The sequence below is a fragment of the Drosophila subpulchrella genome, chromosome 2L (genome assembly GCF_014743375.2).
Source record: "Drosophila subpulchrella strain 33 F10 #4 breed RU33 chromosome 2L, RU_Dsub_v1.1 Primary Assembly, whole genome shotgun sequence".
Lineage (NCBI taxonomy): Eukaryota > Metazoa > Arthropoda > Insecta > Diptera > Drosophilidae > Drosophila > Drosophila subpulchrella.
The window spans coordinates 23,108,578-23,180,666 of NC_050610.1; the positions used below are offsets into that span (position 1 = coordinate 23,108,578).

General features: G+C 40.9%; 3 protein-coding genes across 3 annotated transcripts; 2 read left to right on the forward strand and 1 right to left on the reverse strand.

The window, feature by feature from the left end:
* Nucleotides 1-13,542: 13,542 nt before the first annotated feature.
* Nucleotides 13,543-15,408, reverse strand: LOC119547325 (damage-control phosphatase ARMT1). Its single transcript, XM_037854126.1, has one exon. The coding sequence runs from the start codon at nt 15,301-15,303 to the stop codon at nt 13,846-13,848; it is 1,458 nt and encodes a 485-aa protein (XP_037710054.1). The 5' UTR covers nt 15,304-15,408; the 3' UTR covers nt 13,543-13,845.
* Nucleotides 15,409-24,823: 9,415 nt separating this feature from the next.
* LOC119547552 (oocyte zinc finger protein XlCOF8.4) lies at nt 24,824-26,545 on the forward strand. The gene is made up of 2 exons (XM_037854451.1): nt 24,824-24,911; nt 24,975-26,545. The coding sequence occupies exons 1-2, from the start codon at nt 24,824-24,826 to the stop codon at nt 26,543-26,545; spliced, it is 1,659 nt and encodes a 552-aa protein (XP_037710379.1).
* Nucleotides 26,546-33,912: 7,367 nt separating this feature from the next.
* LOC119547553 lies at nt 33,913-34,144 on the forward strand. The gene is given in 2 exon segments (XM_037854452.1): nt 33,913-33,945; nt 33,947-34,144. Coding segments are annotated over 2 exon segments (231 nt in total).
* Nucleotides 34,145-72,089: the final 37,945 nt, after the last annotated feature.

Here is a 72,089-nt window from a genome sequence, read left to right on the forward strand (position 1 = left end):
CATAGCCAAATGCTTATGATTAGAGGGAAAAAGGCGACTCCTCCCGCCTCGGTCACATTACACTTCACGGCGAGTTAAGCGCCCGTGGAAGCGAGTTTTCCGGCAGCTGGATATGGGGATATATGCCGGTACCAAAAATAGCCCATCACCATGATCTCAGGCGATCTTGTACCTTGGCATTGTGTTCCGTTCTCTGACTCCGGTTTTTTAATTAGAAACATTTGAAAGCTATTGTCATCGGGAGTTGGGATAGGGAGATAGGCAACCAACACTTGTTGGGAGCTATCACTGCCTGGGTCGGGCTAATGAGGCCCGGATTTTGGAAACTACGGCGTAAACTTGGGGAGACAAGGCTCACCAGCAACAAATGAGCCTGTCAGTGGAAAGCCAGCAGATGTACATTTTTGAGGAAAATGCAGGGAAAAGCAGCGACATCGGTGGAGGACAAAATATGAAAGAAAATTTCGGGGTATCAAAGGGGAAAGATTCGAACAGATTCTAGAAGATTTAGAAACTTGGAGAGAATAAGGGCTAACTATAAAAAACATTTAGAAAACATAACAGAAAACACGGATAAATAGATAAGTAAAATAAATTGATTAATTTCTTAGCTGATGGTTTAAATAATAATATCATTTTTCTGAGTGAGTATAGGTTATAGGGGTTTCTATGATTTATTTTATAAATTATATTTTTCACCTTTAAAAACACTAGTAAACAGTAAATATAAAGAAGCTTAAACATAATAGTCTAATTAAAATAAAATCCTCTTAAATACAAAGCAAATCGAATGGCTGGATGTTTTATATTCCATTGTCAAGGGCTTTCTTCCCAATCCCATTTTTAAAGCAGAGATCAGCGCGCATAAAGCTCCCATCAGATCGTATTTACAATATAATTTCCCAGAATGGGCCTCCATTCTCGGAGGACATAAACGTCATGTTTTCATCGGGGCTTAGCCGGGCCAAGTGATATCTCCCTGAATCGGGCGATGTGTTATGTTTTGTTAGCTGCAAACACACCGATGATGGCCCATAATCGCTGAAATTGGCTTAGTTGCAACACACATAAAACGGGCCCTCGTATGCGGAGGGATTTTGTAGTCGGTGCAGGGATACTAAAAGAATAAAAACAACTTTTACGACGGCCGCAGATTCACTCTCAAAGTGCAGTAAAACTTGCACGGGACAATCCGTCAATGGCAGGGAGTTCGAGTTCGAGTTCCCCCAGATTTACCGAATTTCGTTGGGAGCTGATAGACGAAAGGTGACAAAGCCGCCGGCGATGGCAGAGATGTGAAATCAAAGTCAAACGCGGCGATTTGATGGCTCTTGCTGGGGACTCCATTTAATCGCATTTAATGCCAGGCCAGACATCGAAATAGACGACGCAAAGCCCTCTGACGATATAAAAATTTCAATAATTTTTCCGAGACGCAGCGCCAAAAATACCTACCGAAGAGAAAAGGGGGAAAGTTAAGTGCGACATCGCCGGGGAATTGATTTAACATCATTGTAGCACCCCAACCGATTTTCCGATACGCTTGAGAGATGAGATGGGAGATGGGACACCTTGCCTGGGCAAACACCCACTAATTAGTTGTACCCCGAAGATATTTATGCCCAATAAAACTCTTCCAGCAGCAGTGTGCGATAAAAACGCACCCAAAATTAGGCAAAGTGCAGTCGGCTGAGAAACGATTAACGGCCTGCATTAGCGGCCTCTGATTTCTGATTGATGCCAAAAATTAGAAGGGACCCTCGATGCGTTGTATGCTCTGCTAATATGAAAATGGGTATCTGTCCTGGCCGGGAAACTGGCTCTGCTCTCAGAAAACCCCACTGTCCCAGCCCCAAAACCATTTCCCATTCCATCCAGCAGCTTCAAACGACTGACTGGCTCGCCTGATCGCCCCAATGTATCACGATGGATTTATAGTTTAGTATGCACGATCAATCAAAAATCGTGAAGTGCGCAGAGAGAAAGAGAGAACTCCAATTCAAACTCAAACTCTTCTGCGTCTAACAGTAAAAGACGGGCCGAGGAGATGGACTCGTGACCATCGTGCTGCAGGTTCTGGGGTAATTAAGATCCATTTGAGTAGCCATAAACAATATTAGCCAGCTTTATGAGTCCTTAAAACGCAAATCGTCACCTTAAGTTAAATTAGTGGTTTTGATGGGAGCATATGAGCATAATTAACCTACAATTCGAATTATGGGTATTTGATTAAAACGGGGTTAAGAATTTTTATACGTAAGCTAAGAAATAATGGTCTAGAAAAATTCCAAAAAGTGATTGTAGGTAAATTTATCAACATTTCGCCACAACATGAATATTAGAATTCTGTGATAATTATTAACATTTGAAGGTATTTGTAATATCTATCCAAAACACCAGTTAAACATTTTTTTCGTAAAACTCAAGTGGTTCTTATAAAAATAAAGTTAATATGGATATAAGGGTTATTTAGTTTATATAATGTTGGATTAAAATATCATAAATGGCACCTTAAAAATTATTTCTGAAAGTAGGGATGATAGGGTTATTTAGTTAATATAATATTGGATTGAAATATTATAAAATTACCTTTTCAGAGTAACCAGTAAAATAACATCTTAAGAACCATTTCTTACCATCCATCCAAATCACGAAACCATCTCGAGCCAGCTGGCACTACAGTCTTCAGTCGTCGGGGCATATTAAAAGAAAGTCTTCCCGACGAAGCGTTGCCAATAAGAATTATTACACCTGATTGGAATCTGCTGCCGCAGCATCGGCAGTCTGAACTTGACCACTCTCTACTTGTGGGTGGGTGGGTCGTCTCGAAATCAGAATCCGCCTTACAGTTACCTGACTTCAGACTCAGCTGCATTTATTAACATTTTGACTTTGTGACCAATATTGGCTATATGGCAAACGTAACGTTTGGCTTCCCAAATCCCCAATCCCGAATCCGAAATCCCGAGCTGCGGCTTGGTAGGCGTACTTAATCGATCGCTTGTTGATAGGCAAATTGGCAACAACAAAGCTGAAAACTGGCCATAACCTGTTTCAGTTTTACTTCTCTTGGCCCGGTGGAAAATTCGTGATGAGCACGGAACCAAAACCAAAAAAAAAAAAAACGAAGCAAAACGAGGGAGAAAAGAGGCTGCTTTAGTTCTTTTTGGCCAGGTCCACTGTGTGATCTTTATCTTGGCCGCTAGAAATTTTTGCTAGGGCTCCATCGTCCGTCTCGAAGTCATTTACATTTGGCGGAATGGGATTTGGAACGTCTGAGCCAGCCTGAGTCCGCCTGACAGTTTGGAGCATTGCAAAGTGATCGTTAAATCACGAATATTTAATTGTCTTCATCACCTGAGGGTGCTTGAAATTAGTTTGGACTTGCTTTTAACATTTCTTCGTCGTTCGAACTCCTTTTTGTAATGGCCTGTAATGGTCTCGGCTTTCAGATGGGCCATTTAAACTGACGGACTGGCTGGATGGCTGGTTGGATGGTTTGTTGGCCATGGCCCTGGCCCTCCCATGTTTGGGGCTTAGGGTTTAAGACATTAGTCGCAAATTGCATGCATAGATTCGGCCTTTAATGAGCCCAAGCGGCGAGCGATATTTAGTGCTAATTTTATGGATTCAGGCTGGCCAACAGAAAACAAAGGTTTTGGGGCCATGAAATGGTCAAGCATGTCCAGAGAAGCACTTTGATTGATCAATTTTTGATGGATAGTCGTGGAGTTTGCCTAAATCGACTTCTCTGATATCAGAAAATTTAAGCTTTGAACTTCATTATTTAAAGATATTTGCTATTTGATAATTGTTAACGATTTTTGTATATTTCTTTCCTTTTTATTTAAGATTTATTATTACTCAATGCCTAAAAATATAAGATTAATCTTTAATATCTTTATAAGCATCCCAAATCTAGTTGGAATACAAGATTTTATCGAACTGGAACTCTAATAAGTTCTCACAAGTCCCCGATCCAATTAGATTGTCTATGAAGGTTCTCATAGTAATAGAGAAATCATTCGAATCACTCAGTGTAACCTATTAACTTCCTTTCTAATATTTTTTTTGTAATTTCCCATGTAGGCAGTCACACTTTGCCGGTTATGATCACACCTTAAATCAATGAGTAAGTCATAAAAGGTTCCTTTAGAGCAAGTCCATCGATTTACGATTCCCACGCTTGGACCTCGATGAATTTCCCACTCGCAATGCACTTCAATCTATGACCTATCCTGGGTAAATATGTGCTCTCAGTTGACCCAAAACAATTAACGGTTAACGTCGGGCGACCTTTTTTCGCCCTTTTGGGGTGGGTGATCGCCGATCAGAAATCAAACAGTGACTAAACAGATATCAATTATTGCAACCCATCGATGATGTGTGTTCTTCTAATGGTGTTCCCACATAAAACGGCCATGCATCATTGCACATGTTTCAATACAAAGTCGGTGAAATACTCATAGAACATTGAATACTATGCAATCTGGGGTGGAATGAAATGACAGTTGCCATATTGTCGCAACAAAGATTCCCACAATTGTCAAATCACAATCGCTGTGAATTTGGCAAAGTTGCTGCTGCTGCTGCAGTTCCTGGTAGCTACCAGCAAAAATTAAATTAAGCCAAATTAAATGGCAAGTTGCAAGGAACTCAGGGGTGGTTTTACACCCCACGTACTCCCCTGCTCTGTTCGATCCATTAATGAGCGACAAACGCTGATGGTATTATTTACTTGACGTCATTCCACTGAGAGAAAATATAAAATACAAAAATGATAATAAGTTGTAATATAGAGTTGAAATTCAGGCAGTACATTTCAGTAAATGGTTAAAAATACTGATATTTCCCATAGGAGTAGGCTATACAAAATTTTCTCTATATATTACTCTCCTAAGGCTGAAATTCGAATCGTATTTCGTATGCACAGAGAACAAACAAAAAATGAACTATACTTTTAAATAATTAATAATATCCAATAATTGTTAAAAATATATGGGTAAAATTAATGATAACTGCCTCGAAGTAGGCAATAAAATATTTTCTCCGCATAATGCTTACCTAAAAACTTAAATCATAAGCCCTGTTACAATGTGCAATTAATATTTCTCAGTGTATTTCCACTGTTTCACGTAATTGCTCGCTGGCCACACAGTTGAAAGTCAACGAGTGGGAGGGTGAGTTCGGCCCTAAGGGTGAGGGCTAGGGTTGCAAGTGGGCGTCACGGCTGCCTGAACACCCTCGCCTTGTTGGCTTAACCCCTCGACCCATCTCCTTCGTCGGCTTAACCCCTCGCTGCCGATGGCCGGGACATTTGACATACGTTTTGAGCAGCGTTCAGTGCTTAATATGCGACACGTGACCCACACTTTGCACGTTTCGTTTTGTTCCGTTGCGACCTTCTGCAGTTCCACCTTCCTTTCGGGCAGTATGCAGGTCCTGGTCTGGTACTTTTACTGCTCGTACTCCTTCTCCGGGGATCGTCTGCTTTCCGGTTTGACTTGTTGTTGTGTGACACGCGTTGCGCTATCGCAAACTCCATCGTTCCGTCTAAATTTCCAACTCCATTGTGGGCTGACCGGCGACACGCGTCTTCATTGGACGTGGATATGGATTGGTATAGGGATTGGGATGTGGGTGTGTCATCTGGCGGCCAGAAGACAGGGTTGACATGTGGCCAGCTGGGGGTGGATCGCAGAGCTTTCGTCCAGAGACATCAAATAGGCTGCGCCCTTAGTTGCACCATTGTGTTTTCTCGAAAGCTCATTATGATTCGTTTTTGCTGCCTGTGGTTTCCATTGAGCAGCTCATTAGATGACCTGACATCACCACAAGTGCTCTGTCATAGGTCAAGCTGTGCTTAAGAAATAGTAATCAAGATATCTATATTAAACGGCAGGTTTCTCCCTTTGGTATTTAATGTATTTAAATATGATAGTTCAGTTGTTTGTTAAAATACCTTTTGCGCCTCTCTCTGCGCTTCTCAAGAATGCAGCTAAGCATCGCTGCGACCAAGACGACTCCGCAACTTTGTTTCACTTCTAATTCCCACTTCGTTGACCTCATTGACCCTGTCCCGAGAGGTCACGGCGAGTCCCCTGCTTCGGGGCAGCTTAACTGTCGAACGACAAACGATCACAGCTTAGAAACTAAAGAAAGAAACACCACTAGGATAATCCACCATAATGTTTGTACATTATTTGATCGAATTTGCACCATCGTGAGCTCTGGCCACAATTTTCCCCAGCACGTTTTCTTTCTCCTAGCGGTCGAATGGCGAAAATTGCCATACAAATTAAGTGATTTGCTATTGACATTTCCGCCAGGGACCGACTTAGAGCCACAGAGTCTTATGGCCAGGGTCCAGATTCCAGCCAGCCGCGAGCCTTGAACGAAGCACGCGCGTGAATAATGAAGTGCCAAGATCGCTTACACTCAGAGACTCGCGGGCAGCGGTCATTTTCACACAATTCGCATTGACCCCGCGCACACTAACCTGACCCTGGATTCGGAATCGAGTCCCAGTCGCAGTCTATGGCCAAGACCCAAGCTCAGGTTCACTGGAGAGCCTGGTTGGCCGACAATCGATTTTAATTTGTTTAACTTGTGCATCAATTTCTGCGCTTGTTTGTGCAGCATCTTCTTCGTATTGCCGGGGCCATTGTGCATAAATTACTGACACTTGTCTCCATTAAAAATGAAGGTGATTCAACTGTCAGCCCTGACTCTGAATTCGAATCCGAGTCCGAGTCTCCCTGGCAGTCACGGCATGTTTTTCCCTCGGACATGCCATGGATGTGGTCTTGGCTATTGGATATCGGTATGACGTTCCATGGACATCAATCGCTGGCAATTTTCTAGTAATTGTTTGATGTTGTTGTGCCTTTACAATTGACAAGCGATCTGTTCGGCTGATGGGTTTTCCTGAGAAGGGGTGAGGTATACGACCGTATATGATTTGTAAATTTTCAATTAAATTCCCAAAAAATATTACATACATAAAATATTGCCCTGGTAAAATGACCCTTTTCATTAATGTAGAGTAGTATAAAAAACCCATTAGTAACCCATATCTCTAGTCAGACCACTGATCCTATAAACTCCATACTCCCACAGAGTCCCACGTTTGGTGGTCTAATCCGCCAATTCAATTCGTCGCTGTTAAATAAAAATTATCTATAAATTAGGTTTGACGCATTTTGAAATATTTTAGCACTTTTACGTTATCGCTGCGACAAAATCTATTACTTAATTTTTTATTTGCGCCACTCTCGCGCTTGTTTTGCAAATACCCAGCGAGATGAAATATGAAATGCAACTGGCCCGAGAGGTCTGGCCAGCATTTAACTGGCCATTTATGTGCGTGATTATTACGTGATATGGCGAGCACTCGGCCCATAAATAATATTAAGCCAGTTTCCAGGCGAATGTGCAGAGTCGAGTCAGAGTTCCATTCCCGGGTCCCATGCTATGGGTAGTACACCCTCCAGAGAGCTCGATGCGAATTGATTTCTGTTTGGGCTGCGAGCACTGGCAGACTGTTAAATCATTTAATATACCAATTATAACAAGTCGAGTAGTTAACATAAATCCTGCTATCCGCATTCAATGCAAAAGTTAAGTGATTTTTCGCGCTGGACCTTTTTGCTTTTTATATTTGGCCAGCGGCGACGTCGCCAAGAAATCAAAACTCATGCATTATGAATGCCAAAATTCTCTGACGTGGTCAATTTCAATTTTTATTTATTTTATTGCCTCTAATGCATCGGCGCACTGCCTGGCAAATAAATAAATATTGGAAATAGCAACAAAAGCATGACATTTGCAAAAAGGAACCCACTCTGCATATGGAGAGAAAGAGGCATGGTGGAGGCAGCGTGACACGGGGTCTTGAGGGAATTCTCATATAGAATTGGGATAGTTGTATCACCTAGTATTTATTTTTTTTAACTATTAGGAAATGTAAGTACTAATTTATAAATTTAAAATAATAGGGTATACTTTTTAGAAGCTCAATTGGTATTTGATGTTATGTCAAAGTATGTCATATATATCATATCATATTGATAGGATATCATATCCTATCATATCATTATAAGATCTATTAATTCCAATGCAGACGATCCTCACCACAACTTTTTTTAGATACCCCTTTTAAGCTTGTTTATTTACTTATAATATTTATTGAAATCGAACGATTTAATCGCTTTTTCATTGAACACCTCACATCTCTAATCGCGGACCTATATCTTCGGCTGACAGGTTGGTTTCCCCACTCGTTCGCTAGGTGGCGTCTAGTGCTCGGACGTCTGTCCGGTGGGCCATATATATTCGAGTGTCTCGGCGGACTTCTTTCCTTTGGCTGCTTTTGTACTGAATCATTGCCTGCCCCACGTTTCGCAGCGCCAAAAAAGCAAAACCGTTGACTGTCTGCCCCACTGTCTCATATTTTATCACAGCAGCCGCCGTCTCGAGTGGCCAAGTGTCTTGGCTAGAGGTTTTTGGCCAGGGTTTTAGCCACACTTTTTTCGGCTTTTGCGGCTGTGGCACATGCTCTAAGACCGCTCGTTTCTTTTTTTCTTTGGGTTTTTCCGCACAGATTTACGACTTTTTATGCTGTTTTGATTTGTTTTTGCATAAGGGTGTTCACGTGGCCAAAAGACTGGGGGACTGGGCGACTGGAGTCGCAACTGTTTGGCCGTTTGTCTTGTCAGTGGCGTTGTAATTGGGTTTCAGAATATGACGGAAAGAGTGTTGCTAATCAGCAAATCAGACTCTGGCGTTGAGTAGACGAATTACAGCGCACTTGGGGTATTTGTATTTTTATTCGGCTGTGGGTCTCTGTGAATGCGATCGGCAACCTGTTTTCGATTCCCATTCAAAATGGAAAGGCGTTTCTCTCTGGCTGTACCAACTGACTAGACCATCAATCTTCAGTCAAAGTGTCGCCCAGGACTCGGTGTTAATTTCCCAATTCTTAGCCAAAGTCCAAGAGGAGTGGTTTGCTTAACTTGCCATATAAACCCAAATTTGGTGCATTTTATTTCTCGCATTGCACCCTCTTAACTTTATTCCCCATAAACCCATATTTTCATATCTACATGTCTCTGCACCAATAACCATTAATACTTAAAACACTTTTTAGTGGTATTTTTCTGAGGTAAGCAAGTGTAATACTTGCTTAGTCAACGGCAGCCATAAGAAAATTAGCAAATAGGAGAGTCCAAAATGAATACATTAATTCTTGAATATTTGCATTTAAATGGATAACGACCGGTGTGAACATCAGTAAGAAATCAATTGATTTTTTTTTTTGCTGCAGGCCTTTCCTTTATTGCTTATTTATTTTGCAGGTGATAGCAGTCAAAAGTTTACCATGGGTAAGACAAGGAGAAACTATGGTAGTTGTGGTTGGTTTTGTTAATTCATATATATGATTAAATACGCTTGTATTATTAAGAACAAAAATAAAATATTGAAAGGGATTAGATACTATATATAAACATAAGCCTAAAGCTTTGCCTCTTTAGGTTTATGTTTATATATAGTATCTAAATGGTTGAATATGTAACACATCAACAAAAAACGGAAAAAGTAAAGATCTATTAAAAAAGGCTTCTTATATTTTTCGTTTTAAAATGTTATTACTAATGTAAACATTACATATTTCCTAAAAAAAACCTTAATGCCATAAAACATTTCCTCTGGCTTATGCCACTTACAATAATGTTCATTTTTAGACTTTGCTAAAAATACTTCACCTGGCAGTAAAGTTTAAAGGTACCTTTATGGGTATACTATTTTTCGAAGTCGTTCTGGCTTCTTTCAACACCCAACTTGTTGTAAAGCGTTTAAAGCCCAATAAATAGGATCTTTCTTGGCTAACAGCCCTGGGCAGGATCGATCTAAAGAGGTGGAAATGCCGAGGATGGGATGGTATAGGTTAGGGTGGGTAGGACAGGGAAAGGGAACCATCGACTGGCAGCTGGGCAGTTGGACTCGGCCGAAAGTCGTAAGTTGGGCAGTTGGCCAGGTGCGGGTGCCCCACACACACACATTCGCACACCTTGCCTGTAAACTGGTTGCTGGACATGAGGCGAGGCAAAAGGCTAGTAACTGGCCAACAAGCGTGTCTGTCTAGCCTACTTAGCTATCTTTTTGTAAGCAATTATGGCTAGTTTTAAAGGATTCATATTTAAAAGATTTAAATTTAGATAGAATGTTTTTAAATTTGGCGCACTACTTAAAATTTAATACACGAATATCTGTCAATTACTTAAAAACAAAATTATGTATTTATAATTTTAATAGTATCATACTTTTTTTATACTACAACACATTTTTTAAAATTTATATTTTACTTATCTACGTTTACGTCTCTTAAATGTAGTTCTATTCTTTTGCCTGTCAGCCTGAACTCCAAAATATATTTTATAAATTATAAAGAAATTATGAACTGCTGTAAGTATTTAAAAAAAATAATCTTATTCCCAATTTAGCTACATTTTGAAGTCCAAAGCTGTCATCACTGCCTGGAGTGGCCAAGAAAGACGTGGAACTCTGCGTGGCTTGGAACACACCCGCATCGCGACTGCAGACAGGACCGAGACCCAAACTCAGTTTAAAACCAGATTAGCGCCCAAGTCTGCGGCTAATTTTTGTCGGTGGGCCTAAGCAAATTTGAATTTGAATGTTAGCGGGTGATAGTCGCTGTTTTATGCTATTTTTCCTATTTTTTCCCCTCTTTTTGGGCAACGAAAGACCACTTGGTCAGTTGGCGAACCGAATGGTGTGCCACAATCTTGTGCCGCTGGCGGGTTGACAGTCTGGTCCCCCATCCCCTGCGATCCCCCCGCGGTTCCTGTGAAATATAGGATGACATGGGGCATGGTTATGGTTACGTGCATACAAAAGCCACTAAGCTGATTACGAAATGTTGACCTTTTTGCCGTACAACCCAACCACTTGTCAGCGCCTTTGGCGGAGGAGCTGCCGGCGAAAGGTTTATGTCAACTGCTTTTTCGGGGTCCCCCTTAAAGTTCCCGAATCCGGAACCCCAGTCCCCGAGATAATTGCCCGCGAATTGAGTTCGATTTAATTTGTCCATAATTCAGGTGGCTCCAGCTAATGGCTGAACGGGTGGTATTGTCGTCGTGAGTACTTCCTGCTTATCACTTTGGCTATAAACTAGACTGAGTGACCCGTAAATCGAGCACCTCCACTTTGGCAAACAATTTGCTCGAAAGTTTGTATTACTTAATAGCTGCACAGTATGCACATGCGTGACTCACTCGATCGGTCGGCAAACATTAGAGCACTATACCCAGAAATAAAGGTCTGAATTTTTCTAGTTTGCAATGGTTGATAGGTCAGAAAGTTATTTCATTATATTTATACACAAAGTAGAGGATTGTATCGAATATGACTCATTGAAATATTTTTTTTTCATATATTATAAAGCTCACTATTTGAAAAGAAAATTAAAATAGAAATAATAATTTTAGAGGAAGAAATGTATTAACTCAGTATTTCGGACGAAACTATACGAATAATGGTCCAAAAGTTTAATACCATACCCTGTTGAACTCTCAATAATAAATTGACAATTAAATCTTAAGATTGATATATTTTACCATTTTTGCTAAGAATTTGGATTGGGTTGAATTGGATTTTCACCAAAAACAAAGATCCTGAGATTTTACCCAAAACAAGTCAGTACTTTGGCCAGCAAAATTAAAATAATAGTCCCAGAACGGAATGTCATACCTTGTTCAGCTCATAATAAAATTCCCAATCAACTTCCATTCAAATCAGAAAAATTAAATTTTTTGCCAATTTTTGCAAAAAATGATGATGTAACCCCTTAATAAAATGTGAAAATTGGAGAAATTTTTGTTTATTCAGAATTAGTCACAATCTGAAGATGATCAATTTCCTAGCTTTTTAGCTGTATCTTTAACATTTCGGAACAGTTTGACCAAGTTACAGCAAAAAACACTTACAAAAACATACATATGTTGGCAAAAACTAATATCTTTATTTTTTGAAAAAAGTCAGTATCTTCGCCGAAAAAAAAAGTCCAATATCATGAACTCATAAAATCAATCCCATTCAATTGGCATTTCTAAAATGAGTATTTTTTTCAATTTTTAAATAAATATCAAAGCTAAAATAAACTTCATTTGTATTTTCTGTTAGTTCTTACAGGATCCTAGACCAACATTTTATGTAGACTATATTTTCAACGATTCATAACTAGGAACCTATTCTTCAAAATATGCATTTTTTTTAGTTTTTTCTGTACGCTCTCGTATTTGACTTATTTCCATGAAATTGAAATTCATAATAGATCGTAGCTGAAGCTTTTTAGGATTCATCTGCATGCCGGCAGCTGGTCCTCCGATGCATACCTGCGCACTATCCTCATCAACGCACCCCGATTTTCGAGTGGGGTGGAAATCAGGACCGTCGAAATGGTGGGAAAAGTTTTGCAACCCCCGAAAGCCAAGTGGGACAAAAGCACCGGCTCTGAAGAGGCGTCGCTCGAGAGCAACCTGGTGTCGGGTACCATTCACCATTCACCATTTACCGAGCACCGAACACCCAAAACAACCTAAACACCGGGTGCCTTCAAGGACAAACCCTACGTATAACCCACCCCATGCCACCCAGCAGCAGGCTGTTGCTATCGAAGCTACAATGCTATATGGTATTTGCTGTATGTTGTCCTGCAGCTGCGCAGTAAAACTAAATCCCGTTTGACGGCAGGGTGGCTTTCGGTTTTTGGTGGGAAAATAAATCAGTCGAGTTCTCAAACATTGCTATACTGATGATTAATCGCCAGCGATTTTTCGGAAACTGTACCTGATCTACGGCGGAAAATGTGCACCGGAATTCGGCGGTCTCATGTTGCTCTTTTCAAAATTTACCTTCTTAATGGCTGTGAGAATGTTCATTTGATTTTACAATATTTCTGGATCGCTGCTTTTGCAGATTTGATCACTTGAAAGGGGCAATCAAGTAAAATAATTTAATTTGATCGAGCAGGACTAAAAAGGAGCATTCTTGCAATTAGTCGTAACTTTTGGTAAGTTCTCAAAATTTCTGGGAAAGCTCTGCATGATACCAGATCAAATGCAACAATCTTGGACTCCCATTGATAAGGCACTTATTGAGGTGCAATGGCCTGAAAAAGTTATGGAAAATAAGCCTGGGAAAGTTCTTTAATCTTATCCGATAAGAGCAATAATATTTTCCTTACAAAAGATATTGCAAACAATTGAAATGATTGCCTAACTAAGGAGAAAGTGAAGTCAAGAGAAAATGGAAACAATTTTCAACCAATTTTATATTGCCGATTAAATGTGTAGTTATTCCATTGAGTTCCAATTAGTCATGCTTGAAATGTTTTCAAATTATTTAGTAAATACAAATGAAATGTGATTTTTTTTATATCATATTGTTTGACAAGCTTTTTACAAAATATTTTAAGTCATTCAAAAAACCTTTATCCGTAAAAAAGACCCACTTTTACTGCCAGTAGTTCTGTGACAAATTTTATCTTGAAATACAATCAATTTAATCAGCACATCTTTAATTTTCATATTTTTTTTTCTGCCTTGCCTTTGGCAACTTGTAGCCACACTGTGGCAACTTTCCATTTCCAAATTGGTAGTCGTCGGGACAAATGGGTGCGCATGTGCGCCCCATCTATAAAACCAACAGCATTAGTCAAGCGGCAATTGGCCATCCTTGGGCGTTTTTGGCAGCACTGGCAGCGATTCCAACTCCGAGTGGGTGTAACGAGGCCATTCGATTTCCGACTGACAAATTCGCATCCATTTATCCGCTGGGAGTTATCAGCAGCGTCGACCTCTGCGATTGGGCCGCCACCAGTGCCGTTCCCTGATCATCTCGACGGGGATCCTCCTGACCCGGTAAGGCACAGCAACACTTCAGGGAGTCGGTGTACTGGATAACGCCATAGTTCCCGGAGATCATCCAGTTGTGATCGGCCCTCAGGAGGGCATCGGCCAGACCCTCGGGCAGTCCACAAACCACCTCGCATTTTACGGAGCGCAGGGCACATATATTTGTGGGTCTGAAGCCCCTCAGGCAGGTGATGAACTCCTCCGCCGAATCCCAGATATAATCGCCCATTAGCTTTCTATAGTTCAGATCGCCCTTGAAGATTGCCAATCTTGAGGTGGTTAGCATGCGATAGAGCTCCAGATCCGATTCCACCATCACGAAATAGGGCTGCGGTCCTGTCCAGAAATAAGAGGTTGGTGCAATGACGATCTTTTCGGAACTCATGAGCTTTGCCCACTTTTTCCCCACCGTCGAAAGCAGCTCATCCCTGTGCTCGATCAGATACTTCATGGTCCAGTCGACATCCTGCCGAGTAACATCGGATATATACCAGGGAATGGCCTTGACATGGACCCTAACCTGGGTGGCCAGCTTATTATCCACCATATATTCCAGCAGCAGCATGTCGGTGAAGAACTCTAAACCTCCATTGTCGCAGATGAAGTCCACAACGCGATCCTCGTTCGACTTGACGTTCTTCATCAGGCAGTTCCAGATCAACGCCGTGTCATTTACCAGGAGGATCCTATCGATGTCGGCCACCTTGGCCAGAACATTGATATCGTTCTGGTCGTCATCCTCGTCGAAATTGAAGGCACCCAGTTGCATTTCAAAGTGATTGCCCCAGAGATTGATCCTCAGAAGCTTGCTGAAAACATCATAGCTCTTGGGCAATGATCGAGTGGCTCGGGCCAGAGCTCTCATGGCCGCATCGCTGATCATTAGATCCTCCTGCTTCAAGTGATCGAAGCAGTCGTAGGTGTGCAGGAAGCGACTGTTCTCGAAGAAGGAAAAGATCCTCCGGTACAGGTAGCACTCGGCGTGCAGCCAGCAGGCGCGAAAGAAGGATCTCTTAGGGCGTGGCATCTCCGTCAGGAAGGCATTCCACTCGGCTTTATCCGGCTCAGCACCGTGAAATAACAGGAACTGCCTATCCCGATTCAGTTCCATCTTCAGGCGTTCTATAGCATCCACTATCTGCTTCACGTCCTTGCGCACCTCTTCACCATATTTGATCACCAGATCCGGAACATCGCCTGTTACCCTCATGATAACCTGCTGCATAATACCCGGCATGCGAGTCCTAAGAGTCAAGTAGGCGAAACTCTGTTTGTATCTCCCGGATAGCAAGGAATGCCGGGGAGTGGGTCCCTCCATGAGATCCGTGTTGTTGGACCGATCCGAGCGCGTGGAAATGCGCCAGCCCATCTTGTTTAATTTCAGTTGGGGAGGCAGCTTGATTTTTTTAATTTAACCAAAGAAGAAAAAAATAGAGGCAAGGTACTGCCTATAAGAATTTTATCCAAAATGTGATTAAAGATACTAATGTACTGAGTCAAGTCATGTTATTTTTCAAATTAAGCAAAAATTATATTTTATTATATAAGTTATTACATTACATATTATAATTATATTTTTATACGTTCTATTTAAAATTTATATTTATATCTTTCTTTAATTTTTATAAACCAAGAGCTTCGTGACGGTGTTTAATAAGGTCTAGAAAACTATAATAAGTAAATAGGTTCTTGGTTGATTTCAATTCAAAAATGCATATATTTCACATCGCGGATCTGTAATCTCCCCAAGGGCAGTTACCTGAAAGTATCCCCATATAAAACAGCTAAGTACTGTGGGAAACATCTTCGCATTAATGAGATCCCAACTTCCCGTTTCCCTTTTCTGGCACTCGGGAACCTCTTCCTTCCGATGCCCAGGTGTTATCCGGATCGCGGCATGTCCAAGTGTAATTTACACGGTCGGTGGCAAATTAAATTTGCATATTCCAAGAGCTCTTGCCCTTGATCCTTGATTGCATCCGGTTTGGGATGGGTTTGCGTTCTCGAGTTGCAGTCTCGGAAAAGTGAAAATCATAACAAGGCTAAGGGTTGGGTTAGGGTTAATGTATTTAGCATAATTGTCACATGTTAATAAACAAGTCCGCGGCACTGTGGGAATCTCAATCTCGCAGTTGGCGGGGTTAATTCTATGCTAATGGAGCAAGGTGTGCACTTCCTCTGACAACCCTTTTCGTTTGGATCCGAACCGAACCGATCCATTCCGATCCAATTGAATGTTTATGAACTGCGGATGACGCAAGTGTTCGTCCGGATCGTTCAGTTTCTGGCTTATTTGCATAAGCATTTGCCAAAGGAAGCCGAACTGATATGATATTATGTGTTTGCCCATGACACACCATACATAATACACAGAAAAAATTCAGAAATGAATATGAAAAAGTTAAAAATGCTAGCTATTTTATTTAATAAAATTAAGAGGCACTACGAAATGCAGAGAGGTAAACATTTGTTTTACCACAGTAATCGAACAAAGCGACATTTGTATATATTTCAAAGGATTCAAATGTATCTAGAATATATTATGAATATAATATATTAATTAAAATGTTTTAATATTTATTATTACAGTGTAGCATTCACCCCTTGTGATTTTCTGTGGCAGACACCGGTGCGTCAAAATAGTGGAAACTTGCGCCTCTTTATCGCTGACCGTGCACCTTAGAGCCCGCCGATTCGCATCCAGGTGTTCTCTTCCACAGAAATCGAAAACTTCCCCCGTGACAATCCGGTTCCAAAATCGGTGGTGATTCCTTTCGCTAGCTATCTTTGGATTTGCGACTCAAGGTGTTAAAACGTATACCTTCAGTGCGCCATTTTCGATCGGCAGTTGCGTCTATTGTGAGTTTTCGACGAAGACGTTACTTTTTATAGACCCTTTCTATAACAGGGGGTATAACCAAAATTTCTATCTATTTGAAAGACCAAATAATACGTATACATATACAGTTGAATTAATTTGAATTTAATTTTATCATTTGTAGGTAAACTGGGCAAGTTTCAGTGCTATACTTTAATGAAATAACAGATTTCTATAAATGCTAAAATTGATTCTTATCATTTCTTACTGGATCAAAGAGGTTGCAAGGGTATGTATAACTTCGGTCTTTAGGAACCACCTTCCTTTCTTGTTTTGGGTGAATTTGGAGGGGGTTGGGACTGGATTGCGTTGCCTTGTGAAATCACGAAACCGAAATCGTCGAGCAGCTGCGCAGTTATTGTGGCAAGTTCTCTGGCATGTGCTCATCGCTACGCAATATTGTCAGTCTTTTTATTTTTTTGGGGTGTGGGGACCGGAGTCTATGACTGGGCATTGTTCGGTTTCGGGAGCAAATAAACCGACCAACCCAACCCAAGCAGGTCGAATTAAGATCGAACGGATATCGATTTCCATGAAATAGCAATTCGGCGATCCTCAGTCTGCGATCTGGGCTATCTTGCAGTACCCAAATTATGTTCTGCCATAAAAATGCCTCAACTTTCACCCGGCATAAAAAAAGTGACAAAATATGGCTCACCCGGTAATTGCTCCCAGCAGATCAGTGAATATATTTATGTTATTGCTGCCCCCGATCGTTGCAAGTAAAAAATTGCATTATCAGAGTCATAAACAAATTAGGGGACCCAACGAAAAAACCGAGAACGAAAGCGGAGAGAGCGGCAGCTGCATATATGTATCCACATATATGTGGATGGATAATCAAGGCTCAAGTGGCGGGTCCCATTAGCTGACACCGCAGCCAGGGAAGTGCACACAATATTTTAGAAACAATCGCCAGTGGCACACGGAGAAAAAATATATTGGGTGCACGGAGAAAAATTAGAATTGATTGTTTTTATAGTAATGGTATTTTAAATCTTGTAATAGGATTTTTAAGTATAGCTAATAGTTGTACAGCGTCTTTGAAGATTAAGTTTTGAACAAACTGAAATCAAATTTCCTTTTAAAAAATGTATACAGCATCAGGTGATTTTTCAATGATACTTTATTATTTTACGTTGTTGGAAAAAACAACGATCTTTTTGCCGAAAAAATTCAAAAGAATGGAAATATTATCATATTTTATATCATATTTTCATGAACTCACACTTAAATTGTCTAATCAATACTAAAATCTCTATAAACATGTATGTTCCGAACTCAAAATATATTGTTTTTTTAAAGTTCCAATCAGTTCTGATCTGAATTGAAATTTAAAAATATGAAAACGTATGTTTACCTATTTATTGTTTTACTTAGCTGGACCAATAAAAAACCGTTTGATATATCAAATGTGTTCTATTAAGAGCAATAAAATTTGGGATACTTCATTAGCATATTCTAAACTTTGTTCTCACTGCATCCCGGGCCGCTAAGCTCGACAAGATTAATAACTCGCCGGCGCACGTTCAATTAATCTTTCGCTGCGCCTGCTCTGGAAGTGCAACTGGAGATGTGGAACTGTGGAGCTGGCAGACATGGAAATCGAAGTCCCACCCACTGACAACTTAACGGCACGTCTCCGGACGGATCCCCAAGATCCGATGGGACAGTAGCCGACGAAGTGGGGATACAATAGAATGAGGTGGGATCGTGTACCTGCCGCATTGTCAGTGTCAATTGTGACAGTGCCTGCGACAGACGCTCACTCCCCGAAAACAAACAAACGGACACGTTCTTCAGGGGGAAAAACCAGAAGATGGCCCCATGATCATGCCAAACATTTGCCCGTGAACGTGACAAAACTGAAGAACACGCTGAGGAGAATCCAGCTAAATTAGTTGTTTTAGCTGCGTCTAAATTTAGGAGCCACTGCGACCCCTCGGCTCATTTTGGAGATTTTGGGCGTGCGGCAATCCATTGGCCATAAATCAATTATACGGCCCCAGCCGTATTTATAGACCGACTTCTGGGCTTCGGTTCAGGTGCATGGGTGAGGGAAATTCCCTGCCATATAGCGGCAATAATTTCAAACATTTTCATAGCTCAAATTTATGTAAATACAATGCCGACAGCTCGAATATGCTGCTGCGCCCTAAATTAGCATAAAATATAAATCGAATATCATTTGTAATAATTAGTGAGACATTTGCTGCCGTTTTTCCGACACCGATTTTTGGCAGCAAAAATATGGAACCCAACCCGAAGAGTTTTCTGCTGCACTTAATTTGTTTAATTACGAATCCCTCGGGCAAGCAAATGCTTTTGACTTCATTATGGCAAGGGAATAAAAATAATAAAAAAAAGAAAAACATGCGAAAGCTGTCAACCGAATTGATGCACCCCCAAGCATTGGATTACAATAGCCGAGAGCCCACAAAAACACGAAAACAAAAGCAAAGCTGAAATTGCAGGAGCACCACCAGCTGAACCACCTCAACCACCATCAATCCATCCGAACCACCAGCACGCAACTTGACTCCTTCCTGCTCGCCACAAAAAAAAAAATGAAAAAGAATCGAGGAAAACTGCAGGAGCAGTCGAATTTTATTTGAATTAGCAGCGCGCAATCAAAAACATTCAAACACGCATAAATTGAATCCCGTGGGATGATTTCTGTTTCGGGTTCCCAGTGGCGGTGGCAACCCCCTCGACGTCCGTTCGCCAGCAACTTGTCACGTGATTCCAATAACAAATAATTCCTGCCCAAGGATCATCCCTTAGTCCTGCAACGAAATCCGAACGGAACCCGTATTTCGCTGAGCGTGGGTAAGTTATTTATCGGTCAGAATCCTGCAGGGAGAAGCTGCGGACCCGAACCTGACCACCACCCCAGCCAGATGAAGTCCTCCTCCTCCTCAACTGCTTTTCTCACCGTCCCTGCAAGTGTAAATTGTTTTTGTCATGGGAACATTCGCACTACATAATGGAATAGTTATATTCCATATTAGATACTCAATGGGACCTAATTGATTGGCCTGCATATGGGGGTTCCTCTTCAGTTAAATAAATAGGTGTGGCTGGGCCATTAAATTAGATACCATATATGTTCCGTGAGTAATAAAATCCAGGTGGAAAAATGTTTGAAAAGCGAAAGCAAGAATTTTTATTGTATTGTAATAATATATTTCAGTTTTAAATAAATATATTTTTTATGTGTTCTTGAAATTACCTTTTTTATTTCTTAAGAAAATAATTTCTTATATGCAAACATATGGTTTTGCAATATTATCTCAATGGAGTGTCTTTTTCCTGTACCTGCCGAGTAAATTAATCCCAACCATTCGATAACGAACTTGAACTTCAGCTTGCCCTTCAATTTGTCGGAAGAAAACCGCAAAGGATGTTTGCCATTGATAAGTAAATTAAATTAAGCACCCCACCAAATAATCTCAAGATGTTCGGATATGCAAACATATTTGCAAGTGATTCAGCTTTGCCAAATTTGTTCGCTTGGCAACTAATAAGGCGGCAAATATTTCATTTTTATGATGTCTCAACATTGCATTAACATAAACGCTGATGCTAATCTTTTTTTCCCATGAAGAACCGAAGAAACATAAACAATTTATTATCGTGATTCATTTATGAAAATAAAATCACAAGCTCGCTGGTGATTATTAGTTGGAGATGAGAGCGCCAAAGCTACCGATCAGTGGATCGATCTATCTTTTCAAAGCCAGGCGGGTGGTCCAAAAAAACCAACTTTATGGATACACAAAAAGAAATGTGGCCAGCATTGAAGTTAAATACTAATAAAAATAATGAATCATAAATGTATCTTTAGGACATAATTTGCATATATATTCTTTAGAAATCACTGAACCATGAAAGGAATCATCTCAGGATCATAATAGATCATATTGGTCCAAAAAAACCAACTTTATAGCTACACGAAAAGAAATGTGGATATCATTGAAATTAGATACTGAAAAAAATAATAGATCTTAAATGTATCATTTAAATATATTTTGAATATTTCTTATTTAGAAATCACTAAACCATGAAAGGAATCATTGATCATATAAAAATATTAAATCTATGATATATATTTTCTTTTCCGTGTCCCCTAACCACAATGACTAGCAACTAAGCTTCTTCCCAGCATATTAATATCTCAAGAGCGCATTTTAATTAGCGGCGATGAAGTCGAAACTTAATTTATTGTCACTTGGACTAATGAAACACGCCTTAGAGCCCCGGGACTTGGGATTTGGTTTAAGTTTTAGTTTCGGACCCCACATAATTGACCAATTTGTGAGTGTGTTCGTGGAGGGTCTCTTATCGCACAGAACGCGAAGCGCACACGCTGTCAATAAAACAAATTAGTTTGAATTATAGACGTAGCTTCTATTTTCTTAGACTCGAACTCCCGAGTCGGCTAATTTATGCGGCGTCGGAAGCTTCAGACTGTTGTCTGCTTTTATTCGATTATAATTACCGTTACCGTGTTCTCCGGCCAGATAATAATATCGGATTTCAAAAGCGGCGTTTATGCTTGCTGACCTGGACTCGGGGATTCTTGTGGGGATCTTGGGGCACTTCCCCCGCCATATCAGGCGCCAATAGTTCTAAGATCTTGTTTTGATTGCAGCGCGGTCTGGGCGACGTCGTCGTCGCATTTTTCTTGTATTTCACCCGCATTGTCTGCTCAGTGGCTTGAAAAACCTTCAGCTCGTGACAATGTGAGACAAAAGTCGGCGTGTGGCTGTGGGACAAGCGGCCTGGATCGGATTCGTTTTGGATTTCTGCATTTCTGCCGACTTTCTTTTGTCCGCTCCCGAGCGCAGCTGCATCCAGCAGATAGCCAGATACTCGGATGCCCCGATCCCCAGATACTCGCTGGCTTGCCACCTTGACGGCGGCAAATTAATGACATTTTGCACTTCATTATGCGACTCTGTGCGGCCGTTTGACACTTTGAAGTGAGGCACTCAGCTGTGGAGCAGTGGAAATCTGTGTAGGACAGTTAGCCTTTGCGGTTTACCTGCCAGGTGATGTGCAGTTAGCTTTCCTCCGGCTTTTCTTCCAGGGTTTGATGACACTATCCACATTGTTGCCGGCTTGCAGAGGTCTTGGTGGGCTGACCATGCAGAAGGTGAAAATGGAATCGAACGATCATCGGCAGATGAAACTGTAGAGCTGAGATTGATTGAGCTGTGCAGAAGGGTCAAGGTGATGGATTAGATACTTCGCGGCAGGAGGTATATGGAAAAACTCTCCTTAACTCCCCAATCAAAATATGTCTCCTATTGAAATTCAAGAGGTTTTAAAGGGTTTTTAAAAACACATTTAAGTCAAATAGCCAGAGATATAAAAAATTTTAGTACATACATGCATATCATTTTAATAAATTTTAAGTATTGGACTTCTTAAAAGAAGAACTTACTAAGAACTTTTTAAGACGATTTTTATTGATTTAAAATAAATTTAAGCTTGGATTCAGGTATATCATTATATTACAATTTGAGTTTATAATGTTTTAAAAGGCAAAGAAGTTTGCTGAGAATATATCATCCTTTTAATGATTTTTTAAAATTCTGTGGATCTCAATAGAATTAGTATTTGTATGTATTCATTCCTAAATAAATCATTACGTAAGATCAGTGATGCATCAAAGAACCATTAATACCTTTGATGGCTTCACAATTCCGACTGCAGTTAATTAAAATTCAAATTCACTTTTCAATATACCATCGCAGATCGTTTCTTATTGTTAACGTTACAATGATCACGTATTTAAAAATAGATCTCGCCCAGCTGAGCACACCGGTTCGTTACAGGATTTTGGCGCCAAATACCCTTGGTATAGGAATAATCAGGACCAAGACGAAATCAGTTCCTTGTGGTACGTGTCACAGTCGGCAGATGTGGGAATGGACGAGGATCGGTGGTGCGTCGCCTTGCAAGACGCTCAACGAGGGGTTGGCCCGGAAAGTAACGTCCAAAACTGCAGTTCCACCACCATAACGATACCATAACCATACCATCACCGGCATTATTCCGCCGAAGGTTGTCTGGTGATGCTGTGGATTTTGGGGTGGGACAACTGCGCCAGGTAGATTTGCACGAACCTCTCTCTTTTGGCGCATTCCAAGGCACTTATGTAGCGCCGATCGGAAAAAAGCCAGGTAACTGCCCGGGCACATGCCCCTTTTGGGGTGGATTGGAGGTTTCTGCCAGATGGCGAAATGCTTTAATATCGGGGAATTGAAATTTCATGGCCGTTAGGGGTTTGTTTCTACCGAGTGCACCTATTTGCGAGGAGGAGGAGGAGGACCGGAACAATGCTCCGGGAAAGGTTGATTTACCTCAGATCTGCGCGCTGTTTGTCCTGGTGATTAATATTTTTGGACGTCTGAGTGGGTACATTGCATTGTTGTTTGGCTCGATTTGATGGCGGGGCCAATGTCACGTGCTGATCCTACACAGCTGCCCGCCGAAGAGGATCGCATCGATAAAGATCAATTGGAAAGCTAAGTGCGGATTTCGTTTAAAGGTTTTGGCATGGTTACGCAAATGGAACAGCAGGGGTACTATTTCAGTAAAAGAAGAGCTTTGTTTCTGCAATATATAAAAAAAAATTTAGCTATTGCTTATGCTTTAAAAAATATTACGGCTGCATTTAGTCTCTTCTGCTGCATAAAGCATATAGATTTTTATATAGAAAGTAATCGGTTATATAATGGCTTTGTTTAATAAAATAAATCTTTTAAAAATTCTGTATACTGCTAATAATATTTTAATATTTATTGATGCCATTGTAAGTTTAACAAATATTAAAATAAATATTCATACAAATTGATTCTCAGCTTATTAATACCAATCACCCCTGGAAAACTTTACAAATAGGAATGGAATATTAAAATTATAATGCTTTGGTTTAATGGGAAATATTTTCATATTAATAAACTTATTTGAAGATATTTGACTATAATTGCTTTTGAGAGTTTTGGGGATTATTTACTTAAATCAAAGATCTGGAAAGTCTTATGGATCACTTGTAGAGTTCAGTCAGCGGAAAATGTGATCGTATTGAGCCAAGCTAAACATTAGATGAAAAGTGAACATTAGGCCAATAAGCAGCTTAGTCAAACGATACCTGAAAGATCCCCTGAAGACCCCAGAAAGCGATCTCTTAAGATTGTGGGACGATTGAGAGCTGGAACATGAGAGCCCCCAAAGAGCGGAGAGAGTGTGGAGATTTGTGGGGTCTCCCAACACGAAGCTTCTCTTAACGGGGCTCCAAAGAGCAAGCTCACCTGCTCCCAAAGAGAGAGATACCCGCCATGGGGTTTACATAGGAAAGCGATCGTGCGAGGCGGGCCCGAAAGAGGTTTATAAATAAACTTGATCGGGTATATAGTAAGCTCGCCACCAGCTGCCGCTCACTCACACCATCGAAAATCAGGGGAAATACGAGCTCAACCAGAGAGGCAGCTGGTGGCGATCGCCGAGAGACAGAAAAGAGAGAGCCCTGTGGCACGTGCTCGCTTTTTACACACTGATTTGTTCCTCTCCCTTCCAGATGCCTCCCTCTCTATATGGCATAGGTATGGCATGGTACCCCCGATCTGCCCGATCTGCAGCTGTATCTGCGTTCAATGAACGCACAGCTGTGTGGCTCGATCGCTGAATGGATCTGTGGCTCGTGGTTCGGGGTGGATTTACAGAATCCCGGGCAACATCGGAAGTAGGTAGTCGCCAAGATCCTTTTTGCCCAGGGGGTTGATCCTCATCATCCTGCCAGGGGGTTGATCGGGAGTCTATAAAACCAAACAGATCCTTGCCGGCTTGCATCATTCGAGCAAGGAACTCCAAGCGATCGAGACGCGTGTGGCAAAAGCAAATGAGTGAGCAGTGATTTAAGTTCAAGGATCGGTATTAAATACATACAGTATAGATCTGTGATCGGTGATAAGTGATCATAAGGAATACCTACGAAACAAATATGGATAAACTCAAGTACAGCCGCTGTCCGCTCAAGAAGCGTCCGATAATGGTGGAGGAGTCCTGCCCAGAGGATCACTTAAGTCATGGTGGGTTTGAACTTATAACTAATAACTACATGAACTATACTAACTTTGTACTTAATTCTATAGATGAAGGACCCGTCGATTTGAGTGTGGCCTCAGCTGCAGTTCCATTGGAACCCCATTGGATGGCCAAGGCGGAGCCGGAACCCCAAACAGTTCCTACGGAGCTGAGACGCCGCTTCGATGCCGCCATGAGTCAGACCAAAGAGCAGTTGGCTCGTCGGATTTGGGAGGAAACCCGAGAGATAGCGCGGGCTTTTCCCGATGTTTTTACCCGCGAGGAAATCGCCAAGAGTCTGGCTCGCCTAGGCTACGGAGAATTCGAGTTGCCGCCGGAGGAGGAGGTTATGGAACCGGAACCGGAGCCAGAACAGCAAATCCCCCTAGGCTATGCCAGAGAAGCTAATCCAAACACCATTATCAAAGTGGAACCCACTGAGCAGGAGCATTTTCCCCTACGAAACTACAATAATAACCTACTCAAGAGCATAGCCGAGTATGAGGATTGTATGAAAATGCAGACTATTAAGGAAGAGATAGCTCCGGTTCCCCCACCCCAAATGTACTATCCACCCCCCACTCCTCTGGCCGAACCCGAAGATCTCTCGGTGACCCAGAGGAGGGTCCTAAGTGAGAATATGAATCTGCAGAATGTGGCCAGAGCTTTGCTCAGCATGCAGCACATGGCTCCCCAGCAGCATCCTCCACCTCCGCAGGACATGGAGGAGGATCAGGAGAACCAGGACCTCAACCAGCTGAAGATCAAGAGCAGCAATGATCTGTACTACCAGTGCCAGCAGTGCAACAAGTGCTATGCCACCTATGCAGGATTGGTTAAGCATCAGCAAACACATGCCTACGAGAGCACAGAGTACAAGATCATCAGGAGTCAGCCTGGAGGATCAGGTGCCATAGTGGATCAAACCGAGTTCTGCACGGATCAGGCTTCGGCCTTGATCCAGGCAGCCAATGCAGCATCGGCGCAGAGCATGCAGAAGCCAGTGGGAGTACCAAGATATCATTGCCAGGATTGCGGAAAGAGCTATTCTACCTATTCGGGTCTGTCCAAGCACCAGCAGTTCCACTGTCCTTCGGCGGAAGGCAACCAGGTGAAGAAGGTGTTTAGCTGCAAGAACTGCGACAAGACCTATGTGTCCTTGGGAGCTCTCAAGATGCACATTAGGACCCATACGCTGCCCTGCAAGTGCCCCATTTGCGGCAAGGCCTTCTCGCGACCCTGGCTGCTCCAGGGTCACATCCGCACCCACACGGGGGAGAAGCCCTTCAGCTGCCAGCACTGCAATCGAGCCTTCGCCGATAGGTCCAATCTCCGTGCCCACATGCAGACCCACTCGGATGTGAAGAAGTACTCCTGCCCCACCTGCACCAAGTCCTTTTCGCGCATGTCCCTGCTGGCCAAGCACCTTCAAACTGGCTGCCAAAATGAGCAGGGTGGAGGAGGTCCCAGTGGGTCAGCAGGTGGCTTCGACCAGCAGCAGCTCCAGCAGCACCTCCAGGGCTACGAGGAGGGTCACAATCCTCACCAGGTTTACTATGCCGGCAGTGTGGGCAGCAGCAACGGTGAGGAGGAGGAGGGCGGGGACTATCCTATTCCTCCCCCGCAGGTCATCTATTAAATATCCCTAACCCATAACCCCTATAACCTAAGTCAGTTTAGCCAAAGTCAGGGAAAGTCAGTGCCAAAAATTAGTCAGGGCAATTTTATTGCCTCTTAGGGTCCCTAGTATATCAGAAATATTTATTGTTAGTTATACTCGCTAAATTATTCCAGTACTCATATCGCAGTTGAGAGCTTAGTCTTAGATTGTTTTCGTTGACAATTCCTTGTATTATAAATCGTTGTTAAAACTCATTCGTGTACAAATCAAAAAGGTGCCAGAGAATAAACCCCACATATATGTATACCCATATCAACTTATAATTTAATCTTATAATTTATTTTAATTTAACCTTATGATTTAAGCTTTGTAAATATGGTGAAGGTAGCCATTTACTTGCATGTATCTAATTTTAATTTTTTTTAAATAAAAAAACAAAAAAACTAACAAGAGCAAAGTGTTAAATCCGTTTTATTTTTACCCAAGTCTTGTATTTTCCATATTATATCATCCTCTCTCTGAAAACGAACGTCTTTTCCATATCTCTAACTTTATCTTTGGACGAACGCTCAAATCGCATCGCAAACTAAAAGATGCAATCTCGGAAAAGCTTTGTAGGTGTCGTTTATTTATCGCAACAGTCTAAACAAAAATCCACAGAAATCGAGACATTCAACCGTCAATGAGACTCAATGGGGGGTTACAGGAAAGCAACAACAAAAACCGAGGAAAACCGTCCATATATATGAAGCCATTTATATGTATAGAAATGTATTGAAAATCGGTGCTTAAATCAAAATTAATTGCCAGAATAATAATTGTTTTGAACGTAAAGCGCCGAAATGCAAACGGCAAACCGGAGGAGAATTGGCGCAGCTGCAATTGCAACTGCAACTGCGACTGCGTCACCGGCAACCAGCAACCAGCAACACTGCAACCAGCAACACTACCACCAGCAACTAGCAACATCAACAACAGCAGCAGGCGGCAAGCGCCAACAGTCTAGTATTTTTGTGGGTCTGTTGCAGTTGGCGAAATCCACTCAAAACAACAAACCAAGCGATGAATCATCGATTTTTGTTTTCGGTTGTTTTTTTCGAGGCGAAACAACAAAAAGTCAACAAAGCCGGCTCTTGGTGCAGCCGCACGCAGCTAGATGGCGCTAGTGGGCAGCCAGGCCAGGCTCAATTAAACGCGTTTTCCAGTTGCCGCTTTTCCGCTCTGCAGAACAGCCGCACCTTACTTTATATAGCGAAAAGACGGCCCCACCCACCCGGCATCCCCATCTGGATCTCCGGCGAACCGCTCAACTCACTCGCATTATTATAAATGCCGTCCACGCAGTTTCTAACGCTCTACAACTTCCAGTTTACTTTTTGTTCATAAGTTGTTTACCCTTTAAGAGATCTTGGGGATGACGGAATTCTGGGAAGACTTAGTCAATACTTTTTTAAGAAAATAACTTAAACGATATTAAGCATATTTTCATAATAACATTTTATGAAAGTAATAATAATGGCTCTTCAGATTTTTGTAAGCCCAAAACTACCGCATAACTTCAGTTATTGGATCCCGAATTTGAATTGGGATACCTCTATGAGTTTGAATTTTCTAATATACTGCAATCAAATTTCTATTTTAAAAAAATGTAACAATGTTAGCCCCTTTTCATGTTCGATTTTTCCGAATTTTTCAAGGCTTTTAGTATGGGTACCCCAAACTGCACTTGTAGAATCAATAACTTGAGTTATCGGATCCCGATTTTGAAGTGGGATACCTCTATGAGTTTGTGGTTGAATTCTTTAATATTCTACATTCAAATTTTTCTTTTTAAAGAGGGTCATATTTTTCACACATTTTCATGTTCGATTTTTCCTTATAACCCAAAAACTCCACTTCCAGATTCCATAGCTTGATTTTTAGGACTCCGATTTTAAAGTGGGATACCTCTATGAGTTTGTGGTTGAGTTCCCTAATAATCTACATTCCAGTTTTTCTTTTTAAAGAGGGTCATATTTTAAACCCATTTTCATGATCGATTTTTCCGTATTTCCAATGGCTTTCAGAATGGGAACCCAAAAAGTGCACTTCTAGATTCCATAACTTGAGTTTTTGGACACCGATTTTGAAGTGGGATACCTCTATGAATTTGTGGTTGATTTTTTTAAATTTCTGCATTCCAAATTTTTCATTTTAAAGAGGGTCATGATTTTAACCCATTTTCATGATAGATTTTTCCGTATTTCCAATGGATTTCAGAATGGGAACCCAAAAACTGCCCTTTCAGGTTTCATAACTTTAGTTTTTGGACACCGATTTTTTTTTCTTTTTAAAGGGGACCATATTTTGAACCCATTTTTATGTTCGATTTTTCCGTATTTCCAAAGGCTTTCAGAATGGGAACCCAAAAGTGGACTTCCAGATTCCATAACTTACGTTATTGCATCTCGATTTTGAAGTGGGATACCTCTGTGAGTTTGTGAACGTTTTTTCTAATGTGCTACATTTTAATTTTTCTTTTAAAAAATGGTTTAAATTGTATTTTTCTTTTAAAAGATGGTTTAAATTGTACCTTCTTTTTTATAAATTCTTATAAAGGCTCTTCAGATTTTTTTTATTCTAAGTCCACATTTTCTAACACAGGATTATGAATATAGTGATTTTTAGAGAATCAATTTAGCATAATGCTGGTGACATTGATTTCCTCTTTAACAAAGATAAAATTTTTTGAAAGAGCATCACCCTCTTCGTCTTTTAGACCCATACTTCCGACATCGCTGGCCGCGCGGTAGCTTTTTGGTCTATTAGGAAACCACGCCATAGAGCTGCCACTTGAAAGTCATATTGCATTTGCCAGACAGCACTCGCCAGAACAGGGACAGTCTGATTTTTTTTCATTTTGATTTTGAGTGCGCGTGCTGCCGTTTCGGCGGCTCCAGGTGCCACGCCCCTTTGGAACGCATGGGGCTCTGTGGTAGCGGCATTTGGTCAAAGGTTAAATTAGACGGGGGCCTGGTGACAAGTGCCAGGCAATCGTTTAGAGCGCTAATTTATGGGCCGCCGAAAAACAAAATAGGAAAAAATATAAAAATCAAAGACCGAAAAACAACCGAAAAATGTGTTTTTCACTTTGCTCGAGTTTCGTTTATTGCGGCTACGTGCAGAGTTGGCTTAATTGGCAGTCGGGCAGTCGGTGGTTCAGGCCAAGTTATCCGTTGGCCAACACAGCAGCACACGCCCTGTTCTTTTTCTAATTTTGGGCCCGGCTTCCTCGCCATGGCAGTTTAATTAATCTTCGATCGCCCCAAGTTCGCTCAAAATGCATTTTTAAATGCATTTTTCCGATCAAAATTATTATTATTTAAATTCAGATATTCAAGACACGTTTTTCCAGCTCGTTGGCCATTAATATTTAATAATTTCAATCGGCACATGAAACAAATTATGGAATATTACCTGGCGCCGCAGCTGTACATATAGACAATGTGCATTGTTGTTGCTTTTATCGGCTATAAGTAATAGTGTTGTTGTTGCTGTGTGTTATGGCCACTAAGCTGTACGTGTTGTTTGCTTAACGCGCCGAGTGTAAATTAATATTTAATTATGATTGTTCCCAGCTCGGGCCGCCGATCGTGTGTTGAGTAAACGCCATTTTCTGTATTAAGATCTAATCGCTGTGTTTCTGAAATGCTGCCAACACAAAGCGTTTAAGCCAAGTCACTCGTGCCTGGGTTTTGGCAATCGATTTGGGCTCTCGGTTAGATTAGCCATATTGGGCAATGGATTGGAGATTGAAAATAATAGAATCGTTTGGAGGTTTGAAAGTAGTTTAGTGAATATTTTGTATTGTATGAATAAAGGTAAACAGAGAAAAATGAAAATAAACTTAGTAAAATATGACATAATTTAGAACGTAATACATTAATTTTTTTAATAAGAGAATATATATAGTATTATGTCAAATCAAATATACTAATCATAGTTAATAGTAATAGTATAATAATCATACTTAATATTTAAACACATATGTAAATCTTATTTAAACCACACTATTAAAAATTAAATACATTTGGTTAAATAGTAATCTTTTTGATTTTGAATTAATAAGTTATATCAATCATAAAAATATATTTTAAAACTATATGGTATGATACCTTTATATCACTCCTGGAAATCTTGTTTTGACGAAATCGCTTAATCATCATCATAATAAGAACATCCCAACATTTCAATACAAATAGTATGGATAAAAAATGTTGTACTTCCATCAGAATATTGCCTTCCTAAGTCCCAGTTCTAGCCGGGTTCCATCGCTCCCGGCAATACTGCATATGTGGGGCGAGGGGGTTCCTTAGCCAGCTGACAGCTATGATTAGCCACGAGCAAGACAATCCCGACTGTCCATAACTCATGCCACACACACAACACTTCGGCGGAACTGGCCGAAAATACGTCTTGGCCAAGTCATAAATCCGATGCCGTGCACTCGTCGACGTCAAATTAATCAAAAGGAAACCAAAATGCAGCGCAGGCAAATTAGCCATAACAAAAAACCGAAGCGAAACCGACACAGAACCCAACGAAAAAAAGCATCAAGTGGCAAAAGCCAAATGAGAACTTTTTTCCCACACTTCCAGCCGATCAAAGCGAACCGAGGAACGAATTCGACACAAAAAATGAGAACCTTTTGAACAAATCACATGCAGACAACGCCCCTGAAATGGAATCGATATAATTATTTGCATTATTAATAATTACCATTGTCTCGCTGGGATCTTAACTTCGGATTCGGTTGGAGATATGAAATTCAAATTCAGATTCGAGTGCGTTGGCGTTGTGGCTTCGACCGCACAGAGACACATAGAGAGCCATAAAGATTGGCTTTTGCACTCGTAATATGCTAAAGAACTGGCCGGGACTTTTGTTTTCGCGGCGGCTAATTAATTCAAACCGCAAAGCAAAGCTGAAACAGAAACTGAAACAGAAACTTCAATACGGAAATAAGCTTAATCTAACCGCCGCAGCGAGAAAAAAGCAATTTGAAAACTTAATGTGGACTCCGCTTCGAATCGGGCCTCGGATATGGGTATATGTGTGGATATATGGCACTGAGGCGCCGGCGGCGAAACAATTGCACCGAGCTCTGGTTTTGGCCACATGTGTGGGCCACCCACACCGGGCCAAAAGCCGGACCAAGAGCACAAATCCGTCAACAGGCGACAGACAGCGCATATCAAAAAACTCAAATGTGTCTGAGCCTCCAAAAGTCGGAACCCCAAACCCGAGACCCCAAGCCCCATGAGGCAAAAGCCGAGCTCCACGCAAAGCTTCAACTTGTCAGCGCGCTAAGTGCTCGAAAAAGATATATATGCAGAAAAAACGCAGATACAGATACAGTGTTCTTTTAAATACCACGAATATAGCTATGACACATTGTTCTTTTAGCGCCTCGCTTTTAGTTCTCCATTGGGCGTTCAACCCGCACATTCGATCTGTTGCAGAGCAACCTGTTGTTTTGCTCACTTGCCGCAGACAGCTCAAATCGGATTTATCTTATTACAACACACAAAAGGCGATAGGCAAAATATTTAATTATGCCCGTGCCGCGTATTAGTTTCCAGTATCTGTGGAGCACTTGAATGTCAGCCATGTGAAGTGGTAATGCTCTATTTGAAAAAGTTCATTTGAGTGCATTAATTATTTAAAATAAAATAATTATTTAAGAAAGTATCGATTATGATTTTTTTGCTAATGATACCTTAAATGTTTTAATAAGTTTTTAAAAGCAGAATTAAAAAATAATGCTTTTTAAAATGAAAAGGTGACGTAATAATTTATACATAGCATGAATAGCATTATACATTATGAACATTTAATTTATACATGGCATGCTAAAATGTCCTAAATTTTTAAACATTTAATGTATTAATTCTGGTAATATTTGTATGCCCTTTTTTTAAAATTATTTTTAAAAGGGTATTTTTAAAGAGTATTCCATGTGCAATAAATCCGAGGAGGAGGCGAGGGCGTGGGTGTGGGTGTTCGACCCGCCGCCGTCGTCGCCATTGAGAGGGCGTCAAAAGAGACAAAAGCCATCCAGTCACAAAATTGACATTTCGCTTTCAGCAGCAGTAGTTGCGAACGAAATCCACCATCAAAAAAATTAAGATGGAAGGGAAAAAAGGCTAAAACCGAGCGAAAAAATCATATTTTGCACGTTTTTTGTGTCGACTGGCGACGAGCGAAACAAAAGACTTAGGCAACGAACTTGCCGCAAAGGGCCCGGGAACAGCCCGTCTTGCGCCCGATCCAAGACCATCCGCCACTCCAGCGCCGGCGACGCTGCAAAGTGTCAAGTTGCGCAACTTGTCAGCCAGTCTGGGCGCTTTTTGTTTTATGCATAAAGCCGTTTTTAATTAAACCGACGACAGCCACTAAACATGCCCCATTATCATGTCATATCTATGTGTACTATCTGCATGTGCCTATCTTCTGGCCAGGCTTCAGACCCCAAACTCCAGTCCCCCGGACCAGGATCGGATCGGTTCAGTTCGGCTCGACTATATGGCGGAGCTCTGACATAAACGCTGACATTAATTGAGTAATTTATAACGATGCCGGGCAGACAGAATGGACGGAATGGATGGAAAGACATCGAGAGCCGACATCAAAAGCTCGGCAAGCGCATGTCTCGGGGCGCTCCAGAGTCGAGAGGGATCGGGATCGGGATCCGAGAGCACAACATGATATTGTTATTATTATTATGATTACCAGCGACATGAATTCAATTAACACTTGTCAGATGTAGTCAGCTCCGAGCCGCGAACCGCGAACTGCGAACTACGGGCTGCTAGCCCCCAAAACACCGCAACAAGCTCACGATCCGCCGGCATAGATAAGTTTGGAAATTTATGTCTCGGATTTGGCCAACTTTGCGCTAAGTTATAACCCAGATAGATGTTCTCGGCCCGATTTTTGGGCGGGACAAGCTTAGGCTAAAGTAATTTTTTGGGCTTTTAAATGGTAACGGTTAAGACTGAACTTTTTCAAGCCATATTGAATAAAATTATTATGAATTAATGTTAAGCTTATTATCCTTCTACTAAGTACAGTAATTTGGTTAGATTAACCCATAAATATATTCTTAACGGTTCCTGGTGCCTTTGGCCAAGTTCGTCAGCAAACGGTTCACGATAATTGCCAATGGAGGGACCTTTTTGGCCCGCTGCTAATGAGCCGAACATCGCCGCATCGCTTCTGCATTTAGGCCTAATAACTGTCGGCGAGGAAAGTCGGCAAATGGCGATGCGGAGAGCCGGCGAGAAACCTCCCGAAAAAGGCGCACAAGTCAAAGCAAATTAAAATAAGAATCACGACAGGTTACCATGCAATCCCCCAATCGAAACCGGGAGGACTCTGACTCGCAGCTCCATTCGGAACAAACACGAAACGCCGCCAGAAAAGTTCAAGTCGGCCGGCGAAAGAAATTTACAAGTGTTAAATGTCGAACGCTTTTTGGCAGTGAGGGGAAATGCGTGCTGGCCGGCTTTCGACACGAAGGCAACGCGGAAACGGTGGACAAATGAACCCCAGGTTAAAGCACTTGGGAAAACATAATTTAATTGTTTTTAAAAAAAGAAAAAAATAAAGTAATTCAAAGAAATATAGAGTGAAAATAAGGCTTTATATGATAAAGAATGCGCCACACATGTTAGGAATTTTAAAATCAATTTTTATGTATATTTACAAAATTATTTATGTGATTAAAAGAATGCTTTGTAATAGTACTTATAGTTGATATAAATATTTTAGATGAAAACTTTTTATATCTAAATACAAAGGAAAAATGTATAAGCCTTTTTCCTAAGAACTCTCAGCAAATGTTAGGCACTACCATAGCATTTTAAAAGTTACCTGTCAGGTTGGGAAATTTAATTTAATTTTAATTAAACTATACTTAAGTTGATATTCATAATTTTGAATAAACAATTTTGTTTCTAAATATTTTTAAGTAAGGGACCCATTTGAAAGACTTTTCCCTGAGTGCAACCCCACCCCTTGCGCTCATCCTCTTCTGAGAGTCCGACAAATGGCGTACGTGTTAATGGCATTTGAATTTGGCCAAATATGGAATTGTCTCCGTCGTCGCCGCTGTCACTTTGCATGTTCCCCTCGAATGGCAAGTGAAGAGCCGGGCTTTGGCTTTAACTTTGGCTATCAGGCCTTAAAGCTGGACAAATGCTCGGCCAGAGTCGTGTCTCATTCGCTTTCCGAATTAAATCAGTGGCAGAGACACGCATTCATCGGTTTTTTGTGTTTTTTTTTTGGTAGTATTGTAGTTGTTTCTTCAGGGTGCCCGCATTAAGATTATATAGTATTTGGCCAGCTTTCTAATGGATCGTGACTGGGTGCCGAGTTAGAGGATGAGTCGAGGTGCGCACCGGTTGACACAATTTCCGCCGAAAGTGTTGCCAAATTAAGGGGATTGTTGTAATGGCATTTGCCATCGATATATAGGCCGATTTCGGGCATATCACTTGCCAGCCCAACCCATCTTCACGGGGCCGGGCTTTCCTCATTTCCAATTTGCGCATTTGCAAACTCACTCACTAAACACACTATATGGCCGGGCTAATCAACTCACAGCATCTGGCAGGCCCTAAAGCAATTTCCTGATTATATATAGAGGTAACATCACTTGCCAGCGGCCACAGACCCACACAATCCGCCGATGTGGTTCAATTGAGCTGCTCTGCGGTTCAATAAACCAGACTCAGGCCCAGTCTCAATCTCAATCTCAGTCAGAGTCCCAGTCCCAATAGCAATACCAATCCAAATCCAAATGACAGGCAACAACAAACAAGTTTAATTATAGCTCATGTAAATAATTTCTCAATTGTAAGCTGTTATCAAAGAAAACTTCAATCAATCATAGAATACCCAGGTCTTGGCAAGTATCAACCTGAGAGGCAGTCACCACACAATGGCTACATTTCAGCTCCGGGCGTGGGCCGTGCAGTTTGAACTAGCCAAATCTTGGCTAATTAATCAAAATAATAATCAAGCAATCAGTGGATCATATGGCCAGACATCAGACATCAGACACCAGCACAAAGCTCAAGTTCGAACGTATATATAGATTTATTTTTCTGTGTTGTTCCCCTCTTGGCTTTTTGGGTGAGCCACGACGCACGCCAAAGTGGGGCCCAGAAGGGCTAGAGATGGGTGCGTGACATAGGGAATACCTAAGAGGATCTTGGGGATTTTTCTAAAATTTTTACGAGGTTCGGTCTGAAAACCATTATATAACCATATTAGTTAGTAAATCTTACATATTAAGAACTTATAGTTTTGCATAATCAACCTTTTCGGTTATAATAATGGATCTTAGTACCTTTGTTTATTATATAAAGTCTTATTATATCACTTCCAACATTTATGTATTGAATATTAATTAGTTTTAGGTAGATCCTATATTAATATTAAATATCCAAAGAGATCATAAGAACTATCTCTAAAAATGAGTTCCTCATTTCTGAAATAAGAACAGAAAACAGGATATCTTGAAGCATTTTTTATAGCTGCCATCAGTTTTGAAATAAATCCATTACTAACCTTTAAAAGCAATCGATCCCAACCACACGATCTCCTCTCTAGGACTGTCAGAAACATGACTTCAACTGCTGTCATTGCTCACGAGTTACGAGCATTTGGCTTTTTGTTTTGTTTCGAATTTCAGGTGCCTGGGTGATTCAAACTATTCGGCTATTCATTCATTGAGACATGCAACTTGTTTTGTTCTCGCACTCGCCTCGACACTTGGCCGCAAAAGTACACACTCACACACACGATCCGCAGACTATAGACCATATATGGGTAGCTCACAATCGGAGGAGATTTTGACATTACGAGCTGGAGTTTGAGGTTGAACCTGTAGCCCCAAACCCGCCGACTGACGGAGCGTTAAGTAACGTCTACGCGTTTGAAACAATTAATCACCTGTCGTCGTCGTTTGTGCGATTGGCCTTTTTTTTCTTGTTTCTGCTCTCAGATTTTGTTTCAAACACAGACAAACAGGGTTATGTGGTTAAGAGTGGCCTTTTCTGCTATTTGTGGATTTGTTTCTTTTCGGCTGGTGCATGATCTGTTATGGTTTTGTATGTTGATTGCTCTGAGCCGGTGATAAATCATTCCGGGCTGCTGTTTTGGGAATCGTGTTGATCTTCCACCACGGCAGCGAAATGTCAAAAGAGCTTGTTGCTTTTCTGGTTGGGAAATGTCCGGCGATAAGATCTAATTGGCATAGTTTTCACTGCACCCAGCTTGATGTGTTCAATTGCTGACAAATAGCCCAGGTCATTTGTCTAGACTGCCAATAATATATCAAGTTTGATTGAACAAGTATATAATTTATATGTTTAAAGTGACGTTACTTATTATGCTGTTTTTTTATTGAAATAGACCATCAAGGTTTGCCTTTAACCTCCTAATTTATTTAGTTATTTAAGATTAATGTAGGTACTTTCCCAGGCCACTGAATCGACCCATATTTTTTGTAAAACAAAGCCTAAATCAAACTTCTGAGCCCGCATATTTCCCAGCAATTTTTCTCGAACGACTTCGATCTTTCCCTCATCAGATTTTGAACTTTTTCCTCCAGTTAGAGCTCCACCTCCTGAGCCAAAAATCTCGCCAACGCGGGACAAGTGAAAAGCGCATAAATCGACGCCCAACACCTTGATATTGGGTAGAGGAAAAATGGGAGGTGGGGATCAGCCTGCCCCGACATGCAAGTGAAATTTAACAAGCCACTCCTGAAGATCAGAGCTTTGGAGCTGGCAACAATAGCAAAACGATCATCACACACAATGAGAGTCGAAAGCGGTGATTTTTCAGGCGAGCACCGAACCCAAAATACGTCACATTTTCGGGAGGGTGAAATATTGTGTCAGCCCCACAAAAAAAAAACTGGGCACAGCCGAAGAAATGCTCCACGCCCCCAGATAAATTTTCGGAGGAGACCCGAGGAGCGATCACTTGCGCATATAATTAAATCAAATTAAAGGAACTAACAAAACATAAAGCCAGGCGTCATCCTGTTCCACTTGTCTCGAAAGGAGGAGTGGTTTTCCTGTACACAGAAATAAGAGTCTTTATGATTCGCTATAACTTTTGATTTTAAATAAATTTAAGACCATAGATGATAAAAAAATAACTAAGACTTAGGAAAATACGATTCTATAACATTTTAAATCAGATAAATCTATTTCTTAATAAATAAAGATATATTTATATAGTACTTTCTGGTTCCTTAATTTTTTCCCCTGTAGAAAGTTGCGTGCGGAGAAGTTGAAGCCGCACCCGAACCTTTTTTATATAGGACTCGCCCTCAGCGCCAACGCAAATTCAATGAATTCGCCGATCTTCCCCAGCCTCTTGATCCCCATCCATCCAACTGGAGGCGCAAAAACCAAGTCACTGTCTCTAATTGAATTCGTCGGTTTAAATAAAATAATTCAGCTGCAGGGGCAGTGGAAATAAATTTTTGCTGCCTAGGCACAGGACTAGTATGGAGTGTGGATATAGCCTGTTCCCCCGACTCCTTTGATTGCTCACTAAATGCTTCCCCGCAAACACACATAAATACACACAGGTACACAATTGATTTCAGCATTTTCCTTCCTTTTCTTGGCCGGTCTGGCAAGTGTCTCGGGTCCCTCGAAGGCGCATCAAATCAATCTGCAAACATGCCGCCAAGCCAAGTGTAAGATCCAGAGGCCCCAGAGCCAAAAGTACACTCGAAAAAGGGTTACTTAATACTAAATTAATTAGGTTTATCAAAAAAGAAAATATGATTTTAATATATCTTAAAATCGCAAAAACCAAAAAAATAAAGAAACATTTTAAGATACATCAAGACAATATATTTTATAAGGAACTTAAATGTATTCATTTTTTATTATCTGGAATCAGTTTTTCTAAATGGTTTCATTTTTAGTATGGTCCTGTATATATTAAATTCTTAATTATATACTTAAATTTAAATATAAAACAATAAATATATAGTTTAGATCAATCCTATAATATTCTTTAAGTAATGAGTAAGCCTCTGAAATTTTCTTTCGTAAAGTATATCTTCTTAAGTTATTATTTTTCGTCAAGTGCTTTAGTCAGTCCTTTATGTGGGCATCACTTTCTGGCTTGCTGCGGTGGTTTTGGTGCCGTAATAAATACATTTGGTGAATTTTAATGTCCTCCTCCCATTTTTCAGGCAATTTGAGCGCAGCGTCTTCGGGACTTCCTTTCCTGAATCGAAGAACCGAGGAACCGAGGAGCCCAGGCAAAACCAAACACTTTGGTGCCCTTTTTGGGGCAACTCCTCTGGATTTGTGCGCGGTTTGGCAATAAATATTTTGAATCAGAAAACATATAAATTTAGTGATTTGCCAGTCGGGGAGTCCGGAGTCAACGAGTGTGTAAGCTTCTTCCTCTGAAGACCGAAGAGCCCTGCCAGTTGGAGAAACGATACGAAACGATGATACGATACAAAAGGTATCGGATCAGATCGCCTCGGCGCAGTTCAACATAAATTGGTAAATTGTTTTTGGCGGCTTCTTCCCGGCACATATTTTCGTATATTGCATTTTTAGTTGCCTCCATCGGTAAGTGGGTCAAACCTGAAGTCCCGAATCTGCAAGTCCCCGAAGTCGGACTCCAAATCGGACTGGCGATCCGCGTCTGCGGTAGCCGGCATTCAAAGTAGGTGATGAAGTTCCAATGCTTCTTGATTTGTGATAAGCTTCATATTTTTAGGGTTTAATTCAATGAAAGTTGCGTCGACAATGGGCAGGCACTCGACCAATTCCAGCGGCAGTCGGTGAAATTATGCAGTCGGTGGATGGGTCTTGCTGGGGTTTTATTTTTTTATTTTCCCCTGTCGGTTTTGGGGTTTATGGCTTGGGGTTTGCGTGAAAATTTGCTTTATGCCGGGCCAGAGTTCAGCAAGGGGAGAACACTTTTCGGCCAAGTCATAAAATTGATTTCGAGCTTTGGCGCGGAGTGAAAGCGACTGCGGATGGGATGATATAGGCGGCAGCTGCTTATTGCGATCATTCCGCCAGGCTCTTGATTGGGTGGAAAGTGCGGTCCGCGATTCGGTTAATTGGGGATAGAATGTGGGCAAGTGTCGTGCCCAGATGGGGATAACAAATCGGGGGTAATGAATATCAGGAGATCAACTGGACATTATCCCCATTGTGCAGGGGTAATGTGGAATGCTACAAGGAAGTGCGGTTTATAAATATACTGTTTCTTAATGGCAGTGAATGGCTTACTTACGCATTTTGAATAATAGGCTTAAAGTACATAGCTGAAAATCTAGATTTTGTAGGCTGGTGTTAACATTTACATTATAGGACAGCAATAGTATTAAAATCAAGGATTAAAACATCTATCCATACCAATAATAAATAAACAAGCTTAGTACCTATTAACAATGGTTCGTATAAGGTTCATTACCGTAATTTTATGGAAACATATACCAACGATAAAAGAGATGGTGAATCTCCTTCCAAAAAAGAAATTAATTATAACAAAGATGCATAAATTGTCAAACTTTTAAATACATAGAAATAGAAATACAAATCCTAAAGAAGCCGCGATAAACCAACCATAGAAGAGATGGTATATCTTCTTCCGAAAGCATCAGAATTTTTAATAATTTTTACTGCCCATTTCAAATGCACTAAATCACTGGCTTTACTGCTGCCATTCTGTGATTAATTGGCATTCCCTCCAGAAGGCATTCTGCATTCTTCCCCCGAGTGGGCGTAACTCTTCCAGAAGAAAGCACCGCTTACCGTGCCCGCCGGCTGGCCATGACCAATTATGCCATTTGCCAAAATCAAACTATCAACTTTGACACTCATTAGCGTCAAATTATAGCGCGTGCAAAAGGCAACGAGCGCCGAATGGCGAATGGCAGAAGCTCAAGTACAAAAACCTCGTAAATCCATAAAAGCAATCGTAAATTTTTATTGTCATGCCACTTGCCAGGTTTCCCTGGCCGGCATGAGGAAAATGCCCCGGCACTCCGTGGAGTGCTGAGAACTTTTCTCCAGGGAAAACCGAACACCATCATCGCCGCCGCAACTTCGACTGGCGTTCCACTTGGTTAGTTGGCGTTGGCTTGGTAGCCTCTCTTCGCCGGCCTGGCATATTAAACCAATGCGCACATATTTCATAACAAAATTTATGAAGGGCCATTAACTTTAAGAATCTTTGCTGCAATTTAAGAGCGGTGGCGGAGGGACCTGGGAGCAGGATTACACTTGGTCGGAAAATGGCCTGGAAACCAAAGAATCCGATTAAAAAATCTTTTGCAATCGGAATAATTCAGTTTGATAGAAAGGGATCTAATTAAAAATATTTAAAGTATTATAACTATATCTAAATTTTGTTATGTTTAGATTTATACTTATATATATCTGAAATTAAATATTCATATTACTATTACCAGTATCCAGGATATAAAATAAATTTACAGATGACATACAAAATAAATTGACAAAAAATAAATAATATAAGCATTAAATGAACTTACTTGTTAAACTCAAAAAAATAAACTATATTATTTAATAGAAATCGTATAGGTCAATATATTTTTGAAAAATATATTTAAGCGTTTTATTCTAGTAGCCTACAATCATTTGTATTTCTTAAATATCCTACCAGTTTTCTGAGTGTAGACTTAGATGAAGGCAGCGACGCGCCAAAGTAGCGCCAATTTTTCGTCTAACAATTGGCGACGACCTAATGCCCCGTTTGGCAATCGATGGCTCGGTGGTTGGTGGTTTGCCGGCCAACGTGCTTGTCGTCGTTTAATTCAATAAGAAGATGTGGTGGGAGTGGGAGTGGGTGGGAGAGGTGGTAGGAGGTAGGTGGCGATCGGTGGCTCCTGGTGGCTCTTGGCTCCTCTCGAGGTGGTGCAGTGGCTCATGAAGTTCACATGAATGCCATGAAACAATAAATTACGCTATTAATAAATAATAAATGTAATGGGAGACTGCAGTTGCCGAGTGGCGGAGAGCCCAGGCAGCTACCTGTTTTTAGCCCTCTTCCAGGCCCCATTATTATTATGCCCGGTTAACTACTGTGTCAAAAAGCGGCTTGGCAAATAAACTATGCTACGAAAAGGTAGGCAAATTTATGCTGGGTCAAAGCGAATCGGCAATGCACTACGATTTGGAGGAAATATCACAAAAGATATTGATTGATTGATATTTATTATCATGTGTCAATATACACATTAGCTTGATAATTCCTCCTTACATTTGTAAATAGTTTCCAATAAGTAGATCAACCTTCCTTGAAAGTCATTGCTACCCGGCAATCCCTATCCCTTACTCAGCAGCGAAACAATTGCAATTTGGTTTTTGGCAGCTGCTGAGTGGCTGGAATAAAGTGGCCAAGAGCAGGAGCAGCAACCCAGCAGCATCATCACGCGATGCGATCCACCAGGAAGAGCAGCCTCAGCTTCGTCGCCTCCAAAATGGTTAATCATCTTAGGAACGACCTAGACAGCAACAACTGCTGATTGCGCGTGATCTTCGGGTAATTGAAATTTCAAATTTCTGTACACGAAATGCAATTGCAATTGGAATTGCAATTAAAGATCCTGAGTCATAATTTTCTGAGCGCACACACTCACTTGTCGCCCCCAACCAGCGATTATCGATGGGCTGTTTTCCATTTCCCACCTTTTGGCCAAGGGAATTGTCAATTCCAGTTTGCCCCGAGGGGGAAAAGGTCTGCGAACCGCATTTGAGCCACTTTTTCATATCGGAAAATTGGTAAAACAGTAGCCAACAGGATGGACAAGAGACAACTCATCGCCACTCGCTATCGCCCCTCCTGAAAACCCCAAAACCCTGGGCTGAAAAACTTACAAAAAAGAGGAGCAGCTGCCCGCACGCGCATATATTTAAATAAAACGTGACTGCCGAAATGGTCGCCATATCTCCGCGTCTCGTTTGCCTGGACACTTGTGTGCGCTACCGCTACCTGATATTTTCGTACCCCACATCCATGGTCCAGGGTATCTGTATCTGCAGGGTATACAACGGCCCTCCATTAATTTGTTATCGGGAGAAATTTGTTGAATTTCTCTTGGAGAAAATGTTATGAGTAAAATAACAAATTTTAAATAGATATACATAACAAATTGAGCTGTTGAATTGTAAAATGACTATTATCTTTTAAGACAAAATTAATAGAAAATATTTCAAATGCTAAAAGAATTAAAATATTATTATTCCTAAGGAATATGTGATCTCTAAAAATATAAAGTAGTAAAAAACACCTTTTCCTTTGATTTAAGAAGTGTGAAATGTGAATATAATATTATTGTTTGTCATAATATTTTATATGAGAACAGTTCTTGCACATTTTATAGAGCATCTCGGTCTCGAGAACGTCTTTCTCCTGCATGCCTTTGGACCATCCGAAGACATTGGCATCCTGCTGCGCGAAATGAACTTTTGCCTGACTGCCGGGCTAACCGGCGACGTAGGCTCAATTCATATAGACAATATAAATATTTCATCTAATGCTGGCAATCTGCACTTGTGCCATCGCCAGGAGGCGGCCGCAGGAGGAGGGATCTGGGTGCTGGGATCTGGGATCTCCATCATCATCATCATCATCTGCGTCGTGGAGTGGGCCGCAATCCGTATGGTTGGCCTCTGTGGGCCACGTTGGCGTATCGCGCTTTTGATTTAATTTCCAGCGCTGCCTCCTCTATATATATATTGTTTTCCCATTTTTTTTTTGGGTTTTTGGGTGCAACAGAGATGTCGATGAGGATGTGGAGCGATGCGATCTTTCTTCTCATGTAAATTAGCACACGTTTCCCGGCTTAAACAGAAGGAGGTTGCTGGGTTGCTGGGCCGCTTGGTTGCTGGAAGGAGGCTAGTTCTTAAAACTGCTAAATGAACTCATATGCAAATGTAGTCGGCACTAAGTGGGCTGCCCGTGGAGCGAAGGTGGGCAGACTGAAACCAGGTTGGGAAGACAGAGTTCGGGTAAACAATGAGCCAGCATTTGGTTCAATGACTAATGCCCTGCGATTCGTAGAAGCCCCCGCCACTCAGTTTGAATTCCCGAAAAATCACTCATACGACTCATATGACGCACATCTCGACTGTTTCTAATCCCCTCGAAGCGAATCAAAAGCCTTAAGCCCCCAAACAAAATCCCTAACGCACATCAATGGGATCTTTAATAGCTCTCTGGCCATCCAACTGCGATTGGACAATGCCAACCCGTCCTCGTAAAGTATCGCTCAATCAAATGAGCCCAGCTGATCCGAGCTGACGGAGAATTTTCCATGGCTTTATGAATGCCACAGCCCATCTCCCACTCCCTCGACTGGCGGCTTTTATCTGAAAGCCACTGAGGGCAATTAAAATAAATTAAATAAATTAATATTGTCACTCCCTCAGCGAGATGGAATACTCTTTCATAGAGAATCCATTAACTTTGAGAAAAAGGGTTAGACAATTTTTCATGTTAAACCCATTTTATGCATCTATTTAATAAGTGCAAGGGTAGTGATTCCACCATTTATTTAGTATGTAAGCTGAATTCAAATATTGCTACTGGAAAGGAACTACTATATTATAGGGTATTTGAAAAAGACATAGTTCCCCCCTTCAAACCACCTCATATTTCCCACTTGGATTTATTTTGACTCTTCTCTTTGTTCCAGTTTTTTATCCGTCTCGTTTTATGTGGCTACTTATATTGTGTGTTGTTTTAATATTTTGTTTCGTCGATCTTAATCAATAATTTAAATTTTTTATTTGAATTTTTATAGCATTTCGGAGTTTAATAATGGCTGCCGCTTTGGCTTCGATTATATTTTCGGTGTTAAGGTTTTCTTTGTGTCATATTGTGGATAACTTTTTGTTTGCTTGACGCATTTTGTTATTTAAATTTTAACGACTCTTCGTTGCGGAGATTAAGTCTCATTGGTGGGTACTTTGTTTTCGATTCCGAAGACAATAAAACGGTTTATTAGCCGCCATATTTCGGGGGGATTGTGTTAGTTTATGTGGATCAGTGAGTCAGGATTTATTCGTTTGAACTTGGTTGTGAATCGCAGTAGCTAAAGTGTGAGAATGAATAGATATCCGTTTGGAAACAGTCATGATAAAAAGTGTTTCTCACATTTAACATTTAGTTAATTATGAAGGCATGTCAGGAAAGCAGTTTGAACGATAATCATTAACTCTTCTTTGGTCAAAAGACCTTAAAGACCCAATTGCTCATCATTTTGGTTTACTCCTCAGCCCAGTGATTTGCATTTCCCACGCTGCATTCCTCACCTGACTTTCACCTACCTGCGCCGCCTTTGTGTTGTAGGTGTTGCAAACACTTGTTGCGCCTGTGATGCGCCAAATCCTCTGCCGGCATTCGAACAAATTTTATAATTTGTATGCCTACGAGTGGGAAAAAACACGAATCAAGTGGCCAATGTGGCAGATGCTTATTAACATATCACAGAGGCGACTCCAACCAATGCACATTAACTTGTTGGACTAACGAGCCGCTCCATTTGGGATTGTAACAATTCGTTATGCCGGGCCAAGAGCAAATAACCAGGGGACTGGGACCCGAAACAGAGATCCCATCCCCAGTTCGGCGTCATCATCGTCATCATGACGTGCCCACAGTTATCGCTTATCACAATCAGTGATAATTTTAACAGTAATCAACCTGTCCCTCTGGCCGATGACTGACAGCCCAGGACAGGTTGTCGGTCCCTCCGATTTTCGGATACGACTTTCGGCCGCTCCGCAGTGGGTATAATTTTCAGTGAAATTGTTTAAATTTCGTTTTAATTTAATGATGCCGACGAGCCGCGAATCCTCGACCATGGTGAGCGCCAGTTGCGCAAAAAAAGTGGCCACTGAAACAAAGTAAAAAATACAAAAAACAAGAACGCAAACATAAATAAAGTAAACAGAAGAACAAAAAAATAAAACAAGCAGAATATGAGAAATGTGGGGACTTGGACGCGGAAAAAATTATCAAAAGCTGCCGCTAACATGTCTTGCGTTTGATCTTTTTGGCAGCCAAGTGGGTACATTTAGAAAAATCTTAAAGAATTGTAGATGACTATGTATGATTTTAATCTTTCAAGTACCTATTTAAAGAGCAAATAAGTTTATAAAAATAGCAAAATATATAATAAGTTAGTAAAATAATGAGTTACAATATGGCTTAAAGTAAACATTATCCCATCAAGTTGTTTAATTAATTTACTTAAGACAAACAAATTTAAAATGGTTGTAAAAATTGGGAATTAAGAAATAATTTGATTAAACAGCGGTAGCCTCTTTTCTCTTTTTTTTTAGTTAGGTCACATTTTACCTTAAATTTTCAACAAATTTTCAAGTGTAGTGCCAATAAATGGACTTTGAAAGCCCTATACCCGATAGGGGGTATCAGGGTGGGTTCAGAAGGGATTGGGGGCATCTATTGAAGCCAGGAAAGGTCCCAATTTTCCCCAACCTCGACAGTTATTTGCCGCATTTGTTACCTGCTCTTTTGGCCACTGCGGCTGCTGTTGGTGAACTTGTTAACAGCGCTGTTTTCATATTTATTTTTCGCTACCCTCCCTCGACAGCTTGGCTTATTTATGGTCTTAGATTTGGGTCCGCATCGCTGTTTTCGTTGTATATTAATTTTATTGTGTCATTCGGTTTTAGCATTGACATAACTACAACAAAAATCGGCGAGCGCAAGTTGGTGGGAACTGTGTTTTTTTCGTTCGGTGGGGCGATCGAGTTCGGTGCCTAAGTCATTTGATTTGTGGCAACAGCCTCGAAATGAAATCAGGGTAATCTCCTCGAACTAATAGCTACTGTGGTGCCACGCCCACCGCATAGGTACCTGCTCTGCCCTTTTAATTACCACATGCCGCGTTTTCGAGTCAAGTTAAATTATATTTCCTGTTCTCAGACCACCGATCCCTCTCCCACACCGGCGCCTTTTTACCTTTTTAACCGAAAATCCAATGCGACCGAAAAGCGTTGAGAAGTTCTCTGTATCCATTTGATTTAAGCCGCTCGATCGGCAGAATTTGGGCTACAGCCCAGCTGCCACGCCCTCGGCGATCAGCGGGGGCGGAGGTGGATGTGGATGTGGATGATCGAGGGAGCCAGCGTAAAATGTAGCAACTTTATTGGCACAACGGGCGTGCATATTAAATTAATAAAAGATCCGAACGGGCGAGCGATAGGGAAACGATTTCCAGCTTCTAGCGGTGCTTTGTAAGGGGAAATATGATAACTTTTTTGTAACTGGACCATTGGGGTACCCTGTAATACATGTTGAGTATAATATGACTTTAAAACATTAATTTAGGAACACTTATATTATAATCGTACTTGCATATCATTTTCTAAAATGCTGTATTTAGAAGATATCATTTAAATATTAAAATATTTGTATTAGTTTTAATTATTATTCAACCAAGTTTTCAAAAAAATTCAAATTTTATTATTAGCATGCCTAAAAATATTGTTTCTATATTCATTAGACTCTTCACTGTTTTGGCTTCTTTATATACAGTAAATGAGTTTTCAAAGATGCGAATTCCTTACGTTCTATAATGTCAATACCTTATATCTACAACCTATCTTTAGCCAAATCCATACGATCGGTTTCTGGGAAACAGGCAGCCAAAATTAGCTTGTATGTAGATTTTGTGCGCTCGTTTGGTGGCCTCTATTTTTTCGTATCCATGGAGTCTCTGGATAAATTTGCACACAGCCAGGGCCACGAAGACGGGCGCAGGGGGGAATATTGTTTTGTCAGCTTTTTATTGGCCAACATGGGCCATAAAGCTACTCAAGTAGTATTTTTGCGATAAAATACAACAGAAAACACACGGAGCAGGAGGCGCGGGACGACAGATCCGAGCCGAGCTGCGCAGAACAGAACCCAGAACAAGAACGGCAGATAATGCAGACGCATAGGATAAAAGTCTGCGGGACAAGCTGGCCAAGATAGCAAAAGTTGGTAACAAAAACTGGCCAGAAAAAAAGCAGCCAACCAGCCGAGCAGCCAACAAAGGCAGGCGACAAAAGCAACAAGCGAGCTGCCAGGAGAGCCGGACATTCGGGCAAGTTAAAGTAACTTGTAAAGTCGCCGGGATGTCGGAAAGTCGCGATGTCGGGGGTGTGGAAAACAGCTCGCAGCCGCAGCTTGTACGGATAATTGGCGAACCAGGTAGAGCCGCAGCCGGTGTGTCTGGTGCCATGCCATTTGACCATAAACGAGCTAAAAATTTGTTCGGCGTCGTCAAGTGCAGCATTTTGGATAATGTAAAGTCGGGCCAGCCTCCCACACCCTTCCCCTTGGAGGGCTGAAAATGTGAAAAGCTTTTCGAGCATTTCGCTATCATTATTTATTAGACAATCGCCGCTTTCCAGCCAAGCTGGAAAGGAAAAGCGGGAGCAGCAAGTGCTATCAAATGGAAGCCACCGGCGGAGTTTGGAGTTGGGAGCAGGAAAATCCCCGCGACGAGGCTGCAACATTTTACAACGAAAAGCGATAAAGTTACGATTTATTAGCCCAGAGTCGCTTTAAAATCAATTATGCCGGAATGTGGAGCGCTGGAGAAGAGGCCATCCGCGAGGACACCCAAGCAGCAGGCCCAGAACAAAGATTATGCAATGCAAACACTTGGTCGATCCAAAAAATAAGCCAGGTTCTTCGAGGGAGGTTATTCGACCAGGGGATACCCAATAATATCCAATCCTAGGATTGTAAAAACCAATAGTGGAAATGAAACGTTTTCCTCATCTTTAATTATTACACATTCGTCAAACCCATTGAAAATGTAACCTCCAGTTAAAATATTTTTTTAAAAATCAAACTTTTCTGTAATATTTTTCAAATATTTAACCCTTCCATGCATCATCCTCACCCATAAGTAAGGCATACTCCAAACACTTCCTGTAGATATCCAGGAACAGCGGGCAAAAAAGTAGCCTAACCCGAGCGTAACCTCTACTTAGCCCCCAACCGGCGAGTCTGCTGCCGACAACTCTCGCCTTGTCTATGGATGATAAATTAAAAGCCTAACTTGACAATCACTTAAGCATAGTTTGTAAGGCGTCCTCATAGATTTTAAGCTGCCGTTGGCTTCCAGTTTGTTGTCTGGCCCAAAGGAGCAGCCACTTCTCCCTCTCCATCGCCATCTCCATTGGCTTCATCGGCAGGCAGCGGGCTAAAGTTAAGGCTGAAGCTAAATCTAAAGGCAACCCGGCCACTAAAGCCGACGACAACAACGACGACGTGAACACGTTCCTATTAGTGGCGAAAGATCAGCGAAAAATAGAACGGCGGTTCATTAAAATGAGAATCCGGAGGAGATCGGGCCCAGGGGATGGGGTTGCTGGATGGGGGGTTGCTGATGGCAGAGGTTACAGTCGCTGCACAGGGAGAAATTATTTCGTATTCAGGGTGAGCTTAAAAATAAAATAATCTTGCTCATCGATTACGTAATGTCAATAATCTTTACTATAGAAAAAATAATAAAATCCAACAGTTTCAAAATATGTTAGTAATATGATCTCAAAACAAAAAAATATTTTTATTTTAAATTATTACAATTATTACTATAAATAAATTTATTAATATAATTTATACATATTGTATTTAGTTTCTATGGAACTTAGATTAAATCTTTTATTTAACTTCGAAATTAAAATAATTTTCCCGCAGTGTAGCTGCCGGCTTAGCCAAGGAGTTGGTCCGCCGGCTTCGCGGCTTTAAGAATAATGATAGCGGTATTCTTGAGCTATTGTAAAGGCGAAGGAGCAAGTCGGTCCAAAGGAGCCGAGCCTGACCGCCGATTCTCCCCCCACCATCCCAGCTTCACCTTGCCCCACCTCATCACCCCCCTCGCACAGACCGTGTTCACTTTCGCGCCCGCTCTTTAGAACTGTGAACATACAAATTCACTCAGCGTTGATAGTAGCATCCAAATAAGAACTTTGGTCGGTAGGGGAAGTGGGCAAAAAGTAGTCAGCTAAATTTATAATACTCTTCTCCAGAAAAATATAATTTAAACAATTTTAAACGTTACTGAATAATAGTAATATATATTGTTTCAATACTTAAAGTAATATTAAGCTTAATTCAAAATTGGTATACTTTATAAAAAAAGTTTATCATTCGCTAATAAATTCAACAAAGTAAATGATGTTATATAAGAGAAATATATTTAAAATATAATATTAAATTTAAACACGAACATATTTTTAATATTAACATAAAATGGGTAATACATATTTTAACTTATATTTAAATTCTATGTACTAAAATGGAAGCTTGTGTAATTTTTGCTGGCTTTCTTTTAACCAAAACCGAGGGACTCCTCCTCCCAGAGGGTGGCCAGCATCCAGATGCCGCACTCGCAGCCGTGGCGAGTTGGGGGCGTTGCTGCCCGGTCCTCGGGGCGTGCATTGGAAACAAGTTGGCCGCATATTTTGTACGGGTTCAGAGTTCATCCTGGCGATCAGTGGCTGCCAGACAGACGGACGGACCGAGAGACCGACAGATAGACAGGCTGATCCGGAGGCAGCTCGCAGCTAGGAGCTGGCCTGTCCACTTGTCGTCGCCAGTTAGCCCGATGTCCATCGAGGCCCCCCCCCCAAAGCCCCCTCCCCAACCAGGCACCCCTTCACCTGTCATTGTCACCGCCTGCGACGAGGTTGTTGGCTGACATTTGCCTATAGAGCCGCAGACATGGCCATTTCGATTGCAATTGCAATTGCGAATGCGAAACGCGAAATGCGCAAAATTTCCAGTTCCTCCTCGCGTATTGTTGCCACATATTTCAAGTGTCAAACGAGCAAATTGCATACCGAGCTCCCTCATCCCTCGGCCTCCTCGATGCCGATACCGAAACTCTATTTACATGTTCTGGTGGGCGTACTTAAGATGCCTGAGATGCCAGCGAGCCGGGCTAACAAGTCCGTGCCAATTTGCTTACCGTTTTCGGATCTCTCCAAATTGTCGCCATGATTTAAAATTCCTGCAGACGGGGATTCACTCCCTGTAACTGCCATTGAACCTGTTGTCTTGACTATCAGGCAGCTACTTAATTTTAAAGGAAATTAAATAAATTGGTAGCCCAAAACTTGTATTAGTTAATATATAAAGTATTTGGAATATTCAAAATGTATTTTGCAACACAAAGAAATATAAAATAACTTTAATGAAATAAATAATAAATTAGAAAAAACATAATTCCTTAATATAATTTTTCAAGAACCTCTTTTATAAAATCTGAGTAAAATGCTGATATAACATCAGAAAAAACTCAGTCAAAAGTGACCTGTTTTTATTGTGTTTCCGAACCAAGCATAACGAAATCGGGAGAAATTGTTTAGGGCTTCATGCCCATTAGCGGGGAAAGGAGAAATGGTAAACAACAGATGAGGCCGATTAATCATTGCCGCTGTTCTGAGGTCCTGACAGGCCAAGTTCAAAGGATCTCCTGTGCCGCCCGCTATTGTGGCCACATGACAGCCCAGGTTGATTTTTAATTTCCGACTTGTTTTGCCTAATTTAATGCAGCCTCAAGGAGCAAAGAGCAAGGATTGCATGACCCGTCTACGACGAAGGCCATATGCTGCTGAATATTCCATGAGCTGTACAAATTAAAAACGGAGCCCCAGACTAAACTCTAGCCACTTGATTAATTTAGCGTGCAGAATGATTAAGTACTTTCGGCCGGGCGTGGAAGGTCCTGCCGGCTCATTCCACCCTCAAGTTTTATCCGGAAGAGTCATCTGGCCTTCTCCAAGTGCATCCATGATGGAAACTGCAGCACCAATAAGCTGGAAATTACATTTCCATGCATTTCATGCCGGCTCAGCTTATTATGGTTGTCACAAATTTACATAAAACCCAATAGCACACCCCCAACTGCTGTGCAACCCTATCTTTGGCTGCACTCAGAAAAACTTGGGGTGAGCTTGGAATTATTTGCACTACCGAAAATTATATTTAAGAACATATATGTATTTAAATTTGTATTTGTTAATTTAGGTAATGTTTGTAATGCTAACAAACCACTTGCTATAAAAACTGTAGGATTTAATATCATAAAGATATTATCTTAAAATATGATTTAAAAATGTTTTTCATTTCTGAAACTAGGTTTTCATAACATTTCTCTATTTTTAAAATATTCTTGCCACCTGTCTACTCCTTATTTCTGCCAGTTTACTACCTGTTAGCAACCCACTCAATGCGGGAGCTATAATTAATGAGCCACGAGCGTGTCAGAAGGTGAGCAACAACATGGAAAAAATGAAAACAACACAGAACAAAGTTTCCTCGCCATTTCAATTAGGCATAAAAAGTTCCACTCGATTCAGGGGAGGATTGGGAATTCGACGCGTGCCTCCTTGCCCTTACCCTTCTCCCCTTCCGGATTTCGATACCTTTACCTGGGCAGGAGCTGCACCCAGTTGGGCACGTCCTTTGGAAAATAGTAGATCCAGGAAAAAGCAGACACACTCAGAAAAACATTCTGTATTTCAATACTTATTTATCCTTGAGCTAAAAAAATTAAAGGGGCTTATCTATCAAATCATTCTAAAATAAAATACATGCGAAATATATATAGACTATGATTATATTTATTTATTTCGAAGTTTTTAGTTTTGAACTAATATCATGCAAAATGTTTTTAAAATATTATAAATTAAGAGAACCGTATATAATTTACCTCCATCGATTAAGGACTATAGTAAGAGAACCTTTTATACTTTACCGCCGTAGTTTAAGGACTATATTAAGGTTCCATATTCCAGTGCACCGATAAAAAACGTGTTCCGAACCCAACCAGGAAGCAAAGGACGACTCCTGTCTGCGTCTGGGCACTTTTTCCACGGCTCGTTGGATGAGTCACGTGACGCATTTGCAGCGGATTTGGCTTATTTTCGGATGCACAGGCCAGTCGCCATGGGGAGCGTCACGCAACACAAAGTCGCCCTGTCCATACATTAAAATTAATAATAAACGATTTCGGTGTAATAACAATAATTTTACCCGAAATTTAGTGGCCGCCTGCATTCGTCTGTATATACAGCGTACATGCAGATATTTTGGGGACCGGGAGTTAGGAGTTTGCTTTAAGTGGGCGTGGGTGCAAATGGCAAACATTTGAACACGCAATGGGGGCCAGAAAGACGGGCAGACATCCGACAAACTGCCTCCAAGTTTATGACGTGGGCGTTTCAATTAAATTGATGAAGGGGGCGGCTGGATGGCCAATGGAGAGCGGTAACAGCAGGAAGCTCCGACAAGTTGGACACACTTTTTCGGGGGCAGAAACAGGAGGTTAACATTTGTTTTGAGCTCGCCTGTCATTTGGGATTTAGCGATCAGGCAGGGTAAAGTGATTCGGACATGGACTAAAGGAGAGGTGGGTCTAGGAAATTTGTGGATTTTGCAATGGGGAAAGTAAAGCCTGAGGCTAAGGAAATATTTACCCATGTATTTTCAAGCAACAGATTTTTTTAAAATTTCCTAAGACTCATTTTGAAGAGTTTTTATATTACATTTAGGTTGATTTGTTTACCAATCTATTTCAAGACTACATTAATAAAAATTCCTGATTTTGTATTCTATATTATCTCTATCGATTATCCGTAACTTGTTGCACAACACATTTATTCTCTAAATTTCCCCATCTTATCTTTATATTTTCCCACTCTTAAATTCATTCAAGTCTTTCCAAATTACCTTGCACTAAAATTTCATTCACTTTTTCCCACACCCTTGCTCCAATTTTAATCAACTACAAACAAGAGATCCAAGATCTACCGCCTCATAAAGCCCCCATATTTAGATAAATATTCGAAGATGTTCGATAATTATCGCATCTAAATGCTGTAACCAATTAAACCCATCCACAAATTTCGTTACACATTCCCCACCGAAGCTTCATTAAAAAACAATCAACTCGAGGGGAAAATGAGTTGGGAAAATTGAAAAAACTAAAGTATGAAGAAAGCTGGGGGAAATTATAATATAAATGCGAGCGAGCAAATCAGGGAGACAAGCGACCTTATCAAGTGGATGTCCAACTAAAAACCGATGACTGTCACTTTATAGGACCGTAAAAATTATACAAATTTTATGACGGCTCGATGACAAAACTGATTGGGGCGGAAAACAAGTTGAATCGGCCGGTGGCTGCCATGCATAATTTAGTCAAATTAGACGCCATTAGCCACCAGAAAACTAACTGGCATTGAGAAGAGACACAAACTCCATCACGCATTTGAAATGATTTCGATTTCGAATCAAACCAACTTCGAATTTCCCCAGCAGCAGCAACACCTGATTCGTTGTTATTTTTATACCAAAAACAGGACTGAGATTGTCGACTAATTAAAAACGCTTCGATATTTATGGCCACTTTAATGGCCGAGACGACACGAGCAAGGGGCAACTTTGTTGCCTCTTGGAAATTATTTTGTCAAATTTTTGAAACGACTGAAGGATTCTGGCTTAACGCAAATATTGACCCGATAATAAACTCTTAGAATTTATGGCACTTTGAGCCGCTGGCGACTTATTTATTTTTATGTGCGCTCAACGAAAAAACACACAAATTTGCATGCCTCGGCATTTCTGTTGAGCCGAAAAATGAAACACGAATTTCTCATTAGGTGATCTCAAAAATAATATTATTGCGGCTCCATTGGGGTTTTTAATTTGTCCGGGGCTCAAAATTATTCCCCGACAGGTTTGCCAACCTCATATAACTCGTTTAGAATTCATGTATAAAATGTGAATCGGCTAATTTGTGTAAAGCGAGAAAAAAGGCGACAAATTTACAAGTCGAATCAGCCCACAAAATGGCCGACGCTCTGGGCCAGCTTTAGTTTTATTTTGAGGCCGACACATGGCAATCGACATCTCGGAGTCGGTCTGAAGTCAGAGCTTTTTTTACATATTCCCCTAACCCGAGGGCAATGTACACGCAATGCAAAAAGCGGACGATCTGCGCCTGCAAGTGGGTGCAATGGCTTTTAATGAGCTGGTAAAGTGGATGTAGCTCAACTCTTCTTCTCCCAATCGCCATCTATGGCTGACTTACACCTGATGTGGAATTAACACCTTAAGAATATGGCGTTGCTATAATAGAAAGTATGCCATATTTAATGAAAAAGATAATATTTAAAATGAAAAAATATCTTCTCCGTTCATTCAACAAAATAACCTTAAAAAGGTTTTTTTTATAAATATTAAATAAATAATGATCAGATGAAACTCTGAGTTTATTACAAGAAAACACACCTTTTCCTAACAACAAATACTAAAATATTGTATCTGTTTGTGAAGGTATTTGAGAATAATGGAAAACATCTTTCTATCATATGCTGGAAATATTTATAAAACCAAACGCCTTCATGATGATATGTATAAAATATATTTAAATTAGCGTTAGTCCCTCTAAATTAAGTCAAGAGCCTAACACTTTGCATTGGCCTTCAATGGGTTAATATGCAGTGCACTTGGCATCCAGTGGAGTAACCAGAGCACACCGTCTTGGACATGCAAAGTCATCTTCTTCGCCTTGACTTGACTTGACTCGTGGTTAGTTGCACAGAGGAAAATGTATAATAGGTATATATTAAAGTTTTAAAATATAATTTTATAAGTTAAATCATAAACTAAATATTTTAATTTTGAGACAAACATCTTAAGGTTTTAAAAAATGATTAGTTTATGATTTTTCTAATGATTGGCTAACAGCAAGATATACATTTTTCAGTGCACCTGCAGTTGTCTCGTGCCAGAACAGCTTCTTCTGCTGAGGCTGATAAAGTTATTGTCGCACCGTGGAGACATTTAATAAATGGCGTAGGCATTAGACCAGCTTCAGTCTCAGCAGCTCTCGAGGAAGACATGGCAATTGCCAAACCGCAGCTAGTTGCAGTTGCATGTTGCATGAGCCGGCGATATGATACGTGGCCCAAAGAGCTGGCCAAAACCGAAAACTGAAGCCTGCAAACCGACTGAGCCAACTCTTGTCGCCCTGGCATAATGAGTGAGTAGCAGACGGAGCAATGAGACGCTACAGACAGTTGTCAACATAATTTAGGCGCATGCAAAATGCCAGCAGCAAGTACAATCTCCATTCCCCAAGTTAACCCATGGAAGCCGCAATAAAAATGGGTTGATCGTCTTTATAAGGATATTTCCATAGGTATGTTGAATATTTTTAATAAAATACTATGATAATACACTAGATACCTTGCTACTGTACCATTTTTCAGATAATAATAATATATTATGACAATAATATACTTTTATAATACACTATTCTACTATACCATTTTTCAGATAATAATATAAATTAGTAAAGCAAATGTTTTTCAATAATCATCTTAAAAGTCTTCATTCTTCTTGGCCATTATTATACCATTGCCTTTAGCCATTTCGTGGCATAAAAGGGTTAAAGTCGGAGGCCAACTTGAGCCCCACTTCATTGGCACTCGGGCACTCGCAGTCGTATGTTGGTGTAACATAAGTGCGAAGCACACTTTATTGTATCACAAATGCCATATTTTCTCATTACGATTGGACATGATGCATGTGGAATGCCCGCAGGCGACACGCAACTCCTTCGGGGCCAAGTGCAGACCCAGAGTGGATACTTTTCGCTGGAGAGGATGCTGGAGATGAGGAGGGCCTCGAGAGTCGAAATAATTAAATCCGTCAAGTGTTGGCAACCGAGGCGATCGCCGGAATAGCCGGAAAAAGCGAAAGAGCAACCGAGCGACCCGCGCATCCAAATGGCAACCTGTCACCCTGGGAGCTCTGGGGATGGGTTCGTGACACGATATCTTAAGGAAATCAATTAACGTGATAACAAAACGATTAAAAGTATAATTTAAGGATCTTGAAATTAATATAATAATATTTGTTTCAATAAAAAACTTTACTTTATCAATATAAGATCATACAATAGTATCTTCAAATATTGCCACATATGGTACTAGGATTAACATAGATCAAATATAACCAGTTTTAATCTTGATACCTATCCTTTAAAATTATAAATTGGAAATCAAATTTCGTTTTTATGCTATGCCAGATTTTGTTATTAAGAACCTTCATAATATTATTGAGGAAATGGAATTACTGGCTCTTCTCATCCCAGTAAATTGTTTAATACCCCTACACTTTTTCTGGTTCTGGCATACTTTAGATCCCTGATACTCAGCTATTGCACAGAAATTCACGACTATCGCCACCCACCTCTACTGCGGATTCATGAAGTTATCCCCTGCTTTATGTCCAGGGAATATCGCACCACATTGAGACCAACCAGCAGCGGATTGATCTTGTTTATGTGAGCATGTTGCACATAAAGCAGACGCCAGGAACATGCAAAACAAGTCGAAAAAAGAAGGAAACATATCAGGCAGTAGGGGAAAAGGAGAACAAACAAAAACCGGAGAAAAACCGATACGGAGAGGACACTCAACACGTTGAGAAGTTTATTTGGCACCTGAAGATGATAATCGGTTACAAATTAATTGCAACTATGTTGACATTGTCCAGCCCGCTGGCTGATCTCTCTGGATCGGGGATTAGGGGGAGGGGGGATGGGGCTGGGTTTTGGACCGGTCAACGGTCTCAATTTATATAGACAGTTGGCAACTGTAAATAAATAAAATTGTCAACGGTCGCCTGCACTTGCGAACTCTTCCACAGATTGCGCCTCCTTGATTGCCTGGCTCTTAAATTGTGCTGCCAACTTTTCAAAAAGTGCAAAAAATGGGCAGAAAGGAAAGGAAAACCCGAACAAAATCTGCAAATTTACACAGAAATCTGCGAATCCAACGCCTGGGGATTGGCAAAGTGTTTTACATATATATATATATGTACAATCGTATTTTTCCTTTTTTTTGTCCTCTGCTCTTATGGAACGCATTCCTTCTGACAGCTTCAGCGGGGGCCGTCATCAGGCGAGTTACTTGTTGTCTACATTCTGGAGCAAGTGGCCCCCAGACCAACAGAGATAGTACACAGAGAGATATAATAAGGTAAGAACAGAAAGTTCATAGGGAAGGATAACTTATCAAAGGAAAGAAAAGAATTTCTAAATAGAGGTCCTAACCTTCTTATTTTTCAAAATATATAATAATAAAACAATTCATGGCGATGTAAGCATGTCTTAAATATTATGAACCAGCAAAACTAATGGTTTTAATGTTTCAAAATTGAAGTAATATTAATTATTATTATTATGATCATCTTGTTGAGATCAACTTCCTAAAGTTTTCAATTGATAATAGATGCTTGTAGCTCAATAAATTGTATTTTTTTATAACTTGAGCTAGTCTACTAAATCTTGGGATCATACATTAGATATATTTTATTTTTCTAACCCTTATTTCTCTCTGTGTACGTCCAGGACTGTGAGGCACAGGCTGCGTCTGGGCCCGGCATGCGTAAATTGGATTAATGCATTTGATTCGCCCCAAAAGACGCCAGCGCCAAAAGCCTCAAGCTCGCTGACTTTGAGGCCCAGTCCGAATACGAATACGAATACGAATCGGAATCAGAACCCGAATCTGAATCTGAATTCGAATCCCAGTCTGAAGTGTGACAATTGTCTGAGGGCCCGGATCGCGAGATTTTCTTCTGGCCATCGAGTATTGTTCCAATTTGGTTTGCTCCGGCTGCCGGGGCACTCGATGTGGTTGGTTATAGTTCCTGCTGGTACGAAGTACAGGTGATATATCAGACAAGTGACGACGGGCGGTGTCTCGAAGGGGGAATACCCCGCACTTCCTTCCATTTCCATCCGCGATGACGTGCAGCGATAATGGAGCTGCAAAAGAATGTTGACGTCTGGCCATTTTGAGTGGGTGTGGGTGTAAGAGAACCGTAGGTGTTAGCACTTCTGGCCATAAAAAGGCACCTCTGACTGTCAGTTGGGCCAGCCAAAGGTCAAGGATGTCTTCGAGTTGGTCTTACACAGGCTATAATCCCTTTTTATAATACCCCTTCATTGACCCAAATTTATTCGCGGCTTTACGCAACTCATTAGCAACCTGATCATTAGGGACATTCACAGGAAATCAAAAATTCACATCATATTTGCCATAATTTTAGCACAACGCAGGACACCAAATATGTATGCGCGTGAAATCCCCAAGCAAAAGACTGTGCGATTTGTTGATACAGATGGGGTCACCATAATGGCATTAAAAAATTATTAATTATTTTTTATTAAAGAAATAATTAAAATTAAAATCGTATGTTATAATATAGACAGTAACAGACCCCATTAAAAAATGCAGTGCATACTTTTTGGAGTCCTTACTTTCAGGAAGTATTTTTATTAGGAAACCTAATTGTTTTGGAAACCAAATATCAATCTATAGATATAACCTTTGAAAATATAAGCCTTAAAAATTACTTTGACAAACCTCTTTTAAGCATATATTTTTAGGTCCTCCCACACTTATAGCCCTATTTTATTGACCCCACCTGTTCGCATTTATTGAATCCCATAAGAAGCCGCCGCGGACAGGGACCCATCATCTTTTGCGAAGTTATGTGCGCCTTATTAGCACATCATTTAAGCGAGTTACTCGACACTTCTCCACGTCCACATCCATGCCACATCCACATCCACGTCCAAGTCGCATCTCATCTGGATGTGGATGTGGATGTGGATGTGCCACGTCCAGGTCCGTCAGCCTCAGTGCCGGCACTTCCTTATGGCCGGTCCGCCAGTCCGCCTGGCTCATTAAATTTGAAAATATAGCCAGCGTTGTCATATAAATCTTGTTTCCATCAATATTGACCTGTCAATGTCGGTCGCCGTTGCCACTGCTGCTGTTCAGCTTCCTGGCCCTTTGGCCAACGTATCAAAAAGCCAATATAATCACACCAAACGCATCTCTCGGCATCTCGCGCGTTGCGTTGCTGTTCGTTGCTTTGCTTGTCGGTGTCTTGGCAATTATTTTTGATTTTTTCTGCGATTTTTGCAGAAGGAGACGACGACGAGGACCGCGAGATGGGGACGCACTTGGCCAATGGCCACTGGCCACTGGCCATTGTACACTTGCCAATGGCACTTGTGGCCACAGCCACACTCTCGTGCGTAAGAAGCTGTCAATAAGCAAACAAACGAGCCACAGTCGCAGCTCCTCCGGTTACGCTTTTGTGCCTATTAGTCGCCTCCACCTTCAGTGCCATTGATGTGTCAGGGCATATGTTCTTTTATGTCATCATTTCACAGCTAAGTGGCAGTCGGCGGCCAACCTCCTGACTCCCGCCTGCTGCCACCAGCAAGTGTAAATTCAAATGGGGTTCAAAATGCACCCAAAAAAATCAAAGCTATTCGTTTAAATAAGTGGGAGTTTTTAAAATTTATTTTTGGCATTTCTAATTCATGAATGAAATGTATATATTATGGCCAAAAGACAGGTCATCATTTATTGTGCATATACATCTTTCGAAATTATAACAAAAAGTAAGGGAACTCATTATTGTGCGCAATGTTATGGGATGGAAATCCTAGAACAGTTCCTAGTGCTAAAAAATATTTTTGATATGATAATAGTTTGAGTATTCTAATGATTTTATTTATCATCATATCAATGTTAGAATTTGCATATTTTTAATTTTGTTTACAGTTCTTGTGTGTAGGAATTTCCTTTATGATGATTACTGACATCATAATATAATTCATATCATCATAATTATTTTGAATCCTCTTAAAAGTTGTTATGCACATTTAGCATTTAAGCAGCTCATTAGTTTTACATGTCAAATCTTGTTAGAAGCATAGACTATTTTATTTCTTTAGGTGCACTGCATACAAATCAATTCAAGGGGCCTCGCGAAAACAAATACCCACCAAGCCAATTAGATTTTTCACGCTCTCCCCTGGCCAGAAAAATCGAGCGATATAAAAAAAGCAGCGAAAAAAAGAGAGAAAATCAACAGCCTAATTGACATTTGCAGTGCAAGAATTTATTGTGCCCAGAGCGTACATAAGTTATTCCCTTTGGAAATGAATACATACGACTCGCTGACAGGAGCGCAGGAGCTGGACCTCTGGCAGGAGTATTGGAGTTGGAGATGGAGTTAGAGTCCGATGGCCGTTTGGAGTCCGAACCTGGGGACAAACTCTCTTTTGGCCGGCCGGGCTGCGTGGCCATAAAGTACCCACCAAAGTCGACACACTCGCAGACCCGCGGTGGAAAACCCAGGCACAATCACTAACACTCACCCCCACGCAGCGCCATTCTGCAGAGTCACAAGTGCTCCATTGTATCTGTTGTAGGAGGATTGGTTCCGACCATCCACAGTGGTGAGTCGTTCCTCGTGAGGGTCAACAAACATCGGGACGGAATAAAGATGCACAACAAGGAATAATTTGAATCAAATTATCTTGTCAAGAACCATTGACAGTCGAACCCTGCCTATTAACGCTACCGTTTCAGTAAGACCCAACAAAAAAAGTACTGTTCCATGAAGAACTGCCTAAATATAATACTTTAAAGACTATACAAATATTATGTTGTTAAATTTATTTATAATACGATTGCATTGGAAAATGGATAGGTAATAAGTTTTAATCCTCCTGACAAAAAACATAGTTATATCATTTCAAGATGTGCTAGACACATAGATCACGCTCTCATCCCCAGTTTTATTTAACCCATTGAACGGACTAGAGAGCAAAATGGCAACAAGCACCATAACAACAAAAACACTGTGTCAACAGTAGTTTATTGTTGTTGTTAGTGTCATTTGACTTGGGGGCTGCCTTTTGGGCCATTTTAGACAGTTGGCAGCGCGCTAATTTGTAAGCCTTTGCTGCATTTGGAAGCTGATAAGACTCGTAGATTTCGAAAGAAAGAGCCAGCGAAAGAGTACACTGAGAACAATTAAAACCAAAACGGGCTATGATAATATACTTATTAAGAATATTTAAACTAAGTTAAAACAGGGACTACAACTTTGTCTTTTAAATTGTATTTCATTTCAAAGTCCGCTATATGTTCATTTGTATTTATTTATCAATTATCTTAAGACTAGGGTCATAAATGTTTTTAAAATATATATTAAATTTAAAAATGTATATGGCTTATGATCCCCTTTATCTTTCTCTGTAGGAGATAGAAAGAGAGAGCTGCCTGCTGGCCATATTCGTAGAGAAACTTTTTGTTGTTGGGCGTTTGACGATCCACGTTTGATGTTTGGCGGCGACGACGCGCATCACGAAGCCATCAAATGTCAGGCGGTGGGCAGCACCACCATCTTGGCCACATGTGTGCCCACGGGCCAAGGGGGACGGGGGGAGCAGGAGGGTGGCATGGTGGCCATTAGCTAATGTCATGTTGGGATTAGGCGATGCAGCGATTAGGAAGTGTGTTTGTTTTACGGTACGAGGCACGAGGAAAATTTTCACTTCCTACAAAGTATTACATTTAGGAAAAAGTGCTCCAAAAAAGGTTTCTAAAATTTATAATGTAATAAAATAGTATTAAACAATTTGAAAATAATTTTCTTATGAATTTTTACAAGAATTTGTTGCTTAAATTAAAGGCAGCCCTAGTTATACTTAAGTAAGCCATTAGATGGATCACGATTAAAGCCGGAAAAATACTAACTGAACCCAGGCCGATTAGTTGGCGTAATTAATTGTGTACCTCCACCACAATAACTCAACTGTTTTGATGCATTTTAAAACTGTCCATATCCGCCTCGGGGCGAACCGCACTTGCTTGTCCAAGTATGATTGCCCATAAAAATACCAAAAGATGCCGTGCATAAATTAGCGACTTTAATTGCCCCAACTAGGCACACACACACGCCTGCGAGAGACAGACTCACACATTGACAACGACTTAATTACGCCAAAATCAACGAGCAATTGCCATCAATAACATGGGCTATTAATATTCTTCCACCGCCGAAGCTTGTTTATTACCACTTTAAGCCACAATTAAACAGTGAGCCAAGAAAAACAGGCGACAGATGACGCGGCGGCCGATGGCGAACACCACAGAAAAACACAACTCCAGCCACGACGAACTGTGTCTTGGTGCTTGGCAAATAAAAATTTGTAGTAATAGCAAAACTATGTAAATAATCAGCAACAACAACAGCTCCGGCAGAGGCAGAAATGCGTGTGTGATTCATGTTCAGTGCGATTCAGCCAGGTGGAGATTGCCATACTGCCGCTACACAGGGAGAAAAAAGGAGATCGTTAAAAAATAATTCAAAATATAACAAGGAAGAACGCTATAGTCGAGTACCTCGACTATCAGATACCCGTTACTCAGCTAAAGGAACCAAAGGGAAATGGAGATATGCAAGCAGCAAAGCGAGATTTAAATGCGCCACCTACCGGCGGAAGACAGATTTAAGCATTGTGGGCGTTAGGGTAGGCGTGGCAAATTTTTTGTTGGATCAATCGATAGGCATTGACGAGACCAATACATTTCAGTTAAAATTTTTAATCTAGCATACAAATTGTGGGCGCCACAGGCTTGGGCGGTTTGTGGGCGTTAGAGTGGGCGTGGCATATTTGCGTAACAAACTTGCGCTGCGCACAAGGCTACGGAATCTAAATTTGAAATCCCAATACTCTATCTTTGATAGTTTCCGAGATATCCGCGTTCATATTTACGATTTTTTGAAGTTTGTGGGCGGTTTGTGGGCGTTAGAGTGGGCGTGGCAAACTTTTTTTTGGGTCAATCGATAGGTATTGATGAAAACAATTCATTTCAGTTTAAATTTTTACTCTAGCATCAAAACTGTAGAAGCCACAGTTTTGGGCGGTTTGTGGGCGTTAGAGTGGGCGTGGCACTCTACTGAAACAAACTTGCGCTGCGTAAGAAGCTCAGGAATCTGCTCGCCAAATCTCAATAGCCTAGCTCTCATAGTTTCCAAGATCTCAGCGTTCATCCGGACAGACAGACGGACAGACGGACAGACGGACAGACGGACAGACGGACAGACGGACAGACGGACAGACGGACAGACGGACATGGCTAGATCGACTCGGCTAGTGATCCTGACCAAGAATATATATACTTTATGGGGTCGGAAATGCTTCCTTCTGCCTGTTACATACTTTCCGACGAATCTAGTATACCCTTTTACTCTACGAGTAACGGGTATAAAAATGTATTCCATTGCCTACCGTTCGCTATCATACTCTCATTATATGTAGTTCCTTATCACTTCTTTCTTGAACGTTACGCATCTTACAAATTTAAATAATATGTTAATCATACTGTACTGCAGTCCAAAACATGAGTTAAAACAAGAAAGAACGCTATAGTCGAGTGCCTCGACTATCAGATACCCGTTACTCAGCTAAAGGGACCAAAGGGAAATGGAAATAAGCAAGCAGCAAAGCAAGACTGAAATGCGCCACCTACCGGCGGTAGACAGATTTAAGCATTATGGGCGTTAGGGTGGGCGTGGCAAATTTTTTTTTTGGTCAATCGATAGGTATTGACGAGACCGATACAGTTCAGTTAAAATTTAGTATCTAGCATGAAAATTGTGGGCGCCACAGGCTTGGGCGGTTTGTGGGCGTTAGAGTGGGCGTGGCATATTCGCGTATCAAAATTGCGCTGCGTACAAAGCTACGGAATCTAAATCTGAAATCCTGATTCTATATCTTTGATAGTTTCCGAGATATCCACGTTCATATTTACGATTTTTTGAAGTTTGGGGGCGGTTTGTGGGCGATAAAGTGGGCGTGGCAAACTTTTTTTTGGGTCAATCGATAGGTATTGATGAGAACAATACATTTCAGTTAAAATTTTTATTCTAGCATCAAAACTGTAGGAGCCACAGTTTTGGGCGGTTTGTGGGCGTAAAAGTGGGCGTGGCACTCTACTGAAACAAACTTGCGCTGCGTAAGAAGCTCAGGAATCTGCACGCCAAATCTCAATAGCCTAGCTCTCATAGTTTCCAAGATCTCAGCGTTCATCCGGACAGACAGACGGACAGACGGACAGACGGACAGACGGACAGACGGACAGACGGACAGACGGACAGACGGACAGACGGACATGGCTAGATCGACTCGGCTAGTGATCCTGATCAAGAATATATATACTTTATGGGGTCGGAAACGCTTCCTTCTGCCTGTTACATACTTTCCGACGAATCTAGTATACCCTTTTACTCTACGAGTAACGGGTATAAAAATATAATTAGTTTTTAAAGAGTATTTCCAATAAATCGAATATTATTTGTTAAATATGTTTTGTAAAAAAAAAATAAAATTTTAAGTAAATAAAATAATATCACTTGATTTTTTGTATCACTGTTCGGATTGCATCTTAAATATAATAAGCCAAGTCCAGAAATTTTTAAAATTAGTTAGGCTAACATGAGTGGTTTTTCAATAATTGTTAGTTTATATATATGTAGATCTTTAAATAGAAAAATTAATATTTAAGCAAATTTAATAATTTAATAGTTAACAGAACGTTTACCGATTTTTCTCCGTGCATTTCGGCCACTTTAAGAGTGGGCCATGGCACGAGCCGCGGCCAAAAGTGGGCAACGCTTGGAAAATCTCGCACTAGTTTTTCCAGCCTGCGCGCGTTTGTAATGCGAAACCAGCGCCGAGCGGAAATGCAAATGAAATTAATGTGCTGACAACTCGGGCGCGCATGCGCGTTGACACCTTCGAAATAGAGAGATACGGAAGGGGCAGAGGCTTGGAATTGGGACTGGGATTGGGACTTGGACTGGGATTGGGCAGTATGTGGTCCGGTCCGGGAGAAATTACAATTACACATGGCGGCATGTGCCATATTTCTGCTTCTCCTGGGTCGGTGTATCCGACTGTGGGTCGTCTTGTCGTCAGTCTTGTCGTTTCTGCTGATGTCGCATGTTGCCGTTGCCGTTGCAGTTGCATTTGCAGCTGATGTTGCTGTTGCCATTGCTGTTTTCGTCTGGTTAAACAGGTACTACGGACTACCAACTACACTTGTTAACATGCCTCCAGAGCAATGCCCTTAAGGAGGGAAAGGGGTGGGAAAACTAGGAAGTGGATTCGTAATTATACACATAAGGTACTTAAAGTGGGTAACTTATATAAAATTTAAATTAAATGTTATTACTGTAATTACTGATTAGTCCTTTATAGGACTTTTAATAAAAATAATAAGTATATGAAATAGTTAATCATACTATAGAAAATTTAATGTACAAACATGAAGAAATCTTATTAAACTTTAATTGTTCTACCTTAAAGTAAATTTAAGGGTCCCATTAAGAATTTTAACTCCATTCGTTTGTCATAAATCTTTCTGTTATAAATCGCACTTACGACCCTACAATTAATGTAGACAAGGCCCCATTAAAATAGATTTTAAGAACAATTCCGGCCCGGACTTTAAGGCTCGATCACCTGTAGAGCCCGCTGAGTGCAAAGGCCTTTGGCTGCCACCTCATAAATATGCATTATCTGGGGAGATGAGAACATGGCGCATTGACAGCCACTAATCAACACTTGGCATGTCCTGCTGCTCCTGGGTCCATCATACAGCCCCCCCTGATCGTCCTCCCCCTTCTCCACCACCCATGACATAAATCAAACTTCAAACGGCGCGACTCGAGAACAAGCCAAACATCGGCAAACACCTTTCACCCATAAATGGCCCGACCAGTTGACCATAAACTCCCTGGATGAGCGAGTGTGTTGACGCACTTGCCTCCTAATGATAACATTAAAATTGTGTTAAGAAATTAGCAGAAAGGGGGCATAAGGGGGGCACTGGCTTTCGAGACCACAAGTCGTAAATCATGCCCCGCGACAGCACTGGAGATTCCTAGAGCCAGCAGCATTTTCACATTATGCGATAGCGAAATGTGCACGTCAATTAAGATACGCCGAGGAATGCCATGCGAAAACAGACGAGGACAGGTGGAATTGCTTATAGAGGGGATTCGGTGGGTCGGGAGGGAAAAGCTGCTCCTGCAAACCAGAAGCTTGTCTCTGGCACTTTTGTCAACTTACTTAACAGTTTTTACGCCTGTCAGCTCGTAAATCTTCAGCCGGCGAGGCCATTGTAGGAGACTCGAATCCTAGCCAGCGGACCGGAATCCTCAGCTGGGCTAATTTAAATTAAGCTGCACTGTGGAAAATGGGATTTCCATTAGGTTTTCCATAGGAAATTGTATATATCAAATAAGAAATGTTGTATTTTTGATGATATGATGATAATATATAAACTGAATATATCTCATATTTCAGCATTACAAACACTTAATATAATATCGCATTTTACATATATTTATATGTACTATATGCCGCTTTCCATTCAAAACTAGAAAAACCCACTTAAATAAGACAAATTTTACGTTAACGTACTTTAGGCAAGGAAGCTGTACAATTTTTAATTAATAAAAAATATTTAATCCAGATGATATGTAACATTTTTCAATATAAAAAGAATTTTTGATCAAGAATGTTTAATCTTTTTTCCCCAGTGCTCGGCAGGCAATAACTGCCGCTGGTAGCCCTTTATTAAAAGTCAATAAATTAATAAATTATCGCATTAAAATAAATTGCATCTAAATGTTCTAAGTTGCACATTAATTAAGCAGATTGCTTGATTTATTGCCATATCAAGTGTCGTCCGCGTCTTCATCGCGGACTGTTGGGAAGCTAGTCCTCCGCACTTTGCTGATTTTTATCATCATCATCATCGTCTCATGATGATCGAGTGAGTGCAACAGCCCCCTCCAAAGGGCCTCACATTTTATGTGTCCATTTACGTAGCTCAAATTGTAAACATTCTAGGCAGCCGAAGAAAGAGGAACCAGAGGCAGAATCTTCGCAGAATCAGCCTCTGTCTTTGGGACTCGTCTTTGAGATCCCTCCTCGATGTCGTGTGCGTGCCAATTTCCCGCTTATTAATAAAGATAAATAACTTAATGATTATTACGTTTAAAGTGTTTAATTTCGCAGACATTCAGGCGGCGCTCTATTCAATGTCATTCCTTTTGTTTCTACATGATGATGATTGCTAATGGGATGTTATTGAAATGAAGCCATTAACTCGTGTGGGTTTGAGTTTATGATGTTCTTTGGAACAGTAAGACGAACAAAGACTGTTTTATAAAGGGATAAAATAGTAGTGTTGGTAACAGTTAAATACCATTTTAAGCACTTGTCATGGTATATTTTCTTTTAATTTGTTTTTACATTGTTCCAGCTGCACCCACAGATCAAACAAGTAAAATACGGCTATATCCTTGAGACTCCTTGACTGCTTACTCTTTTTTAGCCAACTTCCTTACCAACTTGGGCCTGTCTGTCTGTCAATATGGGCACTGAAAACGATTATTTAACAACTGTTTAAACGGAAATTTATGTTTATTAATAATATCAACAGCATTTTGCCATCGGTGCTCCGCGGAGAACGTTTAATCAACGCGCTGGCAACTTTTGGGCAGAGCCTATGAATCAGCCAGACGGATCAAGATCAAGTGGAGCAGGAGTACGAGTACCAGACCCAGCCTGAATTTCAGACAGAGACGAGGGCGTCTGTGGACGTTATTTTTTTCGCTCATTTCGCAGCACACACTTGGCCATATATTTGTGTATATATAATTTTGCGGTGTAACAAGTTTTTGCCGTCTGACAGCAGCGGAGGAGTCGCAACTAAAGCTAAAATGCGAAAAGTAAAAAAGTCGGCGGCAGAATTCTTGTTTCCACTCGAGATGCTGGAGATCTCTGGAAACAAAAATTCAAGGTTAGCGGCTCGGAGAAGCCGAGAATTGAGAACTGAAAAGCAGCGGCACCCAGCACCAGACCTTAACCCCTTCGTGGCCGAGTTCAGGTGGGTGGACGCAAAGGAAAATATTTCAACAATCCTACAGTATCGTCCAGGTAAAGATCTAAAATTGAAAGTAAGGTATAAACTAACCATTGTATGTAAGTTCTAAACACAATTACTACCTAGTTCAATAAAACATCATGTTAAAAAAGTATTCAGTTGTTGATCCCACGTTGGGCGCCATTTATTTAAAACGTCACATTGGACACCATAAGACAAATGTAACATTGTTAAGATGTTTCAAAACAACATTTAAAAATCAATACACCTTAAAATAAACGAAAATTAAAGAAAAATTTATTTAACAATTAGCAAACGTGGCCTGGCACATATAGGGTTAAAAAGGGGAGTGGAGGGGAGGAGCCCCGCCCGGGCGGACGGACATTCAACAAATGAATTTCATTATATTGAACGCATTCGTGCATTTTACCGCACACGTCGGCCCCTGGACGCAGAAAGGTGCAGCCGAGGGACTTGTAATCAGTTGGCAGGCGAACGCATAAAGTAATTGCTAACCATTTGCGTTGGCACCGCCGACAACGAACTTCGGCGGAGTACTGCCCCACCTCAGGGTTCCAGATCACCCCTTACAACCCGTGGAGCCCCTCTATTGTAGCCTCCAACTCCTGCGACCGTCTGATTCTTCTTCTGCGCGGGCGTTCATTAACAGCAACCTGTTGAGTGTTGCGGCCAGGGCGACAAACGTTGCCTTTTCGGGCAGTCGAACAGAGGAGGCGCAACAAAAGAAGAAAAGAATCGAGTGAGGGTTACAAAAAGAATCGAATACGATGTACGCAGTAGCTAGCGAATTTAAGAAAGGATTTGTTAATAATGTATATATAATTCATTACTTATTTTCAAATGTTCAGGTTAAAATTGATTAGTTATGTTAACTTTTGTCATTGAGATTAATGTAAAGATTTTTTATTATTAAAACAAACATTCCCATGAGAAATCGAATTTATTTTCCCGAACAACCAAAACTCATGTTATATTTATCTAGCAGATAACAAACTAGAAGCTTAACGTGACATTGAGAAATCGATAATTCGATGAAGTTCGATTAGTATTCGATTTTTTTTAATAAATCGTGAGAGTTTAAAAGTCACTTTAATGATTTTTTAAGGAAATAAAACGGACTAACAAATGGCTTTACTTTCTTGCCAATCAAATATTTTTAGCTTTATAGATTTCATAGATTTATAACTTAGATTAGCTTGGGTCGTAAGCACCCCTGAGTACCCTTTCCATCGTATCGGGTGTACGGCGGAAACACCCAACAAAGGAAGAACCTTTAGAATTAATAACCAGTCGGGCTTTTGAGTCTCTGTCTGAGCACGAGCTGCTGCCGCATTAATCAAGGCAGCAACAAGTGGCAAGGCGACGGGCAAGAAATCGAAAGTCCGGCACACAATGCACTTGTTGTGGTGCAGGCTCAGGCTCGCACAATCCGCTGGTCTGGGCCCAGACCAGACCTGGCCAGACCCCTGGGTAATTGGCCAAATTGACGTTTATATGCGAGGACCGAGTCGCAGGTTTATGGCCAGGATTATAGCATTGACAGTCCGCGCCAAAAGTTCATGCACAACAGGAAGCCACACCATCGGGCGGCCTTTAAACCCGGCAAATTTACGTGCCTAAAACTTGTATTTTGAAACGGCCACGAAACGATTTCAGCCTCTGCGGTCCGGGCTCTTTGGGCAGTTTTAATTAAAATGCCATAAATTCGTGAAGAGGAAATTATCATTAAAATTCCCCCGAAGAGGAAAGAAAAAACCTTAATTTCTTCCTTATGCATCCGAGCAGGTTGGCAATTCCTGTTGGCAAGGTTGCGGGAGAACTTCGAAGCTTCAGAGTCAAGGCAAAACATTCAGACGTTGCTAATGAAAGGGAAGAGATGTTTTCTAGAGATAGCCAGGGGATTTAGGAAGTAAACTTCAAGAGGAAGTAGCTTTCGGGGTGATAAACACCCTGAATTACTTACCCAAACTATCTTGACGGCTGATCGAAAAAATCACAAAATGAAATGAGAATTTTTATATTTTTTAAAATTGTTGAAATATTAACGAAAGCATTATATCATTTATAACATCTTTATTTTTTCGGTTCTAGATCGCGAATACAAATTTATAAAAATATAATTTAAGAATTCAAAAGAAAAGAGTGAACTAGCTCTAATCATCAATACTTTAGATAGAATATCTTCAGAATAGTTGATCACAAAGGGTAATTTTTAGGAAAGCTGTTCCAAACCCTAAACATAGGTATGTATATCTTTAACAGCTCTACTAATGCTTTAAATAGCAGAGTGCCCAGCAATTTGAGGCATTCTCAAGTTAGCCAACAGGTTGCATTTCTATCCATCTCCGACTCCGGCGATGATCACCTTTCCGATGAACCCATAAAGATTGCCGCATCGCTTTATGAAATATTCCCCAGCCAAGTTGCATTTCGGAGTCAAAGACTTATCCGCAGGTAGCTGCGATGCGGGCGCAACACGAATTACATACATCAAGCACTAACTACCGACTTAGAGGAGCTCAGTAGATGGGAAGCTGGTGTACGTAATCTGCAGCCGAAAGCCCGAACCACGTACGCATATATCTCTTCTTGACCGATAAGGTGGGGATGTGCCGGAGGAGGTGGCATTGCACTGGGGAAAATATTGCACAATTTACATTACTCATTAAAGAAACGTAGGCATTTTCTTATAAATTTGGTATAATACCAGCCCCACCATAACCGAATGTTATAATAAGAACAAATAATTACATTCATCTTGAAAAATAACTGAAATGCTTTCTTAATCATTAATCATTTGATAATATTATAATGAACTTTCGCCAATATTTTCTCCAAGTGTGAGTAGAGATGTTCAATAATGTTGCCACTTTTGTTTTGTAACCTGTCGAAGGTGTTGAAGATGATCATCGCACTTCCTCGCTCGCTCGCACTTGGAACAATGAATTGCATAAATGTACGGGCAGAAACAACAAGAAGAGAAGAACCATCGCGGGCAACAACAATTGAGCCGCCATCCGCTGATGATCATCGCCGGCCAAGTACAATTGCCACCATAAAGCCTCATCCCCGACCTCATCCCAGGTCTCATCCATCGATCGGATCGCCTTCTCACCGTCGTCTTCAGTCCAGCACCTCCATCTCTTCACCGACCCCCATTCCCCGATTCCCACTTGGTTCTGGCGATTGCCGCGATCAATGATCGCAATTCTCCGGTCTCCGGGTCTCTTCGGTACTTCAATTCTTCTGGACGCTCCAGACCCTGAACGCCCTCCTCCGCTGACTGGCGATGCCACTTGTACACTTGTTGCTGCGGGTCTGCGGTCGCTCGCATTTCGGTTAATTTTGTTTGATACTCTATTGAGGGGTATTATAGATCTTTCCTGTGTTACTAGAATTTTAACACATTTTTTTAAGACCTCTCAAAAATATATACATTTATGATACTATTTTCTATATTCTGAATTTCTACTTAAGAGGAATATCTCCAGTCTTTGAGAAATTATACTATATTTTTTAGAGCTCTTAAAAATAAAAACATTTGTTGTTGTATCAGTTTTTCTAAATTCTACATAGATTCTAGA

Excerpts from the sequence above, each read along its gene's own strand:
- LOC119547325 (XM_037854126.1), bottom strand. The coding sequence starts at position 15,303 with ATGGGCTGGCGCATTTCCACGCGCTCGGATCGGTCCAACAACACGGAT.
- LOC119547552 (XM_037854451.1), top strand. The coding sequence starts at position 24,824 with ATGGATAAACTCAAGTACAGCCGCTGTCCGCTCAAGAAGCGTCCGATA. Across the intron at positions 24,912-24,974 it reads AGAGGATCACTTAAGTCATG|ATGAAGGACCCGTCGATTTG; the intron begins GTGGGTTTGAAC and ends TTAATTCTATAG.